Here is a 69,938-nt window from a genome sequence, read left to right as displayed (position 1 = left end):
ACTGGCGATTGCTACATGACCTACGACAGATTAATGATCAAATGCAGGTCATGGGACCCATTCAGTTAGGGCTCCCAGTCGTGACGGCGTTGCCAAAAAATTGGCCCTCTATTGTAATTGACATCAAAGACTGTTTCTTTTCCATTCCACTACACCCTGCAGATACAGAGCGCACTCACCTGATCTTTAAAACTACCTTGCAAAAAATACAAAAAGGGGGAATTGGAGAGGAGCATCACACGCCTACAGACCTTACCAACTTGACCACTTTTATTTTAAATTTTCTCACGCTTGACAAGGATGGCGTTTCGGCCGCGGAACGTCATTGGGGACAACAGAAAATGCAGCAGTTAATGGTGAAATGGAAGGATGTCTTTACTGGCTTATGGAAGGACCCAACCCGGTGCTTAGGCAGCACCGAGGTTCCCTTTGTGTTTTCCCGCAGGATGCGCCCACCCCACTCTGGGTGCCGGAACGCCTCACCAGGCTGGTGGCCACTGAGCCTGTGGAAGATGCTGGTGATGGTGATGATAGCGACGATGACTGTCCTGCAGCCTGTTCCCACGAAGGCGGAGCCAATTCAACTGTGGCCGAGACAAGAGACTGCCCCACTCCAAGAGTTCCTGCAAATAGCTCGGCGTAGAGTGCATCTCCCTCATCTGGACTCATATCTGTTACTGATGCTTGTTTAAATTCTGGATATAGGGGAAGCGCCAAGTGCTAAACTGACTGTAGCACAACTTGCTGAAAACTTTGTAAATTCCTTGTTCTCTCACTTCCCTTCCCTGACGCATGTATGGTATGTTATAGGAACTATTATAGGTGTATTAGCAATAATCGTTATTCTTATGTGCCTTTTGACCCTGGTATTAGTAATAAGAACTTTATAGTACTCCTTCTCAGGCTAGACAAACGAACAAGCCTAATGAGTGTGACTCAAATGTTCTTAAAGCTATAGCTGCTGACTAACATGGCAGACATGGCCATGATGGCTCTGGAGGCTAGCGCCTCCCCCTGAATATGGCTAAGTATGCTGGGTCGGTAGCCAAAGACGGGTAAGACTGATCCCTCACCATAGCAACCTAAGACAGGGGCTCCTCGGCTAGGGGGAGTACCCGATGACGGGTAAGCATGTGTGTTGAGGATTGGCAACCTAAGACAGGCACGATCCCTGCCATGTAATAAATAAAAAAGGGGGAGCTGTGGAGAGCCATGTAACAGCTGCTAGAAGTCATGTAGACGGATGTGTCTGAGGAGGCAAGGCTGTGAATGATCAACCCAAGGTATTTGGGTGCGTTCATGGGTGACGTACATTCTATACTGGGAGTCTTAATAGAGGTCCATGATTAATCAGGTGTCACGGAAAAGGCACATAAACAGAGTGAACAATAAGTTTCGGGGGCTCACGTCAGTGGGCACGAGCCCCCCGCATGATATGGATTCAAGTCACCTGTATCGTTTCTGATTGGACCTTATCTACCCTTACTGATTGGATGTTATAGTGTGCGGTATGGTGATTGGTTGTTTTTCTATCCACTGTTTCCTATAACTTGGGGTTATGATCGGTGTTCAGAGTTCCCGGATCAAGATTGACAATAAAGAAGTTTGCCACTCAACCTCGTCTGCGGGTCGTTCTTGCGGGTCGAGAGCGACACCAACCCTTAAATCTTTAAGGTTGTTGAAGGTGGAAGGTCTCATCTTCTGTAGCTTCTTTGTCCTGAATAGGGGCATAGAGATATCCCTACCTATAGGTTAACTTTGGTCAGTCAGGAATGCATGGGGGTGTTACAAAAGGCAGAGGCAGCCGAGTCCAATTTGGACAGCCAAAAAGTATCTCTGTAGAGGGTAAGGACTATCTGTCAATGTGAAATTATCGTACTGACGGAGTCTGGGCACCAAGCAGAGAAACACTGAAAAAGGCAACATGTTAGAAAGAAAGAAAGGGGGGTGGGAGGGGCACCTGGGTGGCTCAGTTGTTAAGTGTCTACCTTTGGCTCAGTCATGATCCCAGAGTCCTGGGATCCAACCGCGCATCAGGGTCCCTACTCAGTGGGAAGCCTGCTTCTCCTTCTCCCTCTCCCTCTGCCCCTGCTTGTGTTCCCTCTCTCACTGTTTCTCTCTGTCAAATAAATAAAATCTTTAAAAGAGAGAGAGAGGGAGAAGAAAAGAAAGAAAGAAAAGAAAGAAGAAAGAAAAAGGCAACATGTTATAATTAAAATGGCTATAAGACACTTCTCCAATGAAGACATACAAATGGCTATCAGACACATGAAAAAATGTTCATCATCACTAGCCATCAGGGAGATTCGAATTAAAACCACATTGAGATACCACCTTACACCAGTTAGAATGGCCAAAATTAACAAGACAGGAAACAACATGTGTTGGAGAGGATGTAGGGAAAGGGGAACCCTCCTACACTGTTGGTGGAAATGCAAGTTGGTGCAGCTACTTTGGAGAACAGTGTGGAGATTCCTCAAGAAATTAAAAATAGAGCTTCCCTATGGCCCTGCAATTGCACTACTGGGTATTTACCCGAAGATACAGAGGTAGTGAGAAGAAGGGCCATCTGTACCCCAATGTTTATAGCAGCAATGGCCATGGTCGCCAAACTGTGGAAAGAACCAAGATGCCCTTCAACGGACGAATGGTTAAGGAAGATGTGGTCCATATGCACTGTGGAATATTATGCCTCCATCAGAAAGGACGAATACCCAACTTATGTAGCAACATGGACAGGACTGGAAGAGATTATGCTGAGTGAAATCAGTCAAGCAGAGAGAGTCAATTATCATATGGTTTCACTTATTTGTGGAGGATAACAAATAGCATGGAGGACAAGGGGAGATGGAGAGGAGAAGGGAGTTGAGGGAAATTGGAAGGGGAGATGAAACATGAGAGACTATGGACTCTGAAAAACAACCTGAGAGTTTTGAAGGGGAAGGGGGTGGGAGGTTGGAGGAACCAGGTGGTGGGTATTAGAGAGGGCATGGATTGCATGGAGCACTGGGTGTGGTGCAAAAACAATGAGTACTGTTACACTGAAAAAAATAAATGAATTTTTTTTTAATGGCTGTAAGAATAAGAAGTCCAACAGAGAGACAATTAACAGTTGACCACAGTCCTCCCCCGAATCAGGACCTTAACTGATCATGGAAAGGATTTGTAGAACCTTAATTTGAGTATTCATAGCTTTTTTTTTTTTTTAAGATTTTATTTATTTGAGGGGCGCCTGGGTGGCTCAGTGGGTTAAGCCTCTGCCTTCTGCTCAGGTCATGATCTCAGGGTCCTGGGATTGAGCCCCACCTTGGGCTCTCTGCTCAGCAGGGAGCCTGCTTCCCTCCCTCTCTGTCTGCTGCTCTGCCTACTTATGATGGCTCTGTCAAATAAATAAATAAAATAAAAAGCGGATCAACAATCCAAGACTTTGTCTCTTTAACAAAAAGAAAAGCAGAGTTGTAATCTTATACCAGTGTACTTTAAAAATCCATTCATTTTAAATTTAGTCCCAACCAGTTATGAAATTCCTTTCCAGTGATTTCCCTTTGCAAACCTTTACAACCTATTCATTCAAATTTTTAAATTAATTTTTTATTTTTTATTAACATATAATTTATTATTAGCCCCAGGGGTACAGGTCTGTGAATCTCCAGGTTTACACACTTCACAGCACTCACCATAGCACATACCCTCCCCAATGTCCATAACCCAACAAGGAGAGGGAGAACCAGGCTCTCTGCTGAGCAAGGAACCTGATGTGAGGCTCAATCCCAGGACCTCCCTCCCCCCAGCAACCCTCACTTTGTTTTGTGAAATTTAGAGTCTCTTATGGTTGGTCTCCCTCCGGATCCCATCTTGTTTGATTTTATTCATTCAAATTTTGACCGGAGCCTTTTTCCCTCCATCAGTCTTAATTACATTTAGCAGAAGAATTTTAACTCTTAGAAACCATAACCTCCAGTGAAAACTAAACAGTACCGATTGTGAACTGCTACAACCAGAATTCTTTGAGATCTGAAATTTATGAAATTTATTTCTGATCTTTTAGATCTGAATTCTTTTTTTATCTGAAACTGAAGAATACAGTTGACAATTTTTAAAAACATATTTTTCCATAGTACAATCTTTTTTTTTTAAAGATTTTATTTATTTATTTGACAGAGAGAGAGAGATCGCGAGTAGGCAGGCAGAGAGGCAGAGAGAGAAAGAGAGAGAGGAGGAAACAGGCTCCCTGCTGAGCAGAGAGGCTGACAGAGGGCTTGATCCCAGGGCCCTGAGGTCAGGACCCAAGCTGAAGGCAGACTTAACTCACTGGGCCACCCAGGCACCCCCATAGTGTAATCTTTTAATAAAGCACAAAGCATGTTTACCAACAGACTCAAGTATCTTTAGTTTCTTTGCAGTAAGAAGTCAAAAGCAGATAAACCTTCTGTTTGGTCATCAATCCTTCAGTACCGTATTTTATCTGGGAAAGATTTAGATGTCCAATTGTTTGGAGTGGCGAAGTATGGAGCCAATGACCAAGAAAGAATTCTTGAGATGTCTTTGGTCAAAACAGTGGTTTTAGGGTGCCTGGGTGGCTCAGTCGGTTGAGCGACTGCCTTCAGCTCAGGTCATGATCCCGGAGTCCTGGGATCAAGTCCTGCATCAGGCTTCCAGCTCCATGGGGTTGGGGGGGTCTGCTTCTCCCTCTGACTTTCACCCTTCTCATGCTCTGTCTCACTCTCTCAAATGAATAAATAAAATCTTAAAAAAAAAAAAACTTAAAACAAAACAAAAACCTCAGTAGTTTTATTAAAGTGTGGGAGAGGACCCATGGGCAGAAAGAGCTGCTGCATGGGGTTGTGAGGGATGGCTGTTAATGTAACTGCAAGTTGGGGGAAGTAAAGAAAAGAGAGGCTTCAAAAAAAGATCATCCTATGTTAAAGAAGACCCACAGGATATCGGAGGCCATGCCATTTTCAAGTTAAGGTAGTTTTTCCCTCTAGCAAGTTATTAACATGAAGACAGGAGCTTCCTGGAAGAACATCACCCAAATCCCACCCAGGAAGGAGTGGGGGGAGGTTGCAGGACGTCAGCTTGGGCTTTGTCCTCAGCTAGCCTTCTGCTCCCTCATCAAGATCAAGAGCTTATTTGACCTTAGTAAACCTAGGTAGACTAAAAGTTTCGTATTTAATTTTGATAGCTCTAAAGACACGTCTATCTTAAACCCAACCACCTTAAATTAGGTATCTTCCACCTGAGTCCACTTAGAAGTCCACTTTGTTCCCCATTGTCATTTTTACCCATGACACTGGTGGGGAAAACCGAAGCGAGTGATGTAGGTCCACTTGGGTGCTCTTTGCTCCTGGCCGGCAAGGGGAGGAGCTAGTTATGCAGGCGGCACCAAGGTGGTGCAGGAAAAGGATGGGGGGCAGGGGAAGGCCGAAGAGGGGGGGGGGCCTCCAGCCAGGGGTAGAGGTAGATAAAAACCCCAAGGACAGAGAACGAAGGCTTCTAGTCTAAAACTTGCTCCCTGGGGCTGATGAAAGGACAGGTTTTCTTACCACTTAAGTAGAAACAGGCAGTCCATGAAGGGGCCACAAAAGACAGAGAACTTCCCCAAAGCAAAGGGAGTTTGGCAGCTGTGTGGGAATATTCCTTAAAGTCCCTTTCTTGAAATAGTCTAACCAGAGACCATTGGTTCCAATTATCATGCTGTTAACCCAGGAGATGAATGAGGGAAGAGCTCCCACATACAAGAGAAGTAACCTGGGTTTATTAAGGGCAACAATGAGAGAGTCAGCATCCCCTTTCTTAGTGTTTCCTCCAGCAATCTGGGTTTATTTGGAGAAGGACTGCTGAATCAGTTCTCATCCCATATAGCAGGAGGGGGGTTACTAGCCTGGTGAGGGGCCAAACACTGGACTCATAAACACATTCTGCAAGAGGACCTTGTGTTGAGGGTCCTGATTTAGGGCCCTGAAGTCCTGGATCTAGGGTATCTCTTGTCCATTTGTCTTGTTTCCTACAGAAGAGATCCAGGGCCCTGAAGGCCTGGATCTAGGGTATCTCTTGTCCATTTGTCTTGTTTCCTACAGAAGAGATCCAGGGCCCTGAAGGCCTGGATCTAGGGTATCTCCTGTCCATTTGTCCTGTTTTCTACAGAAGAGATCTAACTGTATTGCAGTTTAATGTCCCCTTAATGGGCCATTTTTCCTTGTCTCTGAAGGAGTACTGAGCCCATGCAGTGATTCAAAAGACTAGTCTTTCTTTCTTTTTTTTTTTTTAAGATTTTGAAATCCAAATTGTTTCCAGGGTTAAAAGTGATCCCACGGGAAAGTCCTTGGAAACTGAAGATCCTATACTCCTAGAAAAGTAGTGAAGGTCCATTACCATGAAACTACCCCCAGATGCTGCCTATCTCCCTTGTTGCATCCCCACACAGGATATTTCTGAGGTTTCTGGTGTCAAAGCAACCAGAGAAGTCCCTCAAATGAAATCAATATGATCACCATCCCGCCCTGTAGGAGGGATGCTGGCAACCCCTTCTTCCACAATGCATTCTAGACTACAAATGGGTGCCTGTGGATGAACCAAAATACTGTGCCAGGCTGTGAAGGGCCTACAATTTTTGACACTAGAAAAGTTTTACAATGGGAAATTACCAAATTTTGTGATTTAGGTAGTTAGTATGGGACACAAATAGAAAACAGTTGCATCACATACTGGTTTGGGCCAGCTCCCCATGGAGTTCCTGTAGCCAGAAGTGGCTAGACCAGGGATGTGAAGGGGATTGCTTTAGATCAATTAGAAGGAAACCTCACACGGGAGTCTTAAGATTGTCAGCCGTCCTGGTGACTTCGGTGGCAGTGCTGTGCCCAAGACCGACAACTTTGCATAAGGACAGGAATAAAGGGAGGGCATCATGTTTCTGGGTCTTATTACCATTCTGGCCAGAGTACTATCTTCCAGCCAAAATGATGAAGTTTTAGAATATAAGTGAGTTTTGGTGGGGCTGGCTCTGGAGCTGATGACCAAGAAAGAATTCTTGAGACATCTTTGGTGCAAAATGGTGATTTATTAAATCATGGAGACAGGACCTGTGGGCAGAAAAAGCTTCTGCTTGGGGGCTGTGAGGAGTGGTCCATCATATACTTGCAAGATGGGAGGGTGTCAGGAATAGAGTAAGTCTCTAAGGAATTTTGGAAGCAAGGTTTCCAGGACCTTGAGGGGCTAGCTGTTGTTGTGAAAAGGTCATTTATTACTGTCTAATAAGACCTTAGTCATGAGACCCCTCAGATATATATAGGTGGGCCGTATGTTTGGTGATGATTGCCAACACATATCTTGGAGGATTTAGAGATAAAGGACGTTTACAAAGGAATTTTTACATGTTAAAGTAGACCCACAGGATCCTGGTTGTGGGGTGGGGGGGTGTGTTCAGGCTAGGATTGCCTTTTGCCCTTAGCAAAGTGTTAAGGTGGAAGCAGTTGAGTCTATGTCCCTCTGCCTGTTTCAAGGGCTTGTCAGTGGGTAAGGAAATTTAGTAACTTTTCTTCTGCCTCTGTTTCCCATATCAAAAAGGCAGGCCTTCTGGGGTGCCTGGGTGGCTCAGTGGGTTAAAGCCTCTGCCTTCGGCTCAGGTCATGATCCCGGAGTCCTGGGATTGAGCTCCTCATTGGGCTCTCTGTTCAGCAGGGAGCCTGCTTCCCTTCCTCTCTATCTGCCTGCCTCTCTGCCTACTTGTGATCTCTGCCTGTCAAATAAATAAATAAAAAAATTTTTTTAAAAAAAGCAGGCTTTCTCCTTCCTGTAGAGTAGCCATGAACTAGATGGTTGCAGCCTGAGCAATTGTCATGAAAGTGGTCTGATAAGACTACTCCTTGAAAAGGCCCTGAAATGAAAGTAAATGGAAGTAAAGGAAAAGATGAAAAAGTACTCACCAAGTCTATACCAAGGATGGGAGTCCAGCCCTGGAGAAGACTCTGGCTGCACTTTGGGACACCGAAATCATATGAGATATTGGGGTCCAGAAGCAAACAATCAAGAAAGAATTCTTGAGACATCTTCAGTGCAAAAAAAGTAGTTTTATTAAAGCACAGGGACAGGACCTGTGGGTAAAACAAGCTGCACTGGGGTCGTGATGAGCAATTGATTCTGTACTTTTAAGTTGGGAGAGGCAGAGAGAAAAGAAGTTTCCAAAGGGATTTTCATAAGTGAAAGACTTACAGGATCCTGGAGGTCTGGCTGTTGTTAAATTAAGTTTGCTTTTTGCCAGTAGGCCATAGGACGTCACAGCATAAAAACTGAATTTTAATGTGTGCAAATTAACAACAACAAGAAAAGAATCTTTTAGGCATCTGGGGAATCCCAGAATGGAATGCAGAATGTGACAAACAAATCTTAACAGTTTTACAAATGTATGAAATAACCTTGCTAAAGAGGATGGGAGGAAAAGGTGATGAGGCAGGTAACCTGTCAAAAATCAGGGGTGTCTGGGTGGCTCAGTGGGTTAAAGCTTCTGCCTTTGGCTTGGGGTCATGATCCCAGAGTCCTATCTCTGCTCAGTGGGGAGCCTGCTTCTCCCTCTCTCTCTCTCTCTGCCTGCCTTTCTGCCTACTTGTGATCTCTATCAAATAAATAAATAAAAATCTTTGGAAAAAAAAAATCAATTGACCATACATGTGAGAGTTTATCTGTGGTCTCTCGGTTCTGTCTCACTGGTCTGTATATATAATCCTTATGCCAGTTATGCCAAACTGATGAGAGAGCTGAAGGCAAGCTGAGGACAAAGCACAAGCTGACACTCAGCACACCACACACACACACACACACACACACACAGCCCCACGTGGGATCTGTGTGAGGTTCCTCTGGTATTCCTGGCTGCCCTTAAACTAAGAGAAGGACAAACAAATGGTTAACCTATATAGATCACAATCCCGCAAGACAGGGATTGTGCCTTGTGTAAACCGAGGGAGACTCAGTTTACAAATGTCATAGTGATTTATAAGGTAAAAGCATCAATAACCTAACTTCCATAGGGGAACTCCCAACTATCTATTAAGATAGTTAGTGCTTTACTACGGGGGAAAAACAACCCTAACTTGACAATGGCCAGGCCTCCAGTGTCTTATAGGTCCTCTTTAGCATGGGAAAGTTCTTTTGAAGACCTTCCTTTCTCCTTACCACCTCCCCCAACTCCCAAGGATATAATCAGTCACTCCTCACAGACTGGATGCAGCAGCTCCTGTCCCTGTGCTTTAATAAAATCATCTTTTAGCACCAAAGACGTCTCAAGAATTCTTTCTTGGTCATTGGCTCTGGACCTCACCTACATTCCAAAAACTACATTAAAACAATTAAAAAAAAAATTCTCTATGGGGGCATCTGGGTGGCTCAGTGGGTTAAGCCTCTGCCTTTGGTGCAGGTCATGGTCTTAGGGTCCTGGGATAGAGCCCCGCATCACATCGGGCTCACTCCTCCTCGGGGAGCCTGCTTCCTCCTCTCTCTCTGCCTGCCCCTCTGCCTACTTGTGATCTCTGTCAGATAAATAAATAAAATCTTAAAAAAATGAAAAAGAAAGGAAAAATAAAAATATCTGCTTATTGGAGATTGAATGGAAAGAATCCTAGGTACTTGCCCTAATCTGATGGAATGTAAATACATCCTTCCAAGAACTGGATAAGCCCCGGCCCATGATGTTTGGGATGTCTGGGCATTATCCCTTTTGAAATACATGGGGGAGATAGCACTCTAGTTTTCCTGGAACCTTGGGAGCTTAAACCGGGAGCCTAGTTGGACTGTATCCATTTGGCCCTCTCAAGGAAATAAGAGTTTTATTTTGCTTTTGGATAAGACCCAATTAACTAGACAAATGGCTACAGACTGGAGTCTTCTGGAGTCTGAAAGTTATATGTTTTTAGGGGAAGTGAAAGCAAGTATTGCCTATCTTTGTATCATATACATTTCCACATCTCGGGAGACTGGGGTTTTTTCTTTCTTTATTTTCCTTCCTTTACCCTTCCCTCCCTTCCTCCCTCTTTCTTTCTTCCTTCCTTGCTCCCGCCCTTCCTTCCTTTTTATTTTGTTTTTTTTTTTTTCTTTCTTTCTCTTTTCTATCTCTCACTTTCTTTTTTTAAAGATTTTATTTATTTGACAGAGAGAGACACAGCAAGAGAGGGAACACAAGCAGAGGGAGAGAGAGAGAGGGAGAAGCAGACTTCCCAACAAGCAGGGAGTCTGATACGGGGCTTGATCCTAGGACCGTGGGATCATGACCCCAGCCGAAGGCAGACACTAAACCAAGTGAAACCACTCAGGAGCCCCTTTCTTTCTTTATCTTTCAGAGAGAGAGAGCTCATGGTGGGGGTTGGGGGACAGAGGAAGAGTCACACATCTTAAGCAGGCTCAGAGAGCACAGAGCCCAACATGGGGCTCAATCCCACGGTCCTGAGATGACTACCTGAGCTGAAATCAACAGTCAGATGCTTAACCAACTAAGCCACTCAGGTGCCCAAGACTAGGGTTTTCTACAGAAGCACCAAAGCATCTATGGGAGTTTTATTCCCTTACACAATGTTTTCTTTTTCTTCTGGCTTCTTTCATTCAATATTATGTTTATGAAATTCATCTTTATTTTTGTGCAAATATCCATTCTCATTGCTGTACAGAATATGCCATACTTTATCCATTTTATTTTTGGTGGAGATTAGATAGTCCAAAAATTCACCAACTGTGAAGATAGGGAAGAGTGCACACTTCTGACCCCAGTGACAAGTTCATGGGCTGCTAAGTTCATCCTTGGGCTTAATAATTCACTAGAAGGACTTTAAGAACTCAGTGAAAGCTGTTATAACTTTTACAATTTATTACAGATGCAGATTAAAATCAACCAAAGGAAGAAATACATAGGGCAGAGCCTGGGAAAGTACCAACTGGGGAGCTTCCAATCATCCTCTCTCTGTGGACTCAAGAGACTGTTAGTACATGGATTGTGATGGCTGGATTAAATTCTCCCCCATACTAATTCTCTTTTACTCTCTACTAGATTGTATACTCTGTTTCTGTTCTTTTAAGGATCATGCCCAAATTTTAGTTTACACACTTAGCATACCCTAAAGTTAATCATTATTTTGTTTTCCTCAGGAACAACACAAGGATCTTAGTATACTCTAACTCCAATCTGAAGCCGCTAGACTTATGCACAATTGTTGTACTTCATTTTTATCTTGAATTATGCCCTTTATATTAGACATAATTGGTATTGTTCTATGCAGCCAGTACTTGTTTACATTTATCCTCAAGCTTGACATTTTCTTGGTTTCCATTCTTTTTTTTTTTTTTTAAGATTTTATTTATTTATTTGACAGAGAGAGATCACAAGTAGGCAGAGAGGCAGTCAGAGAGAGAGAGAGGAGGAGGAAGCAGACTCCCTGCTGAGCAGAGAGCTCGATGCGGGACTTGATCCCAGGACCCTGAGATCATGACCTGAGCTGAAGGCAGCGGCTTAACCCACTGAGCCACCCAGGCACCCTTGGTTTCTATTCTTTCTTAGATCTTAGACTTTCCTTCTGGAATCATTTCCCTTCTTCTGAGTTGTATTAATAAGGTTCTGTTGCAGGTAAGCTCTTGGTTTTTGGTTCTCTCTCTCTCTCTCTCTCTCTCTTTTTTTTTTTTTTTAAGATTTTTAAATTTATTTGACAGAGAGAAAGCCAGCAAGAACAGGAACACAAGCAGGGGGAGTGGGAGAGGGAAAAGCAGGCTTCTCACCCAGCAGGGAGCCTGTTGATCTCAGGACCTTGGGATCATGACCCGAGCCCAAGGCAGACACTTAACGACTGAGCCACCCAGGCACCCCGGTTTTGGTTGTCTTAATATGTCTTCATTTTACATAATTTTTGAGTGATAGATTCACTGGGTATAGAATTCTAGGTGGCTAGTATAGTCTCTTAACACAATGAGATATTATTAATCTAATGTGTTCTGGTTTCCATTGTTACTATTGAGAAGTTATCTGATGGTAGAATTATTGTTTCTTTGTAGAAAATGTGTCTTTTTCTAGCTTTTTATTTATTTTTGATGTTTTTCTTTTCTTTTTTTTTTTAATCTTTGAAGTTTTTCATTTCATTATAATGTATCTAAGTTTGGGCTTGTTTTTATTTATCTGGCTTGAGTTTCAAGCCAGAAGGTATTCCTCATTCTGAGGATTTGTATCTTTCCTCAATTCTGAATTCTCAGCCATTATCTTTTCAAACATTGCGTCTTCTTTATTCTCACCATTTCCTTCCATGTAGTTTCCGTTAGACTTATGTTGACCATCTTACTCTGTTATCCATGCCTTTTAATTGCTCAGATTTTTTGAAACATTTTAATTTATTTAACGTGAAAGGACAAGCATAAAATTAATATGGATGCACTGACTGAAATAGTATTGAAGTCAACTAACTATAATATTTGATAACTATCAAAAATTATACTAAATTTTATTTATTTGTTATTTATTTATTTGTTTGTTTTATTTATTTGAGAGAGCACAAGCAGAGGGAGAACCAGACTCATTGCTGAGTGAGAAGCCCGATGCAGGACTTGATCCTAGAATCCTGGGATCATGACCTGAATCGAAAGCAGATGCTTAACCGACTGACCCACCCAGGTGCTCAAATGTTATTTTATTTTTTATTTTTTTATTATTTGTTTAAAAAGATCTTATTTATATGACAGAGAAAGAGATCACTAGTAGGCAGAAAGGCAGGTGGAAGGTGGGGGAAGCAGGCTCCCCGCTGAGCAGAGAGCCTGATGTGGGGCTCAATCCCAGGACCCTGAGATCATGACCTGAGCCGAAGGCAGAGGCTTAACCCTCTGAGCCACACAGGTGCCCCCTAGGCGCTCAAATTTAGTTTCTAAGGACAGTTGGAGCACCTGGGTAGCTCAGTCAAACATCTGCTTTTGGCTCAGGTCATGATCCAGGGTCCTGGGATTGAGCCCCACATGGGGCTCCCTGCTCAGTGGGGAGTCTGTTTCTCCCTCTCCGCCTCCCTCCGTCCCTCCCTACTGCTCATTTTCTCTCTCTCAAATAAATAAATAGGATCTTTTTTTCTTAAAAGGATTTTATTTATTTATTTGTCAGAGAGAGAGCAGAAGCACGGAGAGCGGCAGGCAGAACAGGCAGAGCAGGCAGAGGGAGAAGCAGGCTCCCTGCTGAGCAAGAAGCCCTATGTGTGACTCGTGGGACTCCTTCCCAGGACCCTGGGATCATGATCTGAGCCGAAGGCGGACATGCAACCAACTGAGCCACCCAGGTGTCCCTAAATAAATAAATATTTTTTCTAAGGTTTTATCTATTTATTTGACAGAGATCACAAGTAGGCAGAGAGGCAGGCAGAGAGAGAGAGAGAGGGAGAAGCAGGCTCCTCACCGAGCAGAGAGCCTGATTTGGGCCTCATCCCAGGACCCTGAGATCATGACACTGAGCCACCCAGGGGCCCCCCTAAATAAATAAATTCTTAAATAAAAATATGGACAAGTAGGGGTTCCTGGGTGGCTCAGTGGGTTAAGGCCTCTGTCTTCCGCTCGGGTTATGATCTCGGGGTCCTGGGATCAAGCCCTGAGTTGGGCTCTCTGCTGGGCAGGAAGCCTGCCTCTCTGCCTACTTGTGATCTCTGTCTGTCAAATAAATGAAAATCTTAAAGAAAAAAAAAATACGGACAATTAAAATCACTGAGTCCTTGTGAAATTGGTCAAACAACATCACTCTTTTTTTTTTAACCTAGTCTCCCAAAAGATCCCCACCCTCCATAAGTTGCATAAAATCAGTAGAGCCTCCAGAATGATGAGGTGATCATCTTAAGGAAACTCCTCACTTTTAAAAAAATATTTTTTGGAAAGATTTAATTTTACATAAAAATTAAGTAGGTAGGGGCACCTGAGTAGCACAGTAGGTTAAGCGACCTGCTCTTGGTTCTGGCTCAGGTCATGATCTCAGGGTAGTGAGATGAAGCTCCATATTGGGCTCTGTGTGGAGTCTGCGGGGATTCTTTATTCCTCTCTCTCTGCCACTCCCGCTGTACCTTCTCTCATTCTCTCTCTAACATAAATAAATACATCTTTAAAAAAAAAAAAATTGAGTGTCTAGGGCGCCTGGATGGCTCAGTGTGTTAAGCCTCTGCCTTCAGCTCAGGTCGTGATCTCAGAGACTTGGGATCGAGCCCCACATTGGGCTCTTTGCTCAGCGGACAGCCTGCTTCTCCTTCTCTCTCTCTGCCTGCCTCTCTGCCTACTTGTGATGTCGGTCTCTCTCTCTCTGTGTCAAATAAATAAATAAAATCTTAAAGAAAATTGAGTATTTAGCACAGATACTTCCCGTATACTCCATGGTCAGTTTCTCTTATTAACATCTAACATTAATATGGTACATGTATTACAAGTAATGAGCCAATATCAATACTTTATTGTTAACTAAAGTCCATATATTACTCGGATTTTCTTCGTTTTTAACCTAATCTTCTTCTTCTTCCTCCTCTTCTTTCCCTTTCCCCTTGCCCCTCACCCTCACCCCTCCTCCTTTTTCCTGTTCCAGGATACCCCTGTTACTTGTAGTTGTCTTGTCTCCTAAGACTCCTCTTGGCTGTGGTAATTTCTCAGACCTTCCTTGTTTTTGAAGACCTTGGCAGTGTTGAGGCGTGATGGTCAGGTATTTTGTAGAATATGCCTACTTTGGAGTTTGGAATTTTTTTCATGGTTAAATTGCGGATGGTGGGGGGAAGACCCCAGAGGAAAAGTGCCATTTTTATCACATCATATCAAGGGTATGTTCTACCAATATGATCTATCACTGTTAATGTTGACTTTGACCATTTGGCTGAGGCAGTTTTGGCTGAGGAAGTTGCTCTTTCTCCCACCCCCCTTCCATGTTTTACTCTTTGGAAGGAAGTCCCATACTTAGGGAGTGGGAAGTTATGCTTCCCCTCCATGAGAACAGAGTATCTACACACATTATTTGGGATTCTTCTGCAAAGAATATTTGACTATTTATCTTGGTCTGTTCGGGCAACTATCACAAAATAGTATAGACTAGGTGGCTTGTAAACAACAGAAATTTATTTCCCACATTTCTGGAAGCTGGAAGGTCCCTGACCAAAGTGCCAGCATATTTGGTATCTGGTGAGGACCTGCTTTCTGGTTTATAGATAATTGTCTTTTCACTGTGTTCTCACGTGGGTGAAGGAGTAAGGGGCTCCCTGGCATCTTTTTCATAAGGGGACTAATCCCATTTATGAGGGCTGCTAATCACCCCTCAAAGGCCCCACTTCCAAATACCATTTGGGGATTAAGTTTCAATACAGAGTTTTGAGGAGACATAAACATTCAGTCTATGGCACCACTTATTTTTTTTTATTCAATCATTTATTTACATCAGTATGAACTCAATAATACTGTTTTTCTTTGGGTTATATATTTTTTAAAGATTTTATTTATTTATTTGACAGAGATCACAAGTAGGCAGAGAGGCAGGCAGAGGGGGGGGGGGCCAGCTCCCCACCAAGCAAAGAGTCCAATGTTGGGCTCTATCCCGGGATCCTTGGATCAAGACCTGAGCCAAAGGCAGAGGCTCTAACCCATGGAGCCCCCCAGGTGCCCCTCTTTGGGTTATATTCTAATACTTCTTTATTGCTCAAATTGTTTTAGCTTTGGCCATTGTTGGGTCGGCGCCTCCGGGAATGCAGGAGGAACAATAAAAATGGCTGTTGGGCGGTCATTTTCCAAGTCTCCCTCTTCCTTAACCCATGACTCTCTCACCGCAAGGACGAAGGAGTCTGCCGAGGACACGTCACCATAAGTAAACCAACACCTATGCAGGAAACAGGAACATCAGGACTGAATACCTTACCTAATATGGCTGTGAACCTATCTTAACCCAAATAAAAGACCCACTGGACCCCCTCCCCGGCGTGACTTCCCCGACTCTCCTCTCCCCAGTCACGGAACCTCGCCAGAGGGCCCCTTTAATAAACCTTGCCTTGCGCCTATCTCGCCTGGTGTCATGTGTATCTCGCCTGTAAAACCTTACATCCAGTAGGGGGTTCTTTTCGTTGGCTTCCATATCCCTTTGGCATATACATCAGTGTGTGTGTGTGTGTGTGTGTGTGTGTGTGTGTGTGTGTGTGTTTATGTGCACTCATATACACACTTTTTACTTTCTGGCGCTATTAAGATGTTCCAGGTTCACCCTGTATATTTCTTGCCCCAGTCCTAGAATCAGTCATTTTTCTAGGAAGCCCTAGTCTCTCTTGTGGAGGGTGGTATAAACCAAAATCTGGGCACTAGGTAATCTTATTGCTACTGTGGTGTCTTTGCTTCTAGCTGAAATCAAAAAATGTGTGTACACTGTTAACCTGCAAAGTGCCTATTATCTTACCATCAAAGGATGGGTTTATTCGGTGGGGCACATGGGTGGCTCAGTAAGTTGAGCATCTGCCTTCAGCTTAGGTCTTGATCCCCAGGTCCTGGGATGAAGTCCCACATCCTGTCCTTGCTCAGCGGGGAGCCTGCTTCTCCCTCTGCCTGCCATTCCCCCGACTTGTGCCCTCTCCCTAATTCTCTCTCTGACAAATACATAAACAAAATCTTAAGAAAAAAAAAAAAGGACGGTTTATTTGAGAATAGCTGAGATCTGCAATGCAGGAGAGGCAAACTACAGCAAGCCCACAGGCGAGCCAGGAAAACAAATGAGAGGGATTTTTTTTTTTTTTTTTAAGATTTTATTTATGTATTAGATCACAAGTAGGCAGAGAGGTGGGGTGAAGCAGGTTCCCTGCTGAACAAAGAGCCCGATGCAGGGTTTGATCCCTGGGCTCCATCCTAGGGATCATGCCCATGCCCATGCCCATGACCTGAGGCGAAGGCAGAGCCCTAACCCACAGAACCACCCAGGGGCCCCAAGAGCGGGATACTTTTTTGTAAAGAAAAGGGGGCTTTGGAAGAGCTGTTGTAAACAAATAGTTCATTGGAGTAGACTGGGAGTGTTAAGTATAGTGGCTTCTCATTGGCTGAGCTGTGACTGTTTCTCATTGGCTAGGTGTTTGCCAGGGCAGGAGGAAATCTTCCTTCTTCCTGGTGGGAGAGTATAGTATCCACATACAAGTTCTTGATGGGTCTGCAACTGAGGACAAGTGGTAGGCATGAGTGCTCCTCCTGCTGGCCTCTCCACACCATTGTAAATAAGGTTTCCTTCTACCAATTTTTACAATACTGTTCTGTTGTATACACACATTATCTGTGAATCATTCATCATTTATTTATATCACTATGTCACCACCTTTGTACATTAAGCTAAACATTAGTTCATAGTGATGTCCCCAGCTCTAATCCATTATCAATGGATCATTCTAGCTTCCCCTTGCTTATCTGTAAATTCCCATTTCAGCTGTGAGAAACTTGCCTTCCTTAATCTACCATCCATTTACTTAATTGTTCAACTCCAGCACACATGTCTAGTAGTATCAGCATTAACTCATACCTTCATGATATACAATTTTGAGAACAGTGCTTACGTGCAAATCCTTTTGCCATTATCCTTTTTTTTCTTTTTTTAAAAGTTTTATTTATTTGACAGAGAGAGAGAACACACAAGGGGGGAGCAGCAGGCAGAGGGAGAAGCAGGCTCCTCAGTGAGCAGGGAGCCCAACATGGAGCTCAATCCCAGGACTATGGTGTTGTGACTTGAGCCGAAGGCAGATGGTTAACTGACTGAGCCACCCAGGCACCCTCTTTTGCCGTTATCTTCCAGATCCCACTCATTTTCAAAAATTTTTAAGTAAACATCCTTTCCTCCACCCGTTTGGTTGTTTTTATATATTAGTAATACATATTAGGTTGCTTGTCACATTCTGGATTCTATCCTGGGATTTCATCAATGATTTTTATAAAATTTGCACGCATTAAATTCACTCTGTGTATTGTAAGGTTCTATAAGTCTCAACAAATACATAGTATTATGTATCCACCATATAACTATAATACAGAATAGTTTTACGATGCTAAAAAAATGTCCCCTGTTGGGGCACCTGGTTGGCCCAGTTGTTAAGCATCTGCCTTTGGCTCAGGTCATGATCCCGGGGTCCTGGGATCGAGCCCGCCATTGGGCTCCCTGCTCTGTGGGGAGCCTAGTTCTCCCTCTCCCACTCCCACTGCTTGTGTTCCCTGTCTCATTGTATCTCTCTCTCTCTCTGTCGAATAGATAAATAGATAAAACTTTTAAAAAAATGTTCTCTGTTGGTTAAGTGTCTGCCTTTGGCTCAGGTCATGATCCCAGGTCCTCGATCAAGTTGGACATCAGGCTCCATGCTCAGTGGGAGACCTGCTTCTCCCTCTCCCCCTCCCCCTGCTTATGTTCCCTCTCCAGCTGTGTCTGTCTCTGTCAAATAAATAAATAAAATCTTTTTTAAAAATTACAATCATATAGTAAGTATACTTTTCAGACTCACTTCTTTCTTCACTCATCAATATGCATTTAAGTTTCATTCATGTCTCTGTGGCTTGATTTCCCTTTTTTTTTTTTTTTTTTAAGATCTTACTTCGTTAAGAGGCAGAGAGAGAGAGGAGTGGGAGAGGGAGGAGGGCAGAAGGAGAGGTGTATCAGAATTTGTTTATCCATTCACCCATTAAAGAATATCTTGGTTACTTCCAGTTTCTGGTAATTATGAAGAATGTTGTTATAAACTTTTACATGTACGTTTTTGTGTGGATCTCCAGTTGGGTAAATAGCTAGGAGTATGATTGTGGAATCTGATAGGAAGACTATGTTTCTTACAAGAAACTTCCCAACTGTCTTCCCAAGTGACTGTCCTATATTGATTCCCACAAACAATGAATGGTCATTGCTATTGACCTGGGTCCTGGTGTTTGACCATTCTTTCATTCATTTATTTATATTTTATTTATCATTATTTTCTTAGAGAGGGAGAGTGTGCACATGTGATGGGGGGAGGAGCAGAGGGAAAGGGAGAGAGAGAATCCCAAGCAGACTTCATGTCCAGCATAGAGTCCAGCATGGGGCTCAATCTCACAATCCTGAGAGCATGACCTGAGCCAAAATCAAGAGTCTAATGCTTAGCCTATTAAGCCACCCAGGCACTCCTTTTTAAAATCTTCTAAAATTTTATTTATTTATTCATTTATTTATTAAAGTAGGCTCCACACTCAGTGTCGACTCAACAACACTTGAATTCACAACCCTGAGATCAATCCCTGAGGCTTGGATTCACAACCCTGAGATCAAGACCTGAGCTGAGATCAAGAGTTGGGACCCTCAACCAACTGAGCCACACACTACCCTGATTTTGACTATTCTAATAAGTGTGTAGTGGTATCATTGTTGTTTTACTTTGCAATTTCCTAATGACATATGTGGAGCATCTTTTCATATGCTTATTTACCATTTATATATCATCTTTGATCAAGTGTCTGCTGCCCATTTTTAAAATTGGGTTGGTTGTTTTCTTATTGTTGACTTTTAAGAGTTCTTTGTGTATTTTGGATAAGTTTTTTTTTTTAAGGTTTTATTTATTTATTTGACAGAGAGAGAGAGAGACAGAGATCACAAGCAGGCAGAGAGGCAGGCAGAGGCAGAGAGAGAAGCAGGCTCCCCGCTGAGCAAGGAGCCCGATGAGGGGCTCGATCCCAGGACCCTGATCATGACCTGAGCTGAAGGCAGCGGCTTAACCGACTGAGCCACCCAGGCGCCCCTGGATAAGTTTTTATCATGTCTTTTGTTAAATATTTTCTCCCAGTCAGTGGCTTGTCTTCTCATTTTTTTTTAAAGATTTATTTATTTATTTGACAGAGAGAGAAATATGGAGAAATAGAGCACACAAGCAGAGGGAGTGGCAGGCAGAGGGTGAGAGAGAGGCAGGCTTCCTGCTGAGTGGGGAGCCCAGTGTGGGGCCGGATCCCAGGGTCCTGGGATCATGAACTGAGCCAAAGGCAGATGCTTAACCAACTAAGCCATCCAGGTGCCCCTTGTCTTCTCATTTATTTTATTTTATTTATTCGTCCTTTCGTTTTTGACTGTGTCCTCAGCAGAGCAGAAGTTTTCAATTTTAGTGAAGTTCAGCTTATCAATTATTTCTTTCACAGACTATGACTTTGATGTTGCTTCTAAAAAGTCATAACCTCTTCCAGAAGTTTTAAATTTTATAGCTTGGTATGTAATTCAGTTCTCAATTTTTTATGAGAAGTATAAGGTATATGTCTAAATAAACTTTTTTTTCACATATGGATATCCAATTGTTCCAGCACATTTGCTGAAATGACTATCTTTTCTCCCTTGTCAATTTCCTTTGCTCCTTTGTCAAGATATCAGTGGACAATTTTTGTGTGGGTCTATTTCTCTTCCCATTTCTATTCTGTTCCATTGGTCCACCCGTTGATTCTTTCACGACCTCTACGCCATCTTGATGACTGTACCTTTATGTAAATCTTGAAATTAGGTAGTGTCATTCCTCCAACTTTGTTTGTTTTCAGTATTTTGTTGATTATTCTAGGTCTTTTGCCTCTCCACAGAAGCTTTAGAATCATTTTATCAACACAAAATAGCTTACTGGGATTTTGACGGGGGTCATTTAAATCTCTAGATCATGATGACATCTGTGTCATCGTGACATCTTAATAATACTGAGTCTTCCAGTTGATGGACACAGAATATCTTTCCATTTGTTTAGATCTTCCTTGATTTCTTTTATTTTTTTAAAGGTTTTATTTATTTATTTGATAGAGAGAGAAACAGAGAGGAAGGAACACAAGCAGGGGGAGTGGGAGAGGGAGAAGCAGGTTCCCGCTGAGCATGGAGCCCAATGCAGGGCTCAATCCCAGGACCCTGGGATCATGACCTGAGTTGAAGGCAGATGCTTAATCCACTGAGCCACCCAAGTGCCCTTTTTCCTGGATTTTGATAGTTAGTCATCAACAAGTGCTAAAATGGAATGAGTTTGAACCATATGACAGCCACACTTCTAAGCATTTCATAAGCATCCTCATGAGATCCTAATAAGAAACCTATGACTATGGTATTCCAGTCCCATTTTTAAGAAACAGGCTTGGAAAACCATCTCAGTATGTGGCAGAAGGAAACCATAGCTCTTTAAGAATCTATTTCAAACCTAGGCCTCAAAGAATTCCAAAAGGCAGAGAAATAAAACAAAGTGAGCAGTAAATTGAACAAAACATGTATAGGATTGGGGCACCTGAATGGCTCAGTCAGTGGAGCATGCAATTCTTCATCTCAGGGTTGTGAGATCAAGTCCACGTTGGGTGTGGAGCCTACATTAAAAAAAAATGTGTAGGATCTATATGCAGAAAACTCTAAAATATAAAAAAAATCAAGGAAGGGGTGGCTGAGTGGCTCGGTCAAGTCCCACATTGGGCTCCCTGCTCAACAGGGAGTCTGCTTCCCTCTCTGACCCTACCGCTTCTGGTGCTCTCTCTCTCTGAAATAAATAAATAAAATCTTAAAAAAAGAAAAGTAACACATAAAAAAAATCCATGAAAGAATGCTATGGGGAAAATGTCCTCTAGGCGAGTTTCCAATTTCTTTTCTTTTTTTTTTTTTTAAAGATTTATTTATTTGACAGAGAGAAATCACAAGTAGACAGAGAGGCAGCCAGAGAGAGAGAGAGAGGGAAGCAAGCTCCCTGCCGAGCAGAGAGCTCGATGCGGGACCCGATCCCAGGACCCTGAGATCATGACCTGAGCCGAAGGCAGCGGCTTAATCCACTGAGCCACCCAGGCGCCCCGAGTTTCCAATTTCTAAAGGTCCGAATTCCAGTTTAGTAAGAGAAAAGAGCCTTGCACAGGACCCAAGATTATTAGGCTATCTTAATCTATGCAGTGCAGGGACGCCACGGACAGTCTGAGTAATCCTGTCCTGGGACAGCCTTTCCATCTTTCCCCTGAACCTTCCTCCCTCCTCAAAGGCTGGTTGTCCTGACCAGGACCCCTGGAGGGAGCACACTGGATTCCTGCTGGCGGGTCTCAAGAGAACTTCTCAGACAGAACCTTGGAGCTGTTTTGAATCTGTAGGCTCCTCTGTGGAGCAGAGCAACTGTGGGGCTCTGACCACACAAATAGAAAGGTTATTAAAGCATTTGGCTAGATACTAGGGTTAGGTGAAATGTAAACCAAGGAGTGCTTTGCTATGCTCAGCGCATTACAGTACTGAGTGAGAGGGGTCGACTTCAGATCTGGACAGCAAAGTGGACCCAGAGTCCTTTTCCCTTGGGAACTACAGAGACAGGTGTATAATGTTAAGTTCGGAAACTCCTGACCTCAGGCGTCTTCTCTGTGTCCAAGTAACTTAGGTCCTCTAGACATGTTTCTTTCTTACAATTAGGATTTCCAACAGCAAATTTATGATTTTAGGGGGAAAAAAGAAGTCTCAGTAAAAAGTAATAGTCAGGGGCGCCTGGGTGGCTCAGTGGGTTAAAGCCTGTACCTTTGGCTCAGGTCATGATCCCAGGGTCCTGGGATCGAGTCCCATATCGGGCTCTCTGCTCCGCAGGGAGCCTGCTTCCTCCTCTCTCTCTCTGTCTGCCTCTCTGCCTACTTGTGATCTCTGTCTGTCAAATAAATAAATAAAATCTAAAAAAAAAAAAAGTAATAGTCACTCAAAGAACCTGATTATCGGGACACTTACAGCTGTAACATGACCTCGGGAAAAGTAGTCTGTTAACATTGCAACTGACTTCATCAGTACCTTTCCTGATGCATTGACTGGCAGACTTTCACTTGCTCATTCCAAGCTAATTTTCACTTTCTTGGTATAGACCCCTAAATAGAAATCCTGAACCAAACATTTTAGTCATCTTTCCTTTTTACTTTTCCTGACAATATTACCTAAAACAACCCAGCATTGCCCCCAGTTGTTCTGTTCCTGATAGCTATGGGAAATGCACCTCTTCCCTGGTGGGTTGCCACAGCGCCTTTGAGTCCATGGGAATCAGAGGATCACCCTCCTGGAGGAAGCTGCTTCTCCCAGAGGCTGGGGGATAGGGAACCCCTCCACCATGGTCACCTCCTCCAGACTGCCCTCCTGGAGGCGGCAGGAACCACAATCACCACCACCTGGCACAGACAGGGTTGCAGGAGCCAAAGCAGTCCTATGCCAGATCAAGGCAGTTCCATTGCCCACAAATTGCTGGGGCTCCCCTGGAGGTCGAAACCTGAGAATCTGCAGAAATTGGGCCTCCAGCTGACCTCCTTCATTCCCCAGAACCTCACTCCCATGAGCCACACCTTGCCTTCTCCAGCCAGACAATCTAATTGTATCTTGTAAAGTACTTCTGTAAACAGATGCGTGTATCTGTATTTGTCGATGTGAGGAGCTTGACTTGTGGTAAATCAGGCGCAAAACCAGATTATCTTGAAAGAATGAATCTTGGCAGTTAGCCACAATATGACTGCCATAAAATTCTCATTAGAGTAAATGATTAGAGGTGTTTTCAGATGATAACATTTTCACAGTTTGAGCTGAAAGAGCGCTTAGTTAAAATGAGCTTGTCCAACCCTCCCATTTCATGCAAGAGAACTATTTCAAACTCAAGAGAGTTTGGAAAGGTCACGCAGACCGCTAGGCTTAACTCTTGCACGTTGATTTTCCTGTGAGGTTACGCAGAGGAGGAATCCTTCCTTCTCTCTTCTGCTTACAGAGATTTTTAAAAAACGATTTTATTTATTTATTTATTTATTTATTTGACAGAGATAGTGAGAGCAGGAACACAAGCAGGGGGAGTGGGAGACTGCGGAGAAGCTGGGGAGCGGGGAGCCCGATCCTGAGATCATGACCTAAGGGGAAGGCAGCTGCTTAATGACTGAGCTACCCAGGCGCCTCTACTGAGATTTTTGTTTTGTTTTGTTTTTGTTAAGATTATTTTCCTAGTCCTAACAAGCAGCCCTGCTACCCAGGGTTCTGGTGTCTCAAGTGATTAAATACTGTTTCTCATTTTGTTTTGTCTTTCTGGTTGGTTGAGAAAACCGGCCGGTCTGGTCTGGCTCCCACCCCTCCCACCCCTGACAGCGGGGCAGGCCAGGCGAGAACCGCTGACGCCAGCAGTCGCTCACGTGACCGCCACAGCGCTCAGTTACGCTCCCTGAGCCAGACCTGGTTGGGCCCTCCCAGGGATTCCTTTTGGGCGGGGGTGGGCACCAGGTAGGCACCCCAGCCCTGTCTGTCCACCGCTGGAACAGCGAGGAGGCTTCCGTGCCGGCGCAGGTGGACAGATTTGGGCAGATCACATGTTAGGCCCTCTGTGCCTGCCCAGTGCTCTTAGGCAGCGGGGACGGAATGTGGCTGGCCTCGGGATGTCTTACACCATTCCTATTTGTCTGCCCCCACCCCCACTCCTTACCTCCAGGAAAACACTGCCCTTCCTTCCTCTGTTCTTTGGCCTCGCTTTCAATTCAGCTACAGATCTTTTCCCCTTTCTCTCTGCTGATTTAGCAGCGTCCTGCTGAGGGCGTGGAGGGGATTAATCAGTGACAGGAAGCGGCCTCTTTCTGAGCAGTGACCAGCTGTGCAAGACCAGCTCCAGGAGTCTGTTCACCTATACGCTCCTGCCATGAGGCATCTTGGGGCCCTCCTCTTCCTACTTGGGGGCCTGGGGGCTCTCGCTGATGTCTGCGGTAAGTAACCAGATCTACCCTGTGCCTCTTTCCTCCTGGGGCCTTAGGAGGGAGGACCGCCTTGTCCAAACCCCTCAGTATGTAGCTGGAGAAACTGAGGCTTGGATGTGTGGGACGGTACAGTTTATCTGCCCCTTTGGGCTTCCACAGCAGTTGGGACTTAGCTGGACCTCAGTGTTTGACACCCTGTATTGAGATTAATTATGGTTGACCCTCGAACAAGGTGGGTTAGGGCTGCCGACCCTCCATGCAGCCCAGAATCCGTGTGTGTCTTTTGACTCCCCAGAAACTTAACGAACTACTAATATCCTACTGTTGACTGGAAGCTTTACTAATAAGATAAACAACACATATTTTGTATGTTATGTGTATTATATCCTGTATTCTTGTGGTAAAGTCAGCTTAAAAAAAAAAAAAAGGAAAATGTTGTTGAGGAGATCACCAGGAAAAGAGTAGATTTGGGACATCTGGGAGGCTCAGTCGGTTCAGCGTCTGCCTTCTGCTCGGGTCTCTATCCCAGCATTCTGGAATGAGGCCCAGAGCCCCATGTCCAGGCTCCCTGCTCAGCAGGTTGTCTGCTTCTCCTTCTACCCCTTGCCCTGCTTCTGCTGTCTCTTTCTCTCTCTCTCAAATAAATAAACAAAATCTTCAAAAAAAAAAAATACATTTAAAGTTCTGTACTATATCAAGAAAAATTCACGTATAGACCCACATAGTTCAAACACACATTGTTAGAGGGTCAGCTCTATATGTCTGACAGCCCACCAGACAAAACTGCTCCCATTAAAGTCATTAGTTTATTTATTCATTCAACATGCATTGACTGAGACTTCTCCTAGCCAGTGCAGCGCTGGGCTTTGGGGAAGGAATAGAGAGAGACCAGTCCCATCCCTGTCTTCCTAGTGCATCTGTTCTAGTAAAGGGGACAGTTAAAAGAAGTCAGGAAGCAAATCTGTGCTGTGTTTGGGGCTGCGGGGAGTGCAAAAGGAAGCGAACCAGGCTTGGAGGTAGAGAGCTGGGGGCCACTGATTGAGGGAGAGAGTTGAGGGAAGGCTCTCCAAGGACCAGGCACGACAGGGGGTATTGAGACCCAGAGAAGGAAAAGGAGCTGAAAAGAAAAGGAGTAGGGGGCATCCCAGGCAGAGGGAAGTAAGTATGCAGGCACCCTTAATAGAGACGAGTCTGAGAGAGGCATGGGGGCAGATCATGGCAAGACATTTGTGTTACATTGCACACACAGGAACCTGACTGCTTCGGCTCTGTGTCCCAGCATCCCCAGGGGCCTGTTGGGATCCGTCTGGGAGTCTGAACGCAGGCCTGGGCTATTTGTGCACTGGAAATAGGGAGAAAGAAGAAGGCAGGCAGGGAAGCCTCTGTGCTCTGGGGCTACCCACCTTCCTTCCCTCCTTGTATTCTGCCCCCAACCTTATGTGCAATATGCTTTCCCTCCCTGGGTCCTGGTGTCTTTGGAGAAGTTGAGAGGCAGTTTCAGATGACAGACGAGTCAATCAAAGGTTGGGGGAATCAGGTGACCTGCCAAAGTCCAGGGCTTTGCTGGACTCTGTTCTCCGAACTCCAGGTCATGGTCTTCTCTGGGCACCAGGAGCTTACAACCTGTATTCCATTAAGTGCAAACAGACCCCTCAGCCCTTGGCTCTTGGTTCCCGTCCAAACAGTCCCCAGGGGAGACCTGGGACCCGGACCTCACTGGGCATGAGCTACTAAAGTAGTTGGCCCATAGACCTGACAGAAGCCCTGGACCCTGGTCCTTGCACAGGTGCAGCCCCCTACAGCTGAGCCACTTAGCTGCCCAGGCCTCATTCCCTCTCCTGCAAAATGGGCTGAGAATGCTTCCCTGTCTTCCTCCTTGATGTGGTGTGGAGGATCTCAAACTTTATGGTTCAAAGCTCTGCCGTTGTGAAATTGACAAGAAAGCTGCACTACTGCTTGCCCAGGGTGGGCTCCTCTGCTTCGGAATGTCAAGGCTAGTCAGCTGGCAGAGCTGCATGGCCTGGTGTGCAAGAGGCTCCATGGGAAGGAGATCGCCCTGGGCCACTTTAATGACAGAGGTGAATTTTCCTTTTAAGGAGGGTGAATTGTGGTTATGAGCCTCTCTTTATAGCTCTGGTTCCTCTTCTTATCACTTCTAATCCCAGGACTGACTCACTTGCTGGAGGGCAGAGCCTGGGTTGGGGTGAGGCTCTCCTACCAGTCTGAAGAAAAGGGAGAGGGAAAGAGAGAGACAGATGACCAGAAGGACAGGCTGAAAGAGGTAGAGAATGAGACACATCCAGACAGAGAGGGAAAAATGCCTACAGAAATGGGAGGCAGTCCCAGAAAAGTACTGAGAAAGAGAAAGGAAAGAAAAGCAACCCCTGTCCCCAACCTCCACCCCCTCTAGCCCCTTCACAGATAGCAGCAAATACCTGTGACTTTTGGAAAAACAGGCATAAGATGGTGAGACCTGTAGGGGCGCCTGGCTGGCTCTGTCCGCAGAGCATGACGACTCTAGATCTCAGGGTCATGAGTTTGAGCCCCACACTGGACATAGAGATTACTTATTCAAAAAAAAAAAAAAAAAAGAAAGAAAAAAAAAAAGATGGTGGGACGCAAGCCAAGAGGGATGGGCCAGTTATGAGAAGAACCCTGGTCCTTGCACAGGTGAAGAGCTCTGGTGGCAGTTCCAGGGCTCAATGCCCTGGGAGGGGCAGTCTGCCTGGCATCCTGGGACATAGCACAGCCACAGCGGAGGCAACTGGATCTCTGCAGATAACTGGGAGGCAGTAAATGGGGGAAAGTCCAAAGTGCCTCCCAGGCCACCCACAGTGCTCAGGTTCCTTCCTGAAGGGAGGCAGGCAGGGTCAGCTGGGGCTGGGAGATGCCCCTGAGGCTTCCGCTTCCCCACGTTTTTCGTGATTCAGTTTCAGGCAAACCCCAAAGCACACAGAGAATGGTTGGCTTTCTACCGACTCACTCTTCGGACTCAGGTCCTCTGCACCTACAGACATGGCAGGAAAAGTATTATTTTGAGATCTGTGCAGAGGAAGCTCACCAGACAGCCCTGGTTAGCCATGGGCAGCATAGAATGGGTTTTTTGTTTGTTTTTTTTGTGTGTTTGTTTTTTAAAGATTTATTTATTTTAGAGGGTGGGTGGAGGAGAAGAAAAGGGGGGGAGAATCCTCAAGCAGACTCCCCACTGAGTGGGGACGCCCCCCTGCCCTTGCGGGGCTTAATCCCTGGATCCTGAGATCATGACCTGAGCTGAAATCAAGAGAACAAGGCTTAACTGACTGAGCCACCCGTGCGCCCCAGCCTGCGGTATTTTGAAATTGGGTGTGTAATGTGTTCTGTGTGTGGGTTGCAGTTTTTGTAAATGGATTTGTCAGAGCACTGAAGAACTGGCTTTGCAGGAAGGTTCATCTTTCGCTCTGCAGCCTATGTAAGACACAACATGACTTTGAATGGCTGTTTCCTCTTTTGTGCAGAACGATGATGACAGTACGGATGCCACAGGGCTGGCATGAGGAGGAGGTCGGGTACAGGGCTTGGGATACAGCATGAGGCTTGGGCCCCGCTCTCTGTTACTCCTCATGGCAGAGTGGTTGCCTGGTACCAGCTTTCTCTGCCCTCAGCCCACCAACTCTCCCTGACCCATTTCAACTGCTCTTTTGGGATACCTGCTTTCCCCTGTTTACCTGCCACCTTTTCCCATACAAGTATTACCTGTGCCAGATGGAGGTGGAGTAGAGAGGTTTATTCCCTAGAGAAGGCTCTGGTAAGGTAAAAGCAGTTCCTTTCCGAAGGCCTGGTCCTACAACCTCACTTGGCCTGTTCTCTTTCCTAAGAAGTACCAGAGGTGGACAGCAAGCTGGTGGAGAGGCTGGGCCAGCGCCTCTTGCCCTGGATGAACTGGCTCTCCCTGGAGCACCTCAACCCCAGTATCTACGTGGGCCTACGCCTCTCCAGCCTGCAGGCGGGGGCCAGGGAGGCCTTCTATCTGCACATTCTCAAGCTCAACTACCAGCAGAGGCTCCTGGGGTATCGCTGTTCACTTTCTTCTCCTTTCCCCATGCCTTGCTCTACCTCCTAAGGGTTACCTGCCTTCTGGTTTGGGCTCCCACTGCTTTGTTGGGAGACTTTGGGCAACTTTTGTCTCCTTTGGCACTTTCTCCATCTGTAGAATGGGGTTGGCTTGACTAGACTGGAGACAGACATCACTGATCCATGACCACAGTCTGTGCCCTCAACCCCAACCCCCACTCAAGCCCAGAAGCAGGATCTAGCAGCGTCTAACTCTGTGCTCCCTTTCCAGGGGGCATTGATGGGAGGCCTTCTGAGGCTCAGTGTGGGTGTTTCAATGAGAGATGAAGGATTGGGAACACCACGAAGCAGCTCCTGCTTGGACTCCCTCTCAGACAGTGGACACAGGGCAGGGAGGGGGAAGAGAGGGAAGACTGTATGGGCAAAGTGTGATCAGAATGGTGGGGGCAACCATAGGTCATTTGGACGTCAGAGCCCTTGGGGCTTGTCCTTGAGTCTAATTTTTTATCTTCATGAAATATGTATGGCATGCATCTTACGACATGCAGAGCTGACTCCGTCTACTTTTGGTAGTTCTAGCAAAATTCCTAATTCTTAGGATTCTTTTCACTTTATGATGTTCCTGGGGTGCTCCAACCCAGGCTTACCATGGTGGCATTTTCTTACAGAAGTTTTGTTTACTGGCTTTGTCCTAGGCTTGCCGTCGATGATGACAGCAGTGACAACCAGGCCAAGCCCTCCATGGGCCAGCTGGCCCTCTACCTGATGGCTCTCAGGGCTAACTGTGAGTTCGTTGGAGGCCGCAAGGGGGATAGGCTGGTCTCCCAGCTGAAGCGGTTCCTGGAGGACGAGAAGAGGGCCATTGGTGAGAGGACATGGCCTGCCAAGTGTGGAGGGGGGCCCTCATCAGATCACATTCTCTGGGGAAGCATCTAAGTCAGAACTTTGGCCTCATTTCATACCTTCTGCTCTGCCTGTCTCACTCTCCACCTAGAGGCTTGGGCCTGCTGCAGTCACCCTTGATCGAGCCTTGATTGAGCCTTTCCTGTACCCCACATGCACTCTGTTGGCAAGTTCTGTTCAGCCACCACAACTGGACTGACTGACTGCCTCTGGGACGACTGCATGGCCTCCATCCTGCTTGCTCCTCAGCCTCTCTCTGCTAACTGTCCTGCCACCTGATTCAACTCAGCACACAACAGCCAGGGCAAGCATTTGAAATATAAATTTGATCTCGTTAGCTGCTCAAACCCTGCATAGGCAGCTCACTGCTGTCTTTGGGCCCATCCGCCTGCCCTTTTCTCCTCTTCAGGACCTGTGGGCCCACTTCCTGGCTCACTCCCCTGCCTTTCTGGCTTTAGTCATGCTGATTTCTCAGCTTTCAGATCAGGGTCTTCGTATATGTTCTCTCTTTCCAGAAGATATCCTTCCGCTTCTAGTTTCCTGCTCCACCTTAGCTCCTCCTCCCCACCCCGATCTGGTCAGCATCATTGCCTCTTAGAGAACCCTGCCCTGATGCCCCAGCTCCTCAAAGACCTCTACTGTGTGGCCCCAGAGCCCTTGGTCCACATTTCAGTTCTAATCATGCTGCCGTGGGTGCAGGTTGTTACGGTTGGAGACCTGGCTGGTCACCGCTGGCTTGGTCACCTGTCTGAGCAGCACAGCACCTGACGCAGAGTGGACCCTTAGCAAGAATGGGTTGAGGGAATGAAGAATGAAGGGTCCCGTGACCCAAAGGAGGGGGTTGGGAAGTGTGGGCAGTGGGGTCCTATGTGCTGGCTGGGCTGGTTGCTGGGAGGGGGCAGAGTGGCCACTCCTCAGGCCTGGCACGAAGCCCCTGCCCCATGGTCTCCACTCTCCCAGGGTCCAATCACAAGGGCCACCCCCGCACCAGCTACTACCAGTATGGCCTGGGCATCCTGGCCCTGTGTGTCCACCAGAAGCGGCTCCATGACAGCGTGGTGGGCAAGCTCCTTTATGCCGTGGAACATGACCAGCACCTCCAACAGGACCGCCTGTCTGTGGGTGAGTGGGCGAGGCCCCACTAAAGCCGGGCTGGCACTCCGCCATCCCCCAGCCCCAACTGAGGGCTGCCTCCCCCTGCCCTGTGCTCACCTTTCCTTGGGACAAAGGAGTCCTTTATGAGGGAGGGCTCGTGTGTGTGGTGTGGTGGTCATGAGCCAGTGTTGGAGCAGGCCTGGGACCCGGACCCCAGCTCTGTCACACACTTATTGTAGGCCACCCTGGGTCAAGTCAGCTGGCCTTTCTGTTTGGGTTTCTCCTGTAAATAACCTCCCAGCAGTATCCTGATAGAAGACGCCTTATAAGTCAAGCAGTTGTCATGGTGCCTGGCATGGAGAAAGTTCTGGATACATAGCTATGATCTTGTCCTCATATAAGCTAGGAAGCCTGAGACCTGGATTGTGGAACTGCTACCTCAGTGTGTTACCTGGAGCCTCCAGTGCCCTTTCTTGTCATTGTGATTCAGGGTCTCTTGTAGGTCAGGCGGTCTGTGAGTGTGTGTGCCTCGCATAGGCTGGGTTTGGTTGGAGTAGGTTGAAAGGGTGAGGTGGTGCCTCAGAGAGAAGGCCACAGAGGACTTGCTCTGCTTGAGGCTTATAGAAGAACCACTGTGGACCCAGTAAATCAGCTTAGGGTGGGGGCAGGACTTTTGTGGGGGGTGGTGCTTCAAACCCTCCAGGGCCCAGGCAGCTCCCTGGGCCTATGAAATCAGATCACCTGGGTGTGGACCTAGCCATCAATCTGTTCCAAACTTCCCTGATGATTCCAATGTGCAGGTAGGTTTGGGAATGAGTGGTGTAGGATAAAGTCCTCTTGAGCCTCCCTTCTCTGGGCTCTCTTCCTAACCTCTAACCCCTAAACAGTAGATGGGGGTAGGGTGAGCAACCATTCTTGTTTTCCTGGAACTAAGGGGCATCCCAGGACACTGAACTTAACAGTGGCCAAACTGGGAAAGTTCTGGACAAACTGGGCTCCGTTGGTCCCCCTTGCTGGTGAAAATTTCCTAAAACGCTGATCTGACCGTGCCCCTTCTTCAAGCCTCTGATGGCAGCCCATTGCCCCAGGGCCTTGCCTAGACTGACCCTTATTGGCTCTGTCCATTGCAGACACAGTGGCCATGGCAGGCTTGGCCTTCACCTGTCTGGAGCAATCTAACCTCAATCCCAATCAGAGACACCGGATCACCCAGGCCATTAGTACAGTACGACAGAAGATCCTCAAGGCACAGACCTCTGAAGGCCACTTTGGAAATGTCTACAGCACCCCTCTGGCGCTGCAGGTAGGAAAGAGAGCTTGGGGCCAGAGTCCAGTCTGGTGTTCAGTGGGCGGTGGCTTGGTCAGGGACTGGGAGATCTGGCTCCTCAGTGCCAGCTGACCTGCCTCCTCCTTCTCTTCCCCATTCTGTCACTAGTTACTGATGAACTCCTCCATGCCTGGAGAGAAACTGGGCAGGGCATGCCTCAAGGCAAGGGCTGCTCTGTTGGCCAGTATGCAGGATGGGGCCTTCAAGAATGTTCTCATAATTTCCCAACTGCTTCCTGTCCTGAATGGCAAGAGCTATGTGGATCTCATCTCTCCAGACTGCGAGGCACCAAGAGGTAGCTGGGCCTTCCGACGGGAGCCCTGTTCTTTTCAGTGTGCCGAGTGTTCCCCGAAGTGTGCAGGTCCCGGGGAAGGGAGGTTGCCTAGTCCTGGTTTGCTGAGTCAGCAGGGGTTTGATGGTCCACGTGGGACACACTGGCAGTGAAGGTGCAGTCAGAGCTTTCAGAAAGCCACAGTGTAGGGGGAGAGATACCAAAGAGAGAGCTCTGGGTGGGCCATAAATCCGCAGCCCCCTGTGTGATCCCCAGGCCAGAAATGTTTGAGTGGATGAATGGGGAGGGACACATTTTGGGTAGCACTGGTACATCCTAATGAGTCGCAATTTGCAGCCGGAATCAGGGTTTCATCTGGGAGAAAGTTGGTGAGTGGGATTTTCCAGTGGAGAAGAGCAGTAGCAAGGGCAGGGCAGAGAGGGGACAGCAGGAACAAAGGTGCCGAGGTATAAAAGGCTGAAATTTTGGGGGTGGGTCCTACTAGAGAGTGGGCTCTGGGAGAATGAGCCGGAGCTGCAGGCAGGAGAATGAAGAGGAGGGGAGACCCTCAGAGGTAACTGGGACAGAGGTGATAGGAACAGATGCATGTTCTAGAAAGAGCCCTCTGGGGTGCTGTGTGGCAGATAGGTGGGAAGGGAGTACTGGAGGCAAAAATACCAATAAGGGGCCCAACCTTGGGCAGCCAGGGGACATGGAGGTTAAAGACAGGGGAGGCTGGGCTGGGAACTAGCGGGGATGCTGGCTGAAATGGGCCACAGTGTCTTTGAGGGAAGAAAGGAGGACTAACACCTGACCCCCTGCCCTCACACCAGCTACCCCTTCCTCTCTCCCTGGCATAGTCCTATTACAGCCAGCTGTGGAGACCCCTTCACAGACCCAAGAGCTCATCAGTGTCATGCTGAAGGTCCCCCATGCCTTGCAACCATATAGATACCGCATCTCTGTCCCTGCTGGGTCCTCCTTGGAAGATGTCCTTAAGAAGGCCCAGGAACTCACAGGATTCACGTGAGACCCCCCCCCCCCACCTCCCAGTCCTCACCCCCACATCCCTGAAACAGGACGCGGATGGGATGGGGATGGAAGAGGAGGTTCCCCAGGAGAGGGGCTGGGCCAGGCTCTGCTTTCCCCTTCTCCACTCCTGAATGGCCTGGGCTGTAGTGGAAACTGGCAGCTGCAGGCCAGCTTTGTCAATGGCTTTGAGAACATTCTCTGGGGGTAGAACATCCACACTGCACTCCCAGCTCCATCACTCTCCCACTCGGGACCTGGGACCAGTTCGTTATTGACCTGTCACCCAGTGAGAACACCAGCCGTGCCTTGCTCCTTGCAGGGCCATGCAAGGAATTTGGGAATTAGTGCACATAGAGGACGTGGCCCCCTGCACTTAGTAAGCTCAACACAGGTTAGCTTTTGAAAGAATCAGAATTTTTCTCATCAGAGATCTTGGCCTCATTCCTGTGATGAAGTACCCAGGACGAGTCCTCTAATATGTGGAGGTTGGGCAACATCCTTAAACTTGCCTCTCACCCTGACAAGATATGACAAGTCTGGGGCCAGGCAGTTCTGGAGTGCTGCTCTCATGCCCATGCCTGAATAACATGGATGGGATTCTTGTGTTACCAATGGGGAATCGGAACTAGAGGAGTTGAGTGCCTTCTACCAGGTCACCCAGATTCTTCTCTTCTAGAAAGATATGCCTTAGTTTCTGTGAGCCCCAATTTCTCTGCCCATGTGGAGTTCCCAAAGGACAACACTCTGCAGTTAGGGAGGGCCCACAGCTGGTGCCTGGAGGTTGTCTGGGCCAGGGAATGTCAGGCCTGAGATATACAAAGACCCCCCCCCCCCCTTAAAGAACAAATATTCTTCCAGACCCTGGGTTATTTCTGTTATACTATGACTTAGATGCATACTATCATGTTTGCTGTTAAAAGTCCCTTCTCTTTCTGGCTCCAGACATCTATAAACCATAAATGACTTTGCAAATCAGATATAAAGTGTACAAAGAATAACATTCAAATAAGGACTGTTCGCTGAGGAGCAGGGGTACAAAGCCAGGCGTGGGAGGAGCCCGATGCTCTCAGCTGCTTGACCCGAGTTACCGTCAAGCCTGAGTTTGACCCGGCAGCTGTGACTTCATAGGACCTTCCCTGGCCCCGAACACTCCATTCACTACTAAGCCCGCCTCAGTTCTCTTCCCAGCAGCCTGCAGCACATACTGCAGCCCTTACAGGGGCCCACACAGCCCCAGGCAGCCGCACACATAGCACCTTGGCAGGCTGCTGTCCAGCAGACCTTGAAACAACAAGGATACCAATCAGGGACAGAGTGGACAGAGTCAGTGAAGATGGGTGCCTTTCCTGGGTGCAGAGGCCAGGCAGGAAGGTTATGTCTGGAGGCATATGAATGCCCGGCCGAGAGAGCTGGACTGCAGAAAGAGAGATCCAGGGAGAAAGAGAGGAGAGAGAGAGAGAAACAGACGTGCTCCAAGCAGCCATGTGGACCCACAGAGGGAGGGAATGATGGCGATGGGGGCTGCTTTGTGACACCCCCTCAAACAACACTTTCCCTTGGACGAAGTCACCTTGAGTGGTTTTCTGTCTCTTAAGAATATAAAAACCCTCCATCTCTAAGACAGAACCATTGATAAGCCTTTTGCGGAGAGGAAGAACGTGACCCACAGGCTTTTAAGAGGACCCCTCTGGCAGCTGTGTCCACGTGGTTTGGAGAAATGCACGGCTGGAGATGAGGAGCTCAGGGGGCGGATGGTGTGAATAAGGAGTCTCTTGGTTGCCAAGGCCAGAAACCTAACTCCAGTCCTCTCTGGTAACGGGGAGCATGAGGTGTGTAGAATCGGAGAGAAGACTGAGCCCCCCAGCCACAAGAAGAGGGGAGTGCTCCTGAGCCACAGAACCTTCCAAAAGCAGAGACCCACTGCCACCACCAGGTGTCTCTGCCCCACACCTTCTGCTTCTCTGCACACTGGCTTTGCCCTCTCTCATTGGGCATTGGCATATTGTATGTGGTGCTAATGGCTTCTGCTCCTCACCTCTGCAATGCCAGCTTCCAGAGAGGGGGCAGCTGCCGAGCCAGTCACATAACAGGTGTCCCTTCCTAGAGGCCATGGTCCTGGTTAGTGTGCAGGGATGAAGTCCCCAGAGCGGGCAGCGTCAGGGGGCAGCAGAAGAGGGGCAGAGGTGAGGCCCGTGACCTGGAAAGGAAAGACCAGGACTTCCCTGGTGGGGATAGTTCCGCTTCTGTCCTTGGGTCAGTGGAAGCAAAAGTCACCTCTTCTCCCTCTGCCTCTCCCTTTGGTAGGTATGAAACACGGAACTCCTTGTCAGGCCCCTTCCTGACTTCTGTGATGGGGAAAGAAGCTGGGGAACGCGAGTTCTGGCAGCTCCTCCAAGCCCCCAACACCCCGCTGCTAGAAGGTGAGTCTGGTGGCCCGCCACCTCTGGACATTGCCCCCCTTTGGCCTTGTTGCCTCGAGGCTTCCCTGGATCACTTCGGCTTTCCCCTGAGCCTTTCTGGGCCTCCGCCTCAGAAGATAACTGATGTGTGAAGTGGTTTCTAAGTTACTGAACTGAATGCTTAAGAATGTTTATGTAAGTTATTGTTGCAACTCTAGGAAACCAGGCAAAAAAGAGGAAAATTGAAACCACCTATCATTTGCTCCCCAGAAATCGCTTCTTTTAACTGTTGGTATGTTTTCTTCCAGCTAATTTTTTAAATATGTATGTTTTGGGGCACCTGGGTGGCTCAGTTGTTAAGTGTCTGTCTTCAGCTCAGGTCCTAATCCCAGGGTCCTGGAATTGAGTCCCACACCATGCTCCCTGCTCAGTGGGCAGTCTGCTCCCTCACCCACTCCCCCTGCTTGTGTCCCCTCTCTCGCTCGCTCTCGCTCTCGCTCTCTCAAATAAATAAATAAATAAATAAAAGTAATATTTTTCAGAAAAATGGAGCCATGCTCTGTAGCAATGCCATCCAACAGAAAGTAAGTGCGAGGCATGTGTGTAATTACAAATTTTCTATGTGGTGACACTAATATTAAGGATACATCTCATTTAAGCAAATTATACAAGATACTATTATTCCAAGATATATAATCAATGTAAAATTATGAATGGCATTTTTGCATGCTTTTTTTGTTCTAAGACTTCAAATGCACAGTAGCCATGTGCAGCTAATGTGAGCATACTGGGTTGGCAGCTCTGTATACTGTTTTGCAACTTTATTTATTTTTTTTAAAGATTTTATTTTTATTTATTTGACAGACAGAGATCACAGGTAGGCAGAGAGGCAGGCAGAGAGAGGAAGGGAAGCAGGTTCCCTGCTGAGCAGAGAGCATGATGCGGGACTCGATCCCAGGACCCTGGGATCATGACCTGAGCCGAAGGCAGAGGCTTTAACCCACTGAGCCATCCAGGCACCCCTGTTTTCCAACTTAAAAAAATTTTTTTTCTTTTTTTAAACAAATATTTTATTTATTTACTTGTTATTTTATTAAAATATTTTATTTATTTATTTGAGAGAGAGAAACAGAGATGGCAAGAGAGAGCAGGAGGTGGGAAGAGAGGGAGAAGCAGGCTCCCCGTTGAGCAAGGACACTTAATCCCAGAACCCTGGGATCATGACCTGAGCTGAAGGCAGACGCTTAATAACTGAGCCACCTAGTAGCCCCTATTTATTTATTTATTTTTTAAAGAAAGCTCTAGGGCAACCCTGTTGGGACCCCTCTCTGTCTTAAGACCTTTTTCTTTATTTTCACTTAATAAACTTAATAAACTTCTATCGCTTTAGTAAAAGAAAAATGTAATAATAAGGTAAGTTCTGTGCCCAGTGTGGGACTCGAACTCACAACCGTGAGATCAAGAGTCACCTGCTCTACCGATTGAGCTGGCCAGGCACCCTGCAACTTATTTTTCTCATTCTTAACATATTGTAGACCTCTGTGCTGTTACATGTAGATCTTCCCCATCCTTTGGAATACCATGTAGAATATATCACTCGCAAGGGTATTTGGGGCTGCAGGTAACAGGAAACGATGCAGACTGGCTTCCACTCTATGATCTCCACTAGCTCAAGTGTCCAGAGTCGAGAGGGAACGAGGACTTCGGGGCTGGTATAACCTGGACTCCAGCCCTGTTTCCCGGGACTCCGTACTCCTCTTTTTGTTGGCCTCCTCACCGTTCTTGCATTTTCCCAGGGCAGCTCCCTTTTAAAACTTTGCCCCAAGCAGACAAAGGTGGAATTGGGACACGGGCACATTCCTGGACCCATCCTTGTTGTTAGGAGATGGCCTGGGCTGCGCGCTTGCCATCAGCTGGAGAACAAGGATTGCCACACAACTGGTGTGGGCCAGGCAGGGCCTGCCTCAGCACTGGGTTCTGCAGTGGGGCATGGAGTGAGATGGGGAGGCTGCGGTTCTCCATTCCTGCTGGATAGTTAGAGTTTTAACTCCTACAGTTCAAGCAGTCGTGAGCATCCTTGTGCATTAGCCCGGTCACCAGACAGATTCTGAAGGGTCATCTGTCCTTGCTCTTGCTACCCAGAGCTTCTGCTGGGCACCTACTGAGTGCCAGGCATTGGGTCAAATGCCTTCCAGAATGTGGGCCTTTCTGAGGGAGCCCAAGAAAAGCCATTCTTTCCCTGCCTGCTTCTGAACAGATTGAGAAGTAAAGAGGAGGCAGATGGAGACCCCAGATCTGGCTTCTATTACTGATAAAGCCTGGGCTGGAGGGTGTAACCTGCGGCAAGCCCATTTCTGAAATGACTACAGTAATGGGAATGCCAGCACTCCCAAAGGTGAAATAACTTGCCCAAAGTCACACCGCTGATGAGAACAGAGCTGGGGCTTGTCCCCAGATGCCATGCTGGGGCCTTGACTGTCTCTAGTGGGCAGAGGCTGGCTCCAGCAGACTTCACTCGTGATCTTGGTTGTCCTTCCAGACCACACTGAGCAAATCTCCCTTCCTGATGGCCCCTCAAGAGACCCTGAAGACAGTGACCCTGTCTATCAGGTGTTGTCAGGGTTCTCTGGTTCCTTTGGCCCCATGCTGGTTATCCAGAATGCTGTCCCAACCCCTCTGCCTGGCAGGCTCCCCCACTGTAAAATGAACTTGGGGGGCCTCAGGAGCCCTGAGGTCACAGCTGATTTCAGTTTCCAGACTGGCTCTGGACAGCTCCCACTTTCCCACCACCAAGCCCTCAGTAGATCTCATACACCCTAGCCTCAGGGCGCTTGTCCATAAGAAGAGGTGGTGGTAGGGGGGTAGGATTCTCTGTCCTGCTAACCCTCCCCCGCCAATGCTCAACCTGTTTCTGCAGGCATTGCTGACTATACCCCCAAGGATGGACAAACCATCGAGCTGAGGCTGGTCAGCTGGTAGTCCCTGGGCTCACCCACCCCAGCAGCCTGGCCTACCTCCGGGGGCCTCCGCCTGCCCTCCAGACATCGAAGTAACAGGCGCACGCCCAGCCCTGCTGCTACCTCACGTGTACTTGGAGCAGTGTCCCCTGGATTACTCAGCCACCACCCTTGCCAAGGTCCTCAGCCATCCCCCACCCTGAATCAGGGAACCACGCACCTTCCCTGGGGAGCTGTCTGGGGGCGTCTGGCCCCTCCTGGCCCCACTGGCATCCCCCGAAGGCCTGCTCCTGGTCGGAAGGGGTCTAAAGCAGCTCAGCCTCCTCAACACAAGGAGGAGAAGTCACCGGCCACTGGTGTCGTGAGTACTGCCCCCTCTGGGACTGGGGTCCTGCGAGGAGACCTCTCTGGCCCTGGGGGCTGCGGCCCTGATCCCTGCTCTGTACTCCGGCCTTCAGGATGGCAGAGTGGCCGCTGGGGGGCGCTGCAGAGCTGCTCAAAGCCTGTCTCTGGAATGATTAAAGTGTTGATTGTGCACCTGCCCTGGTGTCCCGATGCCTCAAGCTCAAAACTGAGTACCAGGGGGCTGGAGCACAGGAAGAGGGGGCCCCTGGGGGCAGCACAGGAAGGCAGGGGAGGGGGCTGGGAGGGAGCCCTGCTGGCGGTGCCAACACTGATTACTGTTGAGGGAATATCTCCTTGCTAGACGCTTCCTCGCACAACTCTGAGGTTGTGGGTATTTTTGTTTTCATCTCTGCTTTGTGGATAAGAAAATTGGTACTCAACAAGGGCGTGTGACTCACCCACAATGTCAGGCGGGGGCATGGCTGAGGAGACACAGGCCTGGCCTGAGGTGACCTCCTGGCTCTTGCACTCAAACACTGAAAATTGGGGGGCTTCCATGGTATTTTTAATTACATGGCAGAACCCAGGAGCTTAGAGCATTTTTTTTTCCCCAACACAGGGTACCTCCCCAGGCCTCAGTGGCCTGGGGCCAGGGACCTTGCCTGTTAGTGGGAGGGCCCTGAACTCTGGGCTGACCTCTGGGAAGTAGGGTTCAGGCCAGGAAGACACCCCACATGCCCCACCTCACTGAGGTTAGGAAGGGGGGCCTGCCTTCATGGGGGCTCTCTGATAAGAGTGTTATATAGATGCCTCTTTCTAGAGCTCCAGTTTCAAATATTTGGGGCCTGGGGAGGGAAGGGAAGTAGGTGATTTAAAAAATTCTTATATTGAAACAATCATCAGAATATCAGAAAGCCACACAGAGATGCAGCCTATTTTCAAGATGAAATATCTGAGCTCAGGACCCCAGAGGGCTTGTTCACTGTCCCTCTTGATCACCATCATGGGGGCTTCTCAGAGGATTCAGAACCTGCTCTGGGCTCTGTGGTTCTTCTACGGTCCTGTCAAAGAAGGGTGGAGACTCAGGGCTGAGTGACCTTGTCCAGGCTGTGTGACCTGGAGGTGGCAGAGCCCAGATCCTCCCCCATTGACCACAGGCCCTAGGTACTTGCCACTTTGGTACCCGGACAAGACAGCAGGTGAGGAAACCACAGGCCCCTCCCACAGAGAGGATACTGGCAGTGGCAGGTCTCAGGCCAGGCTAGAGAGAGGATGGACAGGAACGATAGGGACCCCCCTGCACTGGGCATTTGAGGATGCACAAATGGGGTGTGATCTACCCTCCAAAGGGACTATTTTAGTTGGGGTGTGTTTGGCTCTGAGGAGCAGGAAACTACTGAATCCTACTCAGATCAAAGGATATTGGCTGAAAAAACCCAGCCCACCAACTCAGGGGCAGTCAGGGGTGGTAGGGAAATGGAAGTTAGGGCTCAAATTCTATCACCTCCACTTATGCTCACTAGTCTCTGTGTCTTTCCCTCATCAGCTTCTTCTGAGTATGGCCCCAGCAGTGACTCTGTCACCTTCCAGTTCAATTCCCCAGCCCCCTCTCCCTTCCTCAGACTCTGTCCCAAAGCCTAGAGAGGGGGTCTGTCCAGCCTAGCCTGCCTATGGATTCTGGGCCCGGTGTCTAGCCTGGCAGAATCTGCTGGACCCTGAGAAGGGGTGTCGGTGAGAGCACAAGCATGTCTGGTGCAGGGCCCCATAGTGAGAATCTGAGAGTCCCTGGGGATTGAGAACCAGGTTTGTGTCCCACCGGCATTTAGATCTGTAGACAGGTCTCTCCAGACAGACCATTTCCCCTCTCTCACAACCCTGGGATGGCACCTGGGTTTGCTTAGCATGTTCATGCCTGTGAGCTCATGTCACAGGTGGGGAAACTGAGGCCCTAGCAGTGAAATGATTTATCTAGGGATATGCAGTGATGAGAGAGGTCTGTCCCACAGCCTCTGCAGCCCAGTTGCTAGAAATGGGTTCTTCTCCTGGTGCCCCCCAGAGTCCCTTCCTGAGTCACCTGCTTCCAGGTGGGGCCCCAAAGGGCAGCAGTCAGATGTGAGGGATTTGGGAGTCTGGGCAAGAGCAGCCTGCTTTGGGGGGCTCTGGGCTTTTGGATGGACCCCAAGGACCATGAAACAGCCCCATTTTTGCATAGGGGAAAATCCTGTAGAGAGTCTTGGGGTCTACAAGTCAAGGCAGGTGAAAAACTGGGGCTCTAGGGAGTGTCTCAGTGGCCTTCCGCTCAGGCCATGATCTCAGGGTCCTGGGATCAAGCCTTGCCTCAAGCTCCCTGCTCAGTGGGTAGTCTGCTTCTCCCTGTCCCTTTGCCTCCTCCCCCTGCTCATGCTCTCTCTCTGTCTCTCTCTCAAATAAAGAGAATCTTAGGGGGAAAAAAAACCCAACAACAACAACTTGGGGCTCTGGACCCAGACAGACCTATTCTGAATCCCCCACCTGCACTCAGGCTGCACAGTCCCTGCTTTGAGCTGTGCCCTCAGCCTCTCCCTTGCCCCCCACCACAATGTGGGCAGCTCTGTCCATCCCACCATGCCCAATCAGGCCTCATCTTGAATAATCCTCTAACCTACCCCTTATCAGGCATGGCAGGTAGGAGGTGCTTGGAAGAGCTGTAAACACTGTGTATCACTCCCTGCTCTGAGAAGGTCAGGGTGTTTAATAGTTTTTAAATTACTATAATTTTAATTAAAGGAAACTTCCTGGAAAACTGACAAAATCTGAAAAAGAATATAACCCTTAGGGGGCACTGATTACTCTTCTTCAGGAAGTGGGTGTGCGGGGAGGTTTCCCCTTGGCTAGCTCAGTTCTCTCCCACAACCCCTCCAGGAGAAACCCTGTCTAAATACCCCTTTATTTGAGTTATTGACCTGGATATCCCTTGTCCTAGAATTTGGGCCATTAACCAGCTATTTGCAGGCTCCAGCAGGCATCGGAATTACCAGAGGCAAATGTAAAAATTCAGATTCCTGGGCCCACCAGAGAGCGTTTGATTCACCAGGTCTCCGGTGAAAATGAGGGCGGGTGCCGGAGGTACCGGGTTGGGGAGGTGGAGGACAAAGGCTGTGCAAATCCTTGTCCAGTGATTTTGATGGAGCTTGCGGGACACTTGTCGTTCCGCGTCTGACCACGAGGCGGCGCCGCGGACCGAGCTAAGTGGTTCCCTTTGAGGTCTTGTTCCTCCGGACAGGCTGGTGTCTTCAGGACTTGCTGGTCAGACAACAGGCCAAGGGTGAGCCGTGTTCCGGTGGGCAACTTCTGCAGGGAAGGAAGCCTGACGTCAGAAAAGAGGCTCGCAGCTGGCAGTGGACACCAGCCTGCGCCAGGCATTCCACCTTGGTTTCTGTGCACTTGGACTCCAGAACTCAGAGTCCAGGGTCCAGCCTGGAATGCGAATCAGCTTGTTCTGCTCTGGGGTGTGCGGTTTACCCAACCCTGAGCAAAGAGAGCATCCGTCGTTCAGATTGGAAAGGAGAGACCCAAACAGGGGCAAGGGCTTAGTGGCAGCTGCTCTGGCTCCCAGCCCTCCCCGGGGCTCTTTGTCCTGCTAGGACTTGGGGCAGAGGGTGGACCCCAGGAAGTTTAGCTGTGAGTCAGTTCTGAGTGCCCAGGGGATGGGACAGGGGCTGCTGGCCAGGGATAGATGCTGGCTGGTACCCCGCTTCCACAAATGTGGGTGGCCTTGGTGATTTAGTTTCCCTGTGCCTGCCTAGGAGGGCCGGCCCTGGGCTGGGAGAGGGAGGAAGCGCTGGGAATAGGGAGGGGCTATGGAGGGGCCTTAAGGGACCCGGTGGTCCAATTCTTTTGGATGTTGAGGTCCCACGGAATAACTGTGGCCAGAGATCGAGTGGTTCCGAGACTAGTCCTGGGATGAGGGTCCCTGGGTGGGGGTCCTTGAAGATGCAGTCCCTTGTGAGGCTGGGGGTTTTATCGGGCTCCCTCAAAAAGGCACCTCACTGTTCCCGCCCTGCGTTGGTCTCTATCGGGGGCTTGCCTTGGCGCTGGGTGTGGAGGGTTCTGATCCTTCGCTGGTAGGGGAGAGGGGGACAAGCAACCTGGCCACTCCAGCTGGGGGACTCTGCTGTCGGAGGGACTACGAGGAGGATGGAGGAGGGGCTGTGAGCGGGCGGCTTGGGGGAGGAGCGAGATATCGCTCCTGACTCCGGGGGCGGGGCCTCGCCAGGGGCGGTGCTGGGGGCTCAGCTCAACTTTCCGGGTGGGGTGCAGGCGGTGGCAGTGGAGGCGGGGCTTAAGAGCGCGGGGCCTCGCCCGCGGGGCTGGCGGGGCTGAAGCCTGGCGGTAGCTGCAGCGGGAGCCGCATCACGGGCCGCCGGGAGCCGGAGCCGCCAGGAGCCGGAGCTGGCGCGCAGGCCCTGCCGGAGCCTAGCCGAGCCGAGCCGAGCGAGCTCGTCTCCTGGCACCGGCCTGAGCGCGGGCCGGTGTGTCAGCTAGCCGCTGGGCCTGGTCGCACTGTCGGAGGAAGCGAGCCGCGACCACCGGGCAGCACCGGGAGCCGGTGACCGGATCGCCCCTCCCGGGCCGGGGCCCGGCCTGAACAAGCCGTAGGTCGCGGAGTCTAGACCGAAGAGAAAAAGGAACGAGGATTATATTATCTAATCGTGGAGTGGGCTTAAAAGCGCGAAGAGTGGGGACTTCACCTGGGATTGGGCAGAGGTTCCTGCAGCGTACTAGGCGAGCTTGAGCACCGGAGAGCCTGGCATGCCAGCCGCTCGGCCTGGGTTTGGCCGTGCTGCAGCCAGGAGCACAGCATAGTACCCAGACCTTAGCTGGCACAGGCCTGGGACAAGAAGCAGTGTCCTCACCTGTCTAAGACTGGGCCCAGGATCTGAGGAACTGGATCCGGCCTGGCCCAGAGTGGGACTCTCTGGTGGCCTACAGCTGGTCACTGGAGAGCTGTTCTCCTGCCCCATACCCACTGGTACGGATGTGTCGCAGCCTGCTGGAGCACCATGATGGCAGGATGACCTCAGCGGAGGCAGTGGCAGCAACTAGTGGTGCACGGGTGGCTGGGTCCCCCGAGTGGCCCCCCGACACCCCCCAGGCCCTTGGGCAGCCTGGCCGGGCCCGGGTGGCAGTGGCAGCGCTGGTGTGGCTGCTGGCAGGGGCCAGCATGTCAAGCCTCAACAAGTGGATCTTCACTGTGCACAGCTTCGGTCGGCCCCTGCTGCTGTCTGCGCTGCATATGCTGGCAGCAGCACTAGTGTGCCGCTGGGGGGCACAGCGTCCCATGCCCCGCCGCACCCGCCGTCAAGTGCTGCTGCTCAGCCTCACCTTTGGTACCTCGATGGCCTGTGGCAACATGGGCCTGAGCTCTGTGCCCCTGGACCTGGCACAGCTGGCCACCACCACCACACCGCTGATCACGCTGGCCCTGTCGGCGCTGCTGCTGGGTCGGCGCCACCACCCGCTGCAATTTGCAGCCATGGGCCCCCTCTGCCTGGGGGCCGCCTGCAGCCTGGCTGGTGAGCTCCGGACCCCACCCGCGGGCTGTGGCTTCCTGCTGGCTGCTACCTGCCTCCGGGGCCTCAAGTCCATCCAGCAGAGTGAGTGCCTGGGCCACAGGCTGAGAAGGTGGGGTTTGGGGTGGGTGTGTGGCCTGGATGGCCCTGAGGGGGGTATGGCTATTATTCCTTTTTTCCAGATGGAGAAACTGAGGTTCATGCCTTTGTAAAAGGCAGAGACTGAGGCTTGGAAAGGACCGACAGCGCAGAGAATTCCAAGCCCCCAACTTAGGGTCGAGACTCCAGCCGATATTTGATAACAGTTGCTGTTGATCTGTCTCACATTTTTTCAAGGCCTTTATCTCATTGGATCGCCACACTGCCCTGATAAAGGAAGTCACTATATTGTCCACTTAAGGGTAGAGAATTGCCCTGGGTCACGTGGCTAGTGAGCAGCAGCAGCAAGATCTGAACCCAGGCAGTCAGACTCCGTGCTGTCCAAGTGGTGTGGTGTGAGGCGTTGGACCCTGAGGGAGATCTGATAATGGGGACCCAGGAGAGAGAAGGAGGGCGAGACCTTGAGCTGGGATTTGGAAGCCGAGGAGTTTGGCTAAAATCTGGAAAGCGCTATGTTTACTGGGAGCTGCAATTTAACAGGCCTCATGCTGGGTGCTGACCTTGAATTGCCATGGCAACTACCACCTTCATTCTCATTTGCTAGGCTAGGGACCAAGACCTAGAGGTCACCAGGTCACCTCACTCTGAAGAAAGGAGGTGGGGGGGCTCTGGACAAAAGGCGAGTTGGAGGCTCCAGGCCTAGACCCTGTTAAATCCCTGTGTGTGAGGGTAATGCCTTCCTGTCTTACCAAGGGACATCTGAGTCTCAGCCCCACTGTCTCTCTGCCTCAACCTAAGGGAGATGTGGGGGAGGGCAGGATACCACTCTGGGTGGGGAGGCCTGGGATCCAGCCACGCCTTTGCTCATACTTGCAGGTCAACTTTGAGCAGATCTGGGTCTTATCCGGGCCTCAGTCTCCCTATCTGTTCGGAGGAGGAGGATTGGCGTTGATGGAGTCCCATGGGCGTCTTGCTGTGTCCCCCCTTCCTGCCCTGAGATCTGTGACCCAGGCCTGGGAGAAGAAGGAGGGGGCTTCAAGGGACCCCTAGGCTGGGGTTGGGGGCATCCTGCAGACAAGGGAAGGTGGAAGTCAGAGCTCAGCCGTTCCTGGCATCTTCAGAGTCAGAACTCGGAGGCCTTGGCCCCATCCTCTTGGGCCCTGAGGCAGGGCCAAAGCTCCCTTCTATTTTTGCCTTCGGGTTACATGAGAACTGGTGACTGAGCTTGGGCCTGAGTTCTGGGCATGAGTCGGCAGCGGGAAACCTGACCTCTTGCCCTCCCACCCCCACCCCACCCGGGGCAAGGTCACAAGGCTGGGAAGGCCCCAGCCTTCAGGCCCAGAGCATGCCTGCTTCTCACCTAGGCCTCAGGCATGAAAGAGCAGGTGCCTGGCATTGGTCTGTTTCTTGGCTTCTGCCAGCTCCCTCCTTCTCTACCGAGTGTCAACCGCCTGGCCCTCAAGGTGGGTGGGGTGCGTCCTCCAGGCTCCCACAGCATCCTCTGCTTCCCTTGTCCCAACTTTGATGTCCCGTATTGTAGCCACTTGGCTACCTGATTGCATCCCACCAGACAGGAGCGCTGAGAGGACATGGACTGGCTTTGGACATCTCCATGTCCCCCAGTACCCGGCCTTGAGGCCTGGCACAGCCACGTACTCCTTCAGTGGCTAGGTTATTAATGGTTCTGATAGCAGAATTGGCAGACTGGTTAGGGTACATGGGTCAGGGTGCTAAGGAGGGAGCTTAGGAGGCTGGAGGGCACCCCCTTCCCCAACCCAGCTGGGAGCCTGGCAGAGATGGGGGAACAGACTGGAGCCAGGAAGTGAGATGGGTTTTGGACAAGAGGAGGTTTCTACTTCCAGGGGCTCCAGATTCAGACTAGAGTGCAAATGGCAGGCTGAGAGCTGACTCCGTGGAGTAGGGGTGAGAGGCCAGAAGAGGAGCACCCAGGCGGCCATGGGCAGGGCTAGTCATTTCCTTCCAATCTGGGCCACTAGCACGCCAAGGTGGGGCTACGCTCCCAGAAAGGCTGGGAAGTGGGGTGCCAGCTTGCTGAACCCACCTGTAGCAGAGGGCAGTCTGACTTGGTCCCTGCTTGAGCTCTCAGGCTGGTGGGAAGATGCACTCAAGGGGCAGAGACTTCAAGGACAGGAGAAAAGTTCTAGAGCCAAGGTGGGCACAGGTGTGGTCAGGGGTGGTTTCTTTTTCCTGAGGAGACAAGAGGAGAGGGCATTCTGGGAGTGAGAAGCACGCCTTGCCAGGGGCCCAGGTGGCAGCCGGCAGGGGAAGTGTGGGGATCATGACAGCTCTTGTGGAGAGCAATCGCCACTGGGCACCAGGTCCTGGGCTCAGCGCCTCGCACGCTCCCGTGAGCAGGGGTGTTGTCACACACGAGGAGATGAGGCCTAGAGTGACTTGTGTGATATCACACAGCTAGTGATGGAGCAAAGCTGGGCTAAGCCAGCAGCCAGCGGAACAGAGTCTAAAGAACATTTGTCTGTCTGTGGCAGAAGCCTGAGTGTGTTCAGATGCTGAAACAAAATTGCCTTTAGAGAAGAAGAGGTTGAAATAGAGGGTTTGATGGGGCTAGGCAGGGAGGGGTCATTCAGAAGGCAGGGCTGTAGGCTGGCATTTGGGGGCCCTGGGTGGGACGAGTGGCCTGTGGCAGAGGACCACTGTTCTTTCCCTTGGCTGCAGGGAGGGCAGGCAGAGGCTGGGTGGGATGCAGAATGGGCAAAAGGCACTGGAGGTGGTGGGGAGGTTAGGACCTTCTTGCCTGGCTACATCTCGGAGGCTGAACTTCAAGGTGAAGTTCACCTCAACACCTTCCAATGATGGGACCTTTAACATACAAGCCACGTGCTGCTTGCTTGTAATAGTGCTAAATTGGGAGTGAATGAGCAGGAGGCATTCCAATTATCTGTTCATTTCTAGAAATGCTTGAGCCGGAGGGACTGTTGCCTAGAGAACAAAGCCAAAACATCAAAATGAAACTGAGAGAGAAATACAGTTTTCCTCTTCTAGCCTATGAGTAAGCGCCTCTATGGCTCTTTGGAAAGCGTGTGTCAGAAAATGCACAGAGGCTCCAAGGGCCCCGGGAGGGGGCCTCGATCAATTACTCATCTCTCTCCACTCAAGCTTGGAGAAGGCCCCAGAACATCATCGCTGGTGTGCAAATACTGTCATTTTACCCGAGCAGTGTCTTACTTTGACGATGGGCACTGCTTCCTTTGTGAGCAGCTGAGTATTAACATATATAAGCGTAGACACACACACACACATGTGCACACTCGGGCACACATTCGCCCATATGCAAGCTGGTACGATCCTCTCTTTGCTTGCAAAACCAAAAGGTTTCCACTTAGTCCTGGATTCATCTTGACAAGACTTAGTGTCGGTAGTAGCAAAAGATGCTGATTATGAGTTCTAAACAGGGAGGGACAACCAAGGGCAAACAATGACTTTCTTCTTGTTTGCCTGTCATCCCAGGGGTCATAAGTGAATGAAACAATGAATGAACCCACCATCTGACTCCAATTTATTATCATAAAACTTTTTTTTTTTTTTTTTGGCTAGGAAGTGGCCGAGCTGGGACCTTCTGCTGGCTTGTCTGCTGCTGTGGTGGTGGGCGCTGCGGTGTGGGGTGGTGGGTGGGTAAGGACGGAGATCAAGAAAGGTGGATCAGGGTCACTTGGTACAGGGCCTTCGGAGCTGCTTAAGAACCTAGGCTATTTTTCTTCAGGATCTGGGAAGCCCCCAAAGTTTTTTTTTTTGGAGCCACAGTTCATGTTTTTTTTATCTTTTGGCTATCACAAGCAGATTATCCTTTCAGGCTGTGGAAGGCAGTTGGAAGTGAATGAAAATAGGCTTATTTATTTACCTTTTTACATTGAGTGAGCACTTACCCTACAAAGGCTTTGTGTCCTCTCTTTTAATCTTTACAACAACACCATGTGTGAGGTGTTGTTGCCTACCTTTGCAGGTGACACAGAGGTTAAGTGCCAGGTCCCAGCCGGTAAGGAGTGGGTATAGGTCACAGCAAAGGGAACATGGGTAGATTCTGGACTGTCATGGGAAGGAGCAGGAGCTACTAGTATCGCCTGAGGGATTGGTGCAGGCTTCCAGGGTGATGGGCCCTGGAGCCCCTGCTGGGTCGTCCAGGTTGTGGGTGGGGGGGAGCTGTCTACCTCTGGGTGCTGATGGCTGTTGTCCTGGTTGCAGGTGCCCTGTTACAGGAGGAGAGGCTGGATGCGGTGACCCTGCTGTATGCCACCTCGGTGCCCAGCTTCTGCCTGCTGGCGGGTGCGGCCCTGGTGTTGGAGGCTGGTGTGGCCCTGCCACCTGCTCCCACCAGCTCCCACCTCTGGGCCTGCGTCCTGCTCAGCTGTGTGCTGTCTGTGCTCTACAACTTGGCCAGCTTCTCCCTGCTGGCTCTCACCTCCGCCCTCACCGTCCACGTCCTGGGCAACCTCACTGTCGTGGGCAATCTCGTCCTGTCCCGACTCCTGTTTGGCAGCCGCCTCAGCGCCCTCAGCTACGTGGGCATTGCACTCACCCTTTCAGGAATGTTCCTTTACCACAACTGCGAGTTCGTGGCCTCCTGGGCTACCCGCCGGGCCTTCTGGCAGAGGGACCGGACTGGCAAAGGTCTTTGAGACCAAGGGAGCAGCTGGGCTCCCTGGGACAGCCCCAGCCTGAATCCAACCTTGGTCAATGGCCATGGGAAAAGCAGAGAGCAGGCAGCCACTGGGGCCTTGGGAGAGAGGTGGTGGGGGATCCTTCTGGAAGGACCATCTTGGAGGCTGGAATGGGGATTCCCAGAGAGAAACCACCTCCTGTCCCTTGCCTGCCTCTCATCACGGACCTCACTCACCACTGGATGGTGGGTCCAGACCTGGCACAGTCACTGTGCTTGAGGGACTGATTATCACAATGAGCACCAACTACTACTCCAAAAATTGCTGGCCAAACTTTGAAAACCTCACCATGTTCTGATGACGATGATGATGATTCTTGGCGATTGCACAATCCTTCCTCCAGGAAGTGGGGGAGGCAGCTAGGGGGCCCAGGGAAGGGCTTCTTTATTGCTGGGATCCCCTGGGGATTGGGGTCATCAGTGCCAACTCCAGGCAGCTGCTGTAGCCTCACCCCTCGGCCTCCCAATTTTGGGTCTTCCATCCTCAAATAAACTATTTTTGCTTGTAGAACTGTGTCATTCCTCAGGGTGACAGCCAAGGAAATACAGGGAGAGCTCTGGGCCTGCTAGCTGCTGGATCCCCTACCCAGAAACAAAGACATCCCCCCTTACCCATCAGGGCCTGTCTGGGCCCCCTTCTCTTCTGGCCATTGCTCACATTCTTCATGGTGACCATGGTTTCCTTCCTGCTCTGCTCTAGCTTCTCTACTTCACCTTCTACATAGCCCCAGAAGGTTCTTTCTAAAACGCACACCTTCTGGAGCTCTATACTGCTCCTGGGCTAAAGTCAGAACTTCCTGCCCCAGACCACAAGACCATTAGGATCTGGCCCCTGTGGCCTCACCAGATTCCTGTCTCACTTCCTTTCCTTGGGCTCTACCTCCCATCCTTACCAACAGGCACCTGGCCTGGGAAGGACAGGCTCAGGGTTTCCTGGCCCTGGTCTCCACCCAGGCTGGCCTTTTGGAGGGGAAGTGGGCCCAGGCTGAGTCACTCACTACCCACCCTGCCTGTGACTCAGAGATGCCGCTGGCCCTGCCCTGTCCCTGTGCAGCCTGGGCATTTCCAGCCTCCCCTCTGAGGCTTGGCCAGACAGGATGGACAGATGTCTCTGCCTGAGCAGAGCCTCACTAGTACTCTGGACCCTTTTTTCTCTTTCCAGGGAGCCCCCTGCCCAAGTAGGAGCCTCCCTGCAGCACCCTTGCCCTGGCTCCCGGACACCCATGGAATGCTTGGTGGAAGGGTGAGCCTGCCCTGGCCCCCAAACCCCATCAGATCGGAGCCAGCCCTTGGTGGCTATGGGCGCAGGGCCAGGGTGAATTGGAGCCCTGCTTGACCCGGGGGCGGGCTTGTCACCAGACTCAGGACTATCCAGCATTGAGGATATTCCCTCAAGGTCATATTTAAAGCCCTCCCTGGGCTTTGTATCAGAAAACCCGGGCTTGTATCTCGGCCCCCTTCCTCGCTATGTGGACCCTCTCATTTGGTCTCTCGGTGTCATTGGGAGTGGGCAGTGAGGATTACTGGAATAACCGGTGGAAAGGGCTTAATGGGTGATTTCCATCACAGGCCACTGGGCCTCTGGACTCTTGCCTTTTACTAGTTGATTGCCTCAGGCAAGTCACTCCACCTCTCTAGGCCTCAGTCTTTGTACACCGTCCCCCCCCCCCCCCCCCCCGCCAATTCCCTGCTGGGAAGCCTTGTCCCCAGGAGAACAGAGGTCACGTTCCTTGGGAAGCTCTTTCCTACCCCTACTACTGTCCTGCCCCGTGCCAAGCTGAGTCAAGAGCTGCAGTTAAAGGTCACCCCAGCTCCCTGCACTCAAGTGGGGCACTGAGCCCATCCCACTGTCGGAACTAGTTTGTCACTTCTCTTCTCCACCAGACTGGGCTCTAGAAAGGCCAAGACAGCTGTCTGCTCACCACTGTCTCCCCAGCACCAGCACAGTGCCTGGCATGGCTAGAGTAGGTGAAAGAGAATACTTGCCAAGAACAGGAGTCAGACCTGGGTCCAAACCCCAGCTCTGGTGTGTCTAAGCTGTGTGACCCCGGGCAAGGGCCTTTGCTTCTTGTGCCTCTGTGTTAAGGGGGGGCAGCAGTAGAACTGAACCCTGGCTAGGTGGGGGGATGGGAGGGTTCAGAGGGGCCTGCAGCGGGCTAATGTGTGGCAAGTGCTTAGCAGTAGTGCCTGAAACCCAATAGGTCCTCAAGAAATGTTAGCAGAATGACTCAAAACAGAACCAACAGAGCTCCTAGTTCCTCCCCAAGGCTCTTCATAGGAGCCACTTCCCTCCAGCCCAGTCTCCCATTGCACAGAGAGCCCCCCCTCACCCCAGGGCTTGCTCTTAGAGCACAGTGGGAGGGATGCCCCAGCTCCCACCCTCTTGCCCTGCTTTGGAGGAAGCCCAGGATCTGGGTCTGTGCTGGGCGTCCTGCCATTGTGGATTCAGAACAAAGCTCCTGCCTTGTCTTAGCCCCAGCTGCCAGGGGGCCCCTCCCTGCCTCCCCAGGGGGCCCTGGGATTGTCATTCCAGAGGCCAGAGCAAACAAGGGCTCTTCTTGCTCTCTGGTCTGTTCCCACATCAGCTCAGGGAAGCCAGAAACTCCACCATCGCACTGCCTCTGCTACTTCCTGGAAAGAACACCCGATACATTGGAGAGCCATGGGAGAGGCCGTGAGCAGGCGAAAGCCATGATGTTCAACACATAGTTCTTTTTTTTTTTTTTTTTCAACACATATTTCTTGAGAGTGGCCCTTTAGTTTCCTCTGGATCCTATGCGGAAGGGAAACGGAAGGGGAATTGACAGGTTGTAGAGAGATCTGGGAAGAGGTACTGTGGTCCAGAGGACAGTGGGGACAGTGTCCTGGGCACAGTACAGAGTACCATCAGCTGTGTAACAAATGGGGTAACAAATCATCCCTAAACATTGTGGCTTAAAGCAACACACGTGAATTATCTGACAGTTTCTTGGGTTCGGGTATTTGGGACTGGCTTAGTGGAATAGCTCTGGAAGTCGCCCAGGGCTGTGGCTCATATGAAGGCTTGGCTGGACCTGGAGGGTCCACTTCCAAGATGGGTCATCCACACGTCTGTTGGGGCAGGTGACCTCGGTTCCTTGCCATGTGGGCCTCTCCACAGCGCATCTTGAGTGTCCTCATGACATGGTGGTTGGCTTCTCTCAGAGTGAGTAATAAAGAGAGCCAAAAGCCACAATGTCCTTTGTGACCCAATTTCAAAAGTCACACTCCTTTCTCTAATATCTTCAATTATTGTTTAACTCAAATACTGTCATTTCTCTGATATCTTAGGTCAACCCTACTCAATAGGGGCCTTCCTACCTCGGCTACCCTAAGGGCATGAATACCAAGAAGAAGGGCTCTGTGAGGTCAGCTCAGACTGGTTGCCATATCGGCAAATGTTCGATGTTCATTGAATGAGACCGTGAAGGACACAGCTTGGGACCATAGGGAATGAGGCCCCAGGTGGGATTTTGTTGGCATACCTCCATGTCCTCCCAGATATAGCACATTAGGATCCTGCCCACAGTGAACATTTTGGCAAATGTCTGCTCAGTGAGGGCCGGAGGCTGCTTTCTGTGCTCCCCACTTGCAGCCGAGAGGAGGTCTGGGCTCCTTCGTCTGGTATTTGAAGCCCTGGGTGCTTTGTTATCTCCAAGCCCACTCCCTGTGATTCTTCTGGTCTGATGAAGCCACCCCCTGCTGCCTGGGGCTGATGGAACATTCCAGAATCTAGGCCTCCTTCTGCCCCCTCATCACGTGTGCCTCCCCCTTCTCCCAGCCTTGCCAGCAACCCAGCTGGGTAGATTCTTGTGCAGCACTACCTGCTGCATAGACTGAGCATTTCTCTTGGTACGTGAACTTTCTCTAGTGTTCGAATCCTGCCCATGTGCTTTATGCCGGAGCCCAATATCAAAGAAGCCAAAGCTGAGGTTCCTTAGCTGAACGAGGAAGCCCCTCACCCCGGAGGCCCCTCTGCCAAACTTCCCACAAATCTAGTCCAATCCTTATCATATAGTATGAGGAAACTGAGGAGGAGGAAGAGCCACGATGATGAGCTACGTCTGCTCAGGCTGCTGTGACAGGTGCCCCAGGCTGGGTGGCTTATATATGACAGGAATTTCTTCCTTCCTTCCTTCCTTCCTTCCTTCCTTCCTTCCTTCCTTCCTTCCTTCCTTCCTTTTTCTTTCTTTCTTTCTTTCTTTCTTTTTTTTTTTTTTTTAAAAGATTTTATTTATTTATTTGACAGAGATCACAAGTAGGCAGAGAGGCAGGCAGAGAGAGAGGGGGAAGCAGGCTCCCTGCTGAGCAGATAACCCGATGTGGGGCTCGATCCCAGGACCCTGGGATCATGACCAGAGCTGAAAGCAGAGGCTTTAACCCACTGAGCCACCCAGGCACCCCAGGAATTTATTTCTCACAGCTCTGGAGGCTGCAAGTCTGAGCTCAGGGTGCCAGCATGGCTGGAGGGCGGGACCTCTTCTAGGTCACGGTTTTGTATCCTTCCATAGCAGAGGGGCTACTTGCTCTCTGGGGCCTCTTTTGTAAGGACACGGAGCCCATTCATGATGGGTACGCTCTCACGCCCTCATCACCTCCCAAAGTCCCTACCGCCTGATACCATCATCTTGGGCATTAGGTTGGGAACATAAAAATTTCAAATATTCAGACCATAGCACAAATCTGATGCAAAGGGGGAACAGCAGGGCTTGAACCTTATCTCCTAATTTGGGAGGATTCTGCCATTTTCCCTGCCATTTCTACTCAGAGCCAGGATGTGAAGCATGAAGCTGGGGAGGTCTGTAGGGTCTGGCCCAGGTTCACAGGGAGTGTCACCCACAGAAGTTGCCAGCCGGTATCCCCCAGATGAGGCAGCAAAACTTTTTGTTTTTCTTCAGGGGAAAGCATTACAGATATTTTGCTGAGGGGAATTCTAGAAACACTTGTGGAAAAAGGCTTTTACATGTATTGAAAGCTTTCTGCTTTGGGGTGTCTCTAGGCACCTCTGAGAGTTGGGCAGGAATGGTGATTTATTCTGGATCCTCTGAGAAGCAGACACCAAGATGGAATGAAAGTGCAAGGGTATTATGAGGGCAAACATCTGCCAGAGAACATGGGAAGGGAGCTGGGAAGGCTGGGAGAGATGATGATGTAAGACTCTGAGTGGAGGAGAAAGTGAGGTTGGGTATAAGTGTTCCTGACCACCCTGTGGTCTAAGGAAGGTTCAGCAAGGCCATCAGAGCCCTTGAACCAAGGAAGGCAACCAGAAGAGCCCCCATGTCTCCCAGGAATGGGTCTGCTTCAGTATTCCTGCTATGCTCAGGAACTGTCTAGAAGGAGCCTGAGGGAAGTCTAGCCTGAGCAGAAATGTGGTGATAGATTTCACACTGCCCTTGGTTGGTTTTACTTGCTGTCATTGGAGGTCTGTGGGACACATCCTCAGGGCCACTACAGATGCCATTGTGACTCCCATTTTTATGGAGTCAGCAGAATTCCTGAAAAATTCCAGGGTCTGCCTGAAGTTACAAAGCAGAATGGAAATCCACCTTTCAACTCTCTTCCAGCTTCTTAAATGATATAGATCCTAAATCCCGATGTGAGATTGATGGATTCTTAGGGCATTTGGATGTAACATCCCAGGATATAGGTAAGGAGGGTTTGTGTGCTGTAGGGTCAAGAGCTACGTGTCCTTGGGGTTTGTAATGAGATCGCCATCTTAACAAATGTTGTTCAGGGAAATTTCCAGGACCACAAGCATGTCACTATTTCTCTGACAGGGGTATAATGAACTTCACAGAAACTTCTTAAGCCAAATTTAATTCTTTAATTCACCATAAAGAAAGAAAGAAATTCTGTACTTTTAAAGTTGGAAAGTTAAAGGTTCATAAAATCACAGAGACCTGGAATCCCTGCTCCAAGCCAGGATGTTGGGCTGTGAGAATCATTTCATTCTTCCCTAATACTGCATAATACTAAAGCTCCCACATGACCTACTTTTCCTAGGTTGTTTGAGTCAAGGATCACCCTACTGAGTCTGAAGGAACAGAGTGAACTACTTGGGAAAAGGACTTGGACCCTCTCAAGAGCCCTCAGTCTCAACCTCTTCCTCTTAGGATGTGAACTCCTTTTTTTTCCTTTTTAAATATTTTATTTATTTATTTGACAGAGATCACAAGTAGGCAGAGAGGCAAGCAGAGAGAGAGAGAGGGAAACAGGCTCCCTGCTGAGCAGAGAGCCAGATGTGGGGCTCGATCCCAGGACCCTGAGACTATGACCTGAGCCGAAGGCAGAGGCTGTAACCACTGAACCACCCAGGTGCCCCAGATGTGAACTCTTTTGATCCTACCACAACCAATTCAGAAAATTAAAAAGAATAATTTAAAAAGGAGGATCCAGGGGCACCTGGGTGGCTCAGTGGGTTAAGCCACTGCCTTCAGCTCAGGTCATGATCTCAGGGTCCTGGGATCGAGACCCGCATCGGGCTCTCTGCTCAGCAGGGAGCCTGCTTCCCTCTCTCTCTCTGCCTGCCTCTCAGTCTACTTGTGATTTCTGTCAAATAAATAAATAAAATCTTTAAAATAAATAAATAAATAAATAAATAAATAAAAAGGAGGATCCAAAACTATATTTCCTCAACTATGAAAAAAAAATGCATGGAAGGAAATATACCACTATACCAAAATGTTGACTTGGTTATTGCTTCAAGATAGTGTTACAGATAGACTGTATTTGTTTTTCTTTTTCCACAAATGGGCATATATCTTTAAAAATAAATTTCTTAGGGTTCCAGTTCTGAGTAAGATAGAGTAAGCATCATCTGTCCTTCCCCCAAACGCTACCAAAAACATGGGACTGAATGGAACAGCTTTCTGAGGACTTGAAAAATGAAATGGTAGCAGGTGGTTTGGGGAAGGGAATCAGAACTTGAAGTATAAACAATCTGGCAGTGAGCTTCCTGTTTTGTTTTTTGTTCCTGTATCTCCTGGCCTGGTCTCAAAGGCAGCATGACTCCTGGATCTGTGCACAGGGCATGGAAGAAAAAACTCCAAGAAGCCCTATCTTCCTGGTCTGAGGAGTAGAAAGAAGGGCCCCTTTAGGACAAAGTAAGAGAACCCTCCCTTTTTTTCTTTTTCCCTTTACTCTTCTTTTGCCCTACTCTCAGGCAAGCCTCATACTTAAGTTAAAATTCAGGGCAAGGGTGCTTGGGTGGCTTAGTGGTTAAGCGTCTGCCTTTGGCTCAGGTCATGATCCCAGGGTCCTGGGATTGAGTGTCGTCCCCCCCCCCCCAACCTCCTCCCCCCTATCCAGCTTCCTGTTCCACCAGAAGCCTATTCTCCCTCTCCCTCTCCCACTCCTGCTTATGTTCCCTCTCTTGCTGTGTGTCAAAAAAAATTAATAAAATAAATAAATAAATAAATAAACAAACTCAGGGCAGCAACAAGGGCAGGAGCAGCTGGAAAAGCACCTAAAATCCTGAGGGGAATCCTTCCCTCGGACCAAAAGAGCCTTGTTCTAAAAAGTGTGTATGGAGGGAGGGAGCGCGGGTCAGGAGAAGGAATTCCCATTGCCTTTTCTGTCTTTGCCTGGCTCCAGAGCAGACCCAGCCACAGAATGTCTGCAGCAGAGCAGGGAAGCCAAAGGCTCTGATTTCCACATGGAGGACCTGGGGATGGGTAGCCTTGAAGACTCCAAAATGTGGGGGAGATCCTGGAGAGGAAGGAGCTGGGGAAATGGAGCCTAAAAAGTTGCATATGAACTGCCAGGCTCTAGGCATGGATCTGAGTCTAAACAGTATTCCAGTGACTTTCAGAACTAAACTAGGGAGACCACCCAGACTGGCCCCTGGGTGGTACAGAATTAGGATAGATCTAAAGTACATTGCCAAAGTTTGGAAAATTGAACTGACACTGGAACTATGGCCCTTTGAATGACATTCTTTTTCTTTAAGATTTTATTTATTTCTGGGATGCCTGGGTGGCTCAGTCGGTTAGGCCACTGCCTTCAGCTCAGGTCATGATCCCAGGGTCCTGGGATCGAGTCCTGCATTGGGCCCCTTGCTCGGCAGGAAGCCTGCTTCTCTCTCCGCCTCTGCCTGCCACTCTGCCTGCTTGTGCAATTTCTCTCTCTCTCTCTGACAAATAAATAAATAAATAAAATCTTAAAAAAAAAAAAAAGATTTTATTTATTTCTTCATGAGAGATAGAGAGAGAGTGAGAGGCAGAGGGAGAAGCAGGGGAGTCTGATGCAGGACTCGATCCCAGGACCCCAGGATCACAGCCAGAGCCGAAGGCAGATACTTAACCGACAGAACCACCCAGGTGCACCAGCTGTGTAGATTTGAAAGATCTTACTGGCTTTATTCAATGATTCATGGATCTGGCAGCATTCAAACTACCAGAAAGAAAGAAGCTCCAAGGAGCTGTACAAAATGAAAGACTTTTTTAAGCAGAAGGGATTAGGTATAAGGAAGTTATTTTAGGCAAAAAAGTGGGTAGATTACTGCAAGGTTATTTTTCTTTAGGGGATGTCAAGGATCTATCAGGCAGGTTATCTAACGAGGGCTAATCAAGCAACTCCTTTTTTTTTTTTGTCAGAGAGAGTGAGCACAGGCAGACAGAGTGGCAGGCAGAGGCAGAGGGAGAAGCAGGCTTCCTGCTAAGCAAGGAGCCTGATGTGGGACTCGATCCCAGGATGCTGGGATCATGACCTGAGCCAAAGGCAGCCATTTAACCAACTGAGCCACCCAGGCGTCCCTTTTATTTATTTTTTTTTAAAGATTTCATTTATTTCTGTGCACCTGGGTGGTTCAGTCATTGAGCATCTGCCTTTGGCTCAGGTCAGGATCCCAGGGTCCTGGGTTCGAGCCCCACGTCAGGCTCCGTGCTCAGCAAGAAGTCTGCTTCTCCTTCTGCCACTCTCCCTGCTTGTGTTCCCTCTCAGTGTCTCTCTGTCTCTGTCAAATAAATAAATAAAATCTTTTAAAAAAAGAAAAAAGAAACACCCTGTTTCATCTTTAAAAAAAAGATTTTATCTATTTTTGAGAGAGAGAAAAAGAGCACACAGGAATGGGGGGGGGGCAGAGGGAGAAGGAGACTCCCTGCTGAGCAGGGAGCTCAATGTGGAGCTTGATCCCAGGATCCTGGGATCATGACCTGAGCCTAATGCAGATGCTGAACTGACTGAGCCACCCAGGCATCCTGATCAGGCAACTCCTGATAGACTGGTTTGAGATTCCATTTCTGGTAGGGCCAAAACTGTAATTAATTTAAGTCTCAGTTTGGTGGCATGAGGCTTAGCATAAATGACTCCATTTTGTGCTCATAGTCTTTGTAAGGACCTATTTAGCCAGAGGGCTTCCATCTGTTAAACAATAACCTTGTTGTTTAACCCTTAAACTGTCCCTGCTACCCTTCCCCCAGGGGACTTACTTAAAAACAAGTCCTAGAAACCAGCCCCAGGTAACAAAGCGCAAATACCAGGGTGGGTCAGGCCAGGTGGAGACATCCGATCAGTGGGGGGATGTATACTGTCTCCCGAGTTACCAAGGAGTATGGGCCCCACCCTCTGGGCGGCTTTTGGGCACCAATTCTGACCAAGGTGATAGGTTAATTCAAACATCTACTAGGGTAAATTGTAATTCAGTTGGTCACCTAGCATGACTGTGCAGCTTTCTTTGTGTGTTACAATTTCATTGACCACCCATGTGTGGCCAGGCCCAAACACATGGCCTTTCCCCTTAAAAGCTAGTCTGTGAAGCAGAGAGAGGTGGCCCTCTCTTGTAAGAGGTGCGGCCCTGAATATTCGGTCTGATTCTTGATGCTTGGTGCGGAATAAAGCTTTGCTTGACCTTCGCTTTATATCAGTCTCGCTCCATTTAATCACGGACCATTATTGGGGGACCTAACAGTCTTGTTTTTAACAGTCCACAGGAGGCAGATCAGAACTGAACCTCAGTGGGTCAACTGCCTCCTAAAACAAAACTCATCATTTTCCATAGGATTTAACCAACCTAGAGTCTCAAAACATAATATTGAAAATGTTTAGGATATAATTAAAATTACTCTCCATACAAAGAACCAGATAAGTCTGAACACTGAGATGACCTAAATGGAATTATGGGAAAAAGACTTTACAAATGAAAAGATAAAATGATTTAACAGAAAGACAGAAGATACAGAAAATAACCAAATAGAAAACTTAAAACTAAGAAATTATATTCATCAAAATTTGAAAATATCAGGGCACCTGGGTGGCTCAGTAGGTTAAAGCCTCTGCCTTCGGCTCAGGTCATGATCCTGGGGTCCTGGAATGGAGCCCTGCATCGGGCTCTCTGCAGCAGGGAGCCTGCTTCCTCCTCTCTCTCTGCCTGCCTCTCTGCCTGCTTGTGATCTCTGTCAAATAAATAATTAAAATATTTTAAAAAATTGTTTTTAAAATGTCCTGAATGGCCTTAGTAGCAGAATAGAGATAATAGAGCGAAGTCTGTGAACTTGAAGATAGATCAATAGAAATTGACTGTGACAGTCAGAATGCCTATTCCTTTCAAAGATGTCCCTGCCATATTTCCCAGAAACAGTGAGTGTTACTCTACATGACTTTGTAGATCTAATTGAGGGTATGGACTTTAAAATAAGTATTATCTGGATTACTGGGCAGGCCTAACCTAATCACACAAATCCTTAAAACCAGAGAATTTTCTCTGGCTAGATTCAGAGAGATACAACAGAAAGAAAAGTCAAAGGTATTCAAAGTGTGAGAGGGACTCAACCCCCTTGATAGCACTTGAAGGAATGTGGGCAGCTTCTAGGAGAAAAGATTAACCAGCTGATAGTAAGGAAATGGAGTCCTTTGTCCTACAACTACAAGGAACTGAATTCAGTCAACAACCTCAAAAAGCTTGGAAACAGAATCCTTCCCAGAGCCTCCAGTAAGAAAAAACACATGTGATTTCAACCTTATGAAACATCTTGACTTTGGCCTGTGAGACCCTAAGCAAAAGATTCAGTCAAGCCGAACCAGACTTCTGACTGACAGAAATTTTGAAATATGAATAGGTATTGCTTTAAGTGGCTAAGTTTATAGTAATTTGTTATAGCAGGTAGATAAAACTAATACATTATCCATTGAACATTAGAGGAAAGTGGTTAAGATATTAATTCTAAATAGATTCTAAAATGTTAAGTATGTATATTATCTAGTGTCACTTCTAAAAAAAACTTTATAAAATTAAAATGGAATACTTTAAAAATATTGAATAGTCCAAAAAAAAGGGCAGGGAAAAGTAAAACAGAGGACAAGCAGAAAACAAAATGGCAGACCTAAATCCAAATATTGATAATTTTGGTCTAAATGCACCAATTAAAAGACAGATTAGACATGTTTAAAAAGCCCCTGCCATATATGGTATCTACAAGAAAACCATTTTTTAAAAAAATATTTATTTATTTGAAAGAGAGAGTATGAGAGAGGGAGCAATCACAAGCAGGGGAGAGGAGCAGAGGGAGAAGTAGGTTCCCTACTGAGCAGGGAGCCCCATGTGGGGCTCAATCCCAGGTCCCCGGATCATGACCTGAGCTGAAGGCAGGTGTTCAACAAATGGGGCCACCCAGGCACCCCTCTTTTAAAAAATTTTTATTTTTTAATTAATTAATTAGTTTATTTGAGAGAGAGAAAGAGAGACAGATGAGAGAGCACACAAGCAGGGGGAGTGGCAGAGGGAGAGGGAAAAACAGGCTCTCCGATGAGCAAGGAGCCTGATGTGGGGCTTGATCCCAGGGATCATGACCCAGACCAAAGGCAGATGCTTAACTGACTGAGCCACCCAAGTGCTCCAAGAAACCCATTTTCAATCTAACAATACAGTGGATTCAAAGAAAACGGATGTAAAAAGATGTATCATGCAAATACTACTTAAAAGAAAGCTAGAGTGGCTATAGTCATATCAGGCAAAGTAGACTTCAAAAAATTAAGAAGGGTAAAGGGACACTGCATGTTGAAAAAAGGTCAATTTACAGTAAAGACATAACAGTCCTCAATAAGTATGTACCTAACAAAAAAACTTCAAAATACATGAGACAAAAGATTAAGAGAAGTGAAAGGAGGTATAGGCAAATCCATATTTAAGTATTTCCTACACTCTTCTCTCGGTAATCAATAGACCAAGTAAACAGAAAAACAAGGTATAAAAGAATTGAAACCACCATCAGTCATCATCAATCAATAAACTGATTTTTATTGACCACCCTATCCAAAATGATGTTTTTTTCCTCAAGTGCACATGAAACGTTCACCAAGATAGACCACATCCTACATAGTAAAGTTAACATTAACAAATTTAAAGAAATAAAATCATACAACTTATGTCCTCTGATCATGATGTAATTAAATAGAAACCAGTAACAGAGAACTGGTGGTAAAATTTACAATACTTAGAAATTAAACTATACACTTCTAAGTAATATATGGGTAAAGGAGAACATTTCAAGAGAAATTAGAAAACATTCTGAAATGAACAAAAATGAAAATGCAGTATATAAAAATTTGTGGGAGGCAGGTCTAAAATCAATAATCTAAGTTTCTACCTTATGAAATTAGAAAAGAGAACAAGATACATTTGAAACAAGCAGAACTGAAAAAAAATAAAGAACAGAAATCAATGAAGTAGGGAAGGGAAGAACAATAGAGAAAATAAAAAACATGGTAGGTAATTGTTTAAAAAGATTTTAAAAACTAGTAAACCTGTAGACAGACTAACAAAGAAATAAAGAGAGAAGACAAATTATCATCATTAAGAATGAAAAGATATTTCTGTGGACCCTGCAGATAATTAAGATAATAAGGAATACTATAAATAACTCTATGTGCATATATTTGACAACCTGGATGAAATGACACTATTCCTGAAAATTCACAAAGTACCAAAACTCATCCAAGATGAAACAGATAACTTAGTCATTTTAACTATTAGAAGAATTGAATTCATTGTTAAATCCTTATGAAAAAGAAGTGTCCAGGTCCCAACGGCTTCACTGGTGAATTCTACCAAACATTTAAAGGAAAAATAACACCAATTCACACATCTCTTACAGTAAATAGAAGGGGAGAAAATACTTTCTTACTCTTCCCTAACTGCCTTAATAAAGGGCTTCCTTAACTACAAAAAGCCTATAGTTAACATCACAATTAATGGTAAAAGATGGAAGATCTAAGATCAGGAATAAAGCAAGAATGTCCATTTTCATCATTCATATTCATCATCATACTGGAAGTCATAGCCAGTGTAATAAAATAATAAATCAAAGACATTCTGATTGGAAAGGAAGAAATAAAACTATTTCTATTTGCACACGACAAGATTGTCTTTATGTAGATTGCCAAGGATTCTACAAAAATGCTCTTAGCAGGGTCACAGGATACAAAGTCAATACACAAAAATCAATTACATTTCTATATAGTACCAACAACCAACGATTGGAAACCAACATCAAAATTATTTTTCACAGTGCTCTCCCTCAACTGAAATACTTAGGAATAAATACAGTATAATACATTAAGATTTATATGCTGAAAACCACAAAACACTGATGAAAGACATCAAAGACCTAACTCAATGGGGAGATATACTATATTCATGGATTGGAAGATTCAACAGAGTAAAGGTGGCAGTTCTCCCCCAAACTGGCCAAAAGATTTAATACACTTTGAATTGAAATCCCAGTAGGAGTTTATATTTGTTGTTGCTGTTACAGACAAGTTGGTTCTAAAATTTATGTGAAAGACAAAGAAAGTAGAATAACCCAAACAATCCTTTTAAAAAGAAAATTGGAGGACTCACTATCTGACTTTAAAATTTACTATAATGCTAAGGTAATCAAGATAGTGTGGGATTGGTGAAGAGAAAGACATATATATCACACAGAATAAAGAGTCCAAAACAGTCCTACAGAAAGAAGCAAGGCAGCTCAATAAAGGACTCAACAAATGTAGTTGAAACCATTAGACATCTATATGAAAAAATATGAGTCTCAAACTAATATTCACACCTTATACCAAAGGATCACAAAAATAAGTGAAAAATTTTGACCCTCAAATCTTAACATTGGAGAGAATCTTTGTGCTCTGGGGTTAGGCAAAGAGTTCTTAGATATGAAGTCGAGTCCACAGATATTGTTGGGTCGGCGTTTCCGGGAATGCAGGAGGAACAACAGAAATAACCGCAGGGGCCTCCATCTTCTAGCCCCCTCCCCGCCTTTCCTTAACCCTTGACCCTCCTGCCAAAAGGGTCACTCTCAATAGGTAACCCAATACCTATGCAGGAAATAGGAGTTTCAAGAGCCCTTACCCCATACCCTCTGGTCACCAAATACCTTACCATATATGGATGTGAGCCCATGCTCTGCCTTGGCCTGATAAAAGACCCCCGCCTGACACCCACCCAGTTTGACTTCCACTTCCTCACCTCCCCGAGTTGCAGAACCTCGCAGGAGAGTGCCCACCTCCTCCCGGTATGACTTTCCTGGCTCCCCTTCTCCAGAGCCCTGAAACTTCCCTGGAGAGTGCCTTTAATAAAGCTTGCCTTGCACCTACCTCATCTGGTGTGTTTACCTCACCTGCGAAACTTTACAGATATGAAGAACAGTCCATAAGAAGAAAAACTGGCAAGTTGCTCTTCATCAAAATTAAAAACTTTGCTCTGTAAAAAATACTTCTAAGAGAAATGAAAAGACAAGCTAGACTGGGAAAAAATATTTACAAATCTGTATCTGACAAAGGACCTGTATCCAGAATGTATAAAGTGCTCTTAACACTCAAGAGTAAGAAAACAGCCTAATTTTAAAATGGACAAAAGAGTTGAACAGACACTTCACCAAAGAGGGTATGTAGAAGGCAATGAACCACACAAAAAGATGCTCAGCATCATTAACCATTAGGAAAATGCAATTTAAAACCACAATGAACTGATACCACACACTTATCAGAATGGCTAAAATAAAAAATACTGGCAGTACCAAATACCAGTGAGAAAGTGGATCTTTCATAGTAGGATGCAAAACATACAGGCACTCTGGAAGTCTGGCAGTTTTTCATAAAGTTAAACAGAACCTTACCATATAACCAACAGATCAATCTCACTTTTTAGGCATATACCCTAGATAAATGAAAACTTATGTTCACATAAAAACCTACGTACAAATGTTTGTAGCAGTTTTATTTAAAATTTTCCCAAACTGGGAACCACCCAAATATCCTTCAATGGGTGAATATTAAAATGAACTGTGGTTATCCATACAATGGAACACTGCTTAGCTATAAAAAGTAAAACGTATGATTCTCAAAGACATAATGAAAGCAGCCAGTTACATCCAGAAGTTACATCTTCTATGATGCTATGTATGTGACGTTCTGGAAAAGGCAAATTTATAGGAACAGAGATCAGGTTGGTATGTGCCAGAGGCCTGGGGCAGGGCAGACGTTTGAATACAAACGGGTGGCATAATTTTGTGGGTGATGGAACTGCCCTGTGTCCTGATTGCAGAGGTAGTTACACAAATGTGTTAAAACAGAACTGTACATACAAAAAAGTTAATTTTATGTTATGTTAATTCAAAATTTTTAAAAATGAAGTTAAAATATGTCCCAACCAATTTCTCTTTGAAAAGACTATGAAAGAAATTTTCCATCTGGGTTTCTTCCAGAAAGGCTGCTTTGCACCAGCCCTGTTGTTTGTGGGTCTGTTTATTCACCTGTAAAACAAGAAGTCTAAAGCAGGGATTTTCCTTCTCCCTTGCACCCTAAAATTACACCCCTGGGCATGCCCTTTATGGAAGTGGGGATGGGATAGGTTTGGAGGGAGAAGGCATTTGGCTTCCACTGGGCTCTGGACTCCCAGAGCTGTTGTGCTTTTGTCTGTCTCATATATTGTTGGTCTGAAAACCTCTGGATTAGATTAGTTGGTCTTGAGTCAGGCCTCAAGCCCCTGGGGGGGGGGGGGTGTTGAAAAATCCCTGGATTTCTGGGCTTATAGGTGGGGCCCATTCATTTGTTCCCATGGACCCCAGAGGTTAGCCAGCACTGGCATTAATGGTCAGCAATCTAAACAAGGCCTTTTGGGGGAAGCTGGAAGTGTGCTCCTCGCTCTAGGACCCCCAGTCATTCGTGGATTAAACACAATATAAACTCTGAAAAGGCTAAAAAGTCCAGGCCTCTTCTAAGGTAGGGTCTGAAAAGCCTTTAAACCACATTTTTCCCCCACAGGATGACTTTTTGGAAGAGCACTTTGTAAACAAGTGAAGGGCTGTGCACAGATGTGGGGAAATGCCATCGTGAGGATGACCACACTGACCCAGGCCAGCAGGGCCAAAGCATCATTCGTGTCAAAAGTTGCTACCCTAAGCACCTACCCTGTGCCAGGCCCCGTGTTAGGGATCTTTGAACCTCCATGGCAATGCTGTGATTTCCAGAAAGGGCTGTCATTGCTTGGACAGATGAGAAAGCTGAGGCACCAAGAAGTCTGAATCCCATGGGAAGGAGGTGACAAGGGCAGGTTCTGGTCTGCAGCTCTAGCCTTGCAAATCAATACCTGGGAGAGGAATGCCTGAAACCTGGCATCAGGCCTGCTCTCCACATGTGCCCCCCAGAAGGAAGCTAATGCCACCTTCCGTCAAGGGCTGGCAGGGGACTGCCAAGGGTACTTTGAGACCTTGCCATGTACCACAGCACTCAAAATCGAAAATATTTTTTAAAAAATTCTTATACTGTGGAATGCTTTCTTTGCAAACTATGTCATGTGTAAATCCCATCCAGAAAACCAGAGTTGGAGCCCTGTGGGTCGAAGGTGGAAGCAGGGTTGGCCTGGGCCCCCAAGACTCCCAGAGCACCACCCAAAGGCCACTTACCTAGTGGGTTGGCTCACTTACTGTGATGCCACGATGCTTAAGGCTCTGGCTTTGGGTTTAAAAGAATTTAATGGAACTGTGGCTGACTTATTCCTGGGTTAGTCGGTATGGGTGAGGGCAGCAGGATTCCAGGCTTGCCAATGCTTTAGGCGCTAGTCTATCTGGCCTGGGCACTTGCCTCACTCTTCCCCTCTGGCCAGCAGCCATGACCTGTCACTCACAAGGGTAGGAAACTTCTCTGCACCCCTGTATGGTTAGTGGAGTTAATCTTTGAAGATAGGGATAATAAGATTAAAAGCTACAGCACCTTTCCTTTTTTTCCTGGCCCTTATGAAAGGCCTCATCTGTTTTTTTTCTGTATCAGCAGAAGTGAAATGTTTACATTCAGGTCTGGGTGGAGGGTCCACAGCAGATCTGCACCCCTGACCTGAGTGTGGGGGGCTGGCAGGATGGCTCACAGAGGAATCATCAAACAGACCTCCTTCTCGTAGATGTCAGGGATCACTCCCATCGGGGAGCTGACCATGTGCACGGTGTTCTTGCCGAACAGCTGGAACTCGTAGTGGACGAGCTGCTCCCAGAAGCCATGGTTGGGCCGGATGATGGGCCGGCATGACCTGGTCCATGCGTGGGCGTCCCGCAGGGACATGGCGTGGTACTTCATGAGGTAGGCAAGGCAAAGTGCGGCAGAGCGGCTCACTCCAGCGGCACAATGCAGCAGTGTGCGGCCCTGCTTCACCTCCACGCTGTGGATGTGGTCAGCAATGGGATCAAAGAAGTCACAAAGACGCGAGGTGGGGGTGTCGGCCACAGGCACCTGTATGTACTGGATGTCCTCGTATAAGGTATTTACCACTTCGACCGAGACGTTGATGACCGTGGTGATCTGGTTGCTAGCGAGCAGGAGCTTGTTGTTGGCAGCTGCCCCATTGCTGATGTACAGGCTGCTGGTGATCTGGGAGAGGCCGCTGACCGAGGGCTGCCGGAACTGAACCGGAAAGGGACACGGGGGTGCTGTCATCGGGCCAGGGGGTCAGCGGCCAGAGAGGCACAAAGGCTACATCTTTCTGTTGGGTTGTGCCATGGAAAACTGCAAGGAGGAAGAGAATGGTTGGAGAGCAGGAGCCCAGCTGGGCCGGAGAGCCAACACCAGGGGATTTCTGGGATATGGATGGTTGGGTCTATAACAGGATCCCCAAGGCGGTCCCCTGACCATCACAGCAGAGCTACCCTGAAATCTGATCTCCAAGTCTGGAAGTCAAGGCTGCCCTTGAGGGGCTCCCCATCTCCAGCTGGGCAGGCTGACTTGTGTCAATCAAACACAAAGGCCCTGGCCTCTCTGTCTAGGTTCACACAGCCCTCCTCTCCCTTTAAGTGGGAGCCCCTTGCACAGTCTTGTTTCTGTTCTGACGTTATGCTCAAATCATAAGACTCTGAAGCAGTGATGAGGAGTCACTGGTAGTATAAGAGAGAGGAGGGTCTCAGCTTCCCAGCTCCAAGAACCCTCTGAGGAAAGTGAGGAAACCCTCACTTTCCCTGTGAAAGTGACCTCAAATTATAGAGTCCTATATCATAAACCAAGCTCCTGCACCTTGCCTCTAAGGAGAGTGCCTAGGGAGGAAGGCAACTGACAGCTTCCTGAGGCCAGCATGAGGGACACTATAGCAGCTCCCAGAGCAGCAAAGGGGCCTCAGGTAGACAAGCTGTACCAGCATGATGCTGTGTGATGCAGGGCTGTGGCAATGCACCCAGGGAGGGGGACAACCCTGCTTTCTCCTAAGAAATCCCAGGCCCTTCACTCTCCCCGTCTTAAGCAAAGCTGCAAAAATAGCACAGTTTCCCCTACTCCACTGAAATAGGAGTATTCAGACTTAGAGCACAATTCTCAAGGCCAAATGGCAGTCTTCATCAGGCAGAGACAAACAAGGAGCAGAATTCTGTTCCTCTGCTTAATATATTTCAGTGGCTGTCCACGGTCAGGATGAGATGGAGCCCCTTAGCTTTACTGTCAAGGCCATTTGTGGTCTGGCTCCTGCCCATCACTAGCCTCTTTTCCTCCATCCTAAAGGGCCTTGGCTATGCCGAGCAATTTGCAGTGCCATATGGATACCTGGTCCTCCCTGGCCCAGGGCCTTTGCTGCTCTCTTGGCCCAGAACCCTCTTTCCCGACAAGTCTACCAGACTCTGATCTGTTTCATTCAGCAGAGGACTTGGGATCTTAGCTAAGGGTCACTTTCTGAGGGAAACCTTTTGGATCCATACCCCTCCCCGAGGTTTAATAAGTCCCTGCTCGTGGCTTTCTAAGTCCTATGTGCTCTGCTTCCTACCACTTCCTAAAGACGTAGTTTTGTCTTGATTCAGGATTCACTGGGAATTTGGGATTCTACTAGGATTTGCTGTAACTGTCTTTACTCTTACTGTAACACCAATGCTAAGTTTGGTGCTTGATAAATATGTGTTGAATGAGGAATGACTTCAACAGCCACGACTCTGCCATCTCAGAGATCTTCTGGGGAGAATGAGTTTCCTGGCCTTGTTTGTCTAGAATTTGGGGTAAGAGCTTGGTGGAGGGGAGGGTGGTTCCTTAGCTGCTGGAGAAGAAGGCCAAAGGCTACATAGGAAATCCTACCAGCCAATGCCCCGGAGTCAAATGCATCAGGCTCACCCCCCAGGAGGGCCAGATGGGGCTGTTTGCCTAAAGTCATGTGGGACAGAGAAAAGCTCCCCAGCTCAGCTGAAAGCCTAAATACTAAGGGATGTCCCATCACTCAAAATAATGGATCCTTGTCACCCAAAAAACCCAGAGAAGAGTGGACCAAGGGTCCCCCAAAATAGTGCCCAGTGGGTAATAGGAATAGAGGAACTGCTATTCAGCACAGTGACAACAAGTGTGCAGAGACACTTCTCTTGAAGGTGAGGGTAGTGATGCGAGAAGAGACTTTCTCATGCTAGTCAAGTGATATTTATCAGGCTCTGTATTAGGTGCTGGGGATACTGAAATGTACAAGACAGTCACAGCCCCTTCTTTCACAGAGCTCAAAGTCTAGTGGGAGAGACAGACATTAAATGGCAATTATAGGCACAACAGAGCTGGAAAATAGGATTAACAATGCCTGTCCCATAAGGATCGTCTGAGGATGGAAAGAAGTAACCCGAGGTAAAGTGTGTGACACAGGACCTGACACAGAATAAGCCCTTATAAACATCTAATTATTCTTGCTGGTGTTAGGGACATTGAAATGTAGGGCTTTATGGGAGTGAAAAATAAAGGGATTTATTTCAGGCTCCGGGCCAGGGAGTTGCAAGGATTGCCTCAAGAAATGAAACGAAGATCTGAAGAACATTTAGTGTGTGGGGGAGGGTGGTGGCGGTTAGTTTCACCATTTTATAGCTTACAAAGCCTTTGGCTTCCTTCATCTGGTTCGATCTTCAAGCCGACATAATAGGTGTCTATGGTTAATATCTTCACTTTACACACGGGAAAGTGAGGTAGAGAGGAGACGAGGAAATGTCTAGGGTCACAAAGCAAGGTCCGAAAGCTGGTCTTTCTAGTCTCACTACGTGTGGGAAAAGTCGGCAAAGACCGCGGGGCGTTCATTAATCCCAGGTTATAAGCGTGGAACGAAGTCCACGGCTTGACAAGAGCAAAGA

At 48.2% G+C, this 69,938-nt stretch overlaps 3 protein-coding genes and 2 long non-coding RNA genes across 6 annotated transcripts in view; 2 read left to right on the top strand and 3 right to left on the bottom strand.

Annotated features, from left to right (window-relative positions):
* Window positions 1–15,438: 15,438 nt before the first annotated feature.
* LOC309847586 lies at window positions 15,439–24,461 on the bottom strand. Its single transcript, XR_014302505.1, has 2 exons — window positions 24,384–24,461; window positions 15,439–15,832 (listed from the first exon to the last, which is right to left on the bottom strand). It is a non-coding gene; the product is annotated as an uncharacterized lncRNA (long non-coding RNA).
* Window positions 24,205–39,224, top strand: TCN2 (transcobalamin 2). Its single transcript, XM_082698131.1, has 9 exons — window positions 24,205–24,657; window positions 28,503–28,695; window positions 29,394–29,563; window positions 30,562–30,723; window positions 31,827–31,999; window positions 32,132–32,318; window positions 33,155–33,320; window positions 35,631–35,746; window positions 38,643–39,224. Exons 1-9 carry the CDS (start codon window positions 24,594–24,596, stop codon window positions 38,702–38,704), a joined length of 1,293 nt encoding a protein of 430 aa, XP_082554257.1. The 5' UTR covers window positions 24,205–24,593; the 3' UTR covers window positions 38,705–39,224.
* LOC309847592 lies at window positions 24,622–28,494 on the bottom strand. The gene is made up of 2 exons (XR_014302512.1): window positions 27,084–28,494; window positions 24,622–26,271 (listed from the first exon to the last, which is right to left on the bottom strand). It is a non-coding gene; the product is annotated as an uncharacterized lncRNA (long non-coding RNA).
* A 96-nt stretch (window positions 39,225–39,320) lies between the features above and the next one.
* On the top strand, window positions 39,321–49,882 carry SLC35E4 (solute carrier family 35 member E4). Of its 2 annotated transcripts, none has more exons than XM_082698130.1 (2): window positions 39,321–44,663; window positions 48,900–49,882. In XM_082698130.1, the coding sequence occupies exons 1-2, from the start codon at window positions 44,045–44,047 to the stop codon at window positions 49,331–49,333; spliced, it is 1,053 nt and encodes a 350-aa protein (XP_082554256.1). In that variant the 5' UTR covers window positions 39,321–44,044; the 3' UTR covers window positions 49,334–49,882. The 2 variants fall into 2 exon arrangements, with proteins under 2 accessions (XP_082554256.1, XP_082554255.1); XM_082698129.1 differs by having other exon boundaries at window positions 39,321–44,691.
* Window positions 49,883–61,604: 11,722 nt separating this feature from the next.
* Window positions 61,605–69,938, bottom strand: part of DUSP18 (dual specificity phosphatase 18) — an 8,790-nt gene continuing 456 nt past the window's right edge. The window contains exon 2 of the mRNA XM_082698165.1: window positions 61,605–67,377. Coding sequence (XP_082554291.1) covers window positions 66,742–67,308 — 567 coding nt within the window. The 5' untranslated portion in view covers window positions 67,309–67,377 and the 3' untranslated portion in view covers window positions 61,605–66,741. The remainder of the gene's footprint in view (window positions 67,378–69,938) is intronic.

The sequence above is a fragment of the Mustela nivalis genome (genome assembly GCF_964662115.1).
Source record: "Mustela nivalis genome assembly, chromosome: 14".
Classification (NCBI taxonomy): Eukaryota; Metazoa; Chordata; class Mammalia; order Carnivora; family Mustelidae; genus Mustela; species Mustela nivalis.
The sequence above is the reverse complement of the archived record's forward strand: the minus strand, read 5'-3'. Positions and strand labels throughout refer to the sequence as shown.

Coding starts and splice junctions, on each gene's coding strand:
- TCN2 (XM_082698131.1), top strand. CDS start 24,594: ATGAGGCATCTTGGGGCCCTCCTCTTCCTACTTGGGGGCCTGGGGGCT. Junction 32,000..32,131: donor GCACCCCTCTGGCGCTGCAG/GTAGGAAAGAGA, acceptor TTCTGTCACTAG/TTACTGATGAACTCCTCCAT. Junction 32,319..33,154: donor AGACTGCGAGGCACCAAGAG/GTAGCTGGGCCT, acceptor TCCCTGGCATAG/TCCTATTACAGCCAGCTGTG.
- SLC35E4 (XM_082698129.1), top strand. CDS start 44,045: ATGTGTCGCAGCCTGCTGGAGCACCATGATGGCAGGATGACCTCAGCG. Junction 44,692..48,899: donor CTGGGCCACAGGCTGAGAAG/GTGGGGTTTGGG, acceptor TCCTGGTTGCAG/GTGCCCTGTTACAGGAGGAG.